The following is a 72,089-nucleotide window of genomic DNA, read 5'->3' as shown; positions in this document are numbered from 1 at the left end:
GTATCACTTTGAACCACTGCACATCAAATACTATCATGGAGAAGCTACAATAATCCACCATAACAATACTTTGCAAGTTCCCAAAATACTCCATCTCATCTATAACCGTGTTTGGATCCATTGCTCGTCGTCGCCTCTCTTGCTCGAACCTTGCCATGATACCACTGTCCATTGTGAAGCGCATTTTGTCAATATGCTCCACACAAAAATGCCGTCCGTATGACCACGTTGCACTATATATTTTGTACTGTACATTGAAACACTCAAATAGTTGTCCTATATAAAATATAAATATGACAAATCCTAAACACATCATCACCTTTGGACTACATCCCCTCGAGAATTCCCACTCCTCGGTTAGACCTCCACCCCTTCGCAAGACGCTGCGGTCAAAGCTCCATGCAACCATCGTGTTGACATAAACCGCAGCATCTCCTCCATGCCCTTGGGATATCGAATCGGTCGATAGCGTGTACTACGTTGAAATTCAAATCACACTTTCTCTCGATCTTGCCTAGCTTGCTGGTACCTGGCGAGCCACGTCTCCATAGAGGCATGACGCAACATATAAAAGTGATTCACTTTCTCCTCCATTGCAGTATCCATTCTTTTTTCTACCCCATTTCCAACCACTACATCTCCAGTCAGTCTATCATCATCCTTCAACGACCATAGCATATTGTTGTTTGGATCCACCATTGGTAGCCATTGTGAAATATACACTAGCGCCTCAGACACCAACCAACCTTCAGCCATGCTATCTTCTGGCCGAGCTTATTGTCTCACAAAGCCTTTCAGGGTTTTCATGAAGCGCTCCAAGAAGAACATCCATCGCATATGGACAGGTCCAGCAAACTCCAGTTTATCTACAAGATGCACAAGAAGGTGGATTTGTATCGTGAGCATGCTGGTAGGAAGGTATTTCTCAAAGAGACAGACCATCTCCACTACTCCCCGCCTCGCGGATTCAATAGAGAACGTCTTAATCTCCTTCTGTGAGATCCATTGTATTAAAGTTGACAACCTGTAAATGGCCCTGCGTATTTCTAGAGTAAGGCATCCTGCGATCACGATTGGTAGTACAAACTATCACAAATGAGAAAGAATTCTGAACAATGACTACACTCCAAATAGCGAAATGCGTAGGCCACTTACAATCCATTCGTAGTACAAACTTGGCATATCTTATGCCAATCATGGGATTTTAGCCCTCATAATTGGTCGTCTTTAGAAAATGCAGACCTAAGAGAACGCATCATACCCGTCTAGACTTGACTATTTGCTTCACAATGCGCTCTTCTTTAGTGGAAAAAACCTAAGGAGCGCGAGGTAGCTACACGTGACTATCAGCACTCGACTAAGGCCAAAGCGCATCCATCTTGCCTACCTTCTTCAAATCCATTCGTGCCCCTATAGTGTCTCTCTTTCCTGTGATGTGGTCCCATAGCAAGTTTCCCACGTTCTTGAAAGTATGCATGGGATCCAACAAAGTATGCATGGGATCCAACAAGTGGTTGATTTGTAAGTGGGTCCAATACAGCAACTCATAGAAAACTAAGAACCGTCGCATTCCATTTGGATGTGACTCCACGTGGACCATTTTCAGCTCGTACCAGCTTTGGGCATTCATACGTGTTGGAGGTCGTCCAAGAAAACCTTCCCTGAGTTCATGACCCTTTGGGAAGAAAGCGGTGTGTCCTTGATATACCATCTTCTTCATGGTTCGTGACCTTCGAGAGTCTAACTGTGACCCGCACAATGGACATGCATGATAAATTGAGGTAACCAGACATGTTCCAACACCTCTATCTAGTGAATACAAACTTGAACGAGCTATGATAGATATTACCAACGAGAATTGAAGCCTAGTTACTTAAGCACTCTCCGAATCTCAGAAAGTCATGCATCGTCCACATGAGAATGGCTCAAATATTGGCAGACCGTTGTCCATCACGCTTGCTCATATCTTGCAAGGTGACCCCCTCCTCCCACAAAATCTTAAGCTCATCGACTAATGGACGAAGATACATGTCCATATTTTTGACTTTGTAGCGGCCACGGACGAGTAAGCTAAGAATGAGATGTCCTTTCTTCGTAGAAAGCCATGGAGGGATATTGTAGTTGATAAGGATTATAGGCCACACATTGTAAGAAGTTGAGCGCAGACCGAATGGGTTCACGCCATCCATTGCAAGACCAAGCTGAAGATTCCTTAGCTCTTAGGCAAAGCCTGGGAAGGTAGAGTCAATGTGGCTCCATGTGCAAGAATCCACTGATATTCATTGAACTCCATCTGTGGACCTATTCTACGCATGCCACGTTGTCAAGCTCGCCATCATGCCAAACGTACGAAACATGTGGTTTATGTGGGGGATAAGTGAAAATTGTCTAAGAACTTTTAGAGGGATGATTTGCCCTTGCAACTCCTGTCAATACCTGTGAGCACCACACTTTGGACATGTCTCCATAGTCTCCTCCAAACAATATGCAATCATTGAGACATGCATGGATGATGTTGTAGTCCATGCCAAGCTTTCGTAAAACATGTTGTGTATCATCATGAGACTCAGGCATGGTATTTGTAGGTGGTAATATATGATATTTCAGTAACTTGAAAAAAAATCATAAAACACCTTGAAAAAGCACAAATGTTTTTAATGATAGTGCCAAAAAGAAATCAACGAAGCGTACGTAAAAGATACCTGAACAACTCGATCACACTCGCATTGCTCCACCCGTATTTTGCTTACACACTTAGGAGTGCAAGCACTGTCTTCAGGCGAGATAGTCAGCACCCATCATATAATGGTATGGATGCTTCCTCTCTAAGTGGATCAGAAGTCTCGACATCCATGGGAATCAATGCATCGATCATTGCCTCCATCTCAGGCTCCAAGATTGTAGGTAAGTCTGGAAGGCTGCCTGTCTCCTCTAGTATTGACGCTATAGATTGGGTAGTACCTTTCAACTAGTGGATTGTCTCAGGCACTCCATCCATCACACGCCCACAAACTCTTCTAATTGGCCGCAAAGGGTGCACTCATCCTTGGGATGAGACGTCATCTCCTTCGATAGAAAATTTTCCAGCCACACCCAATCTTTTTGTATATGGTATTAGGGTTTAGGGTTTAGGGTTTAGGGTTACGACAAACAATTTGTCTACCTTACGACGAACAATTTGTTTTTGTTATCATTCTTTTTTTCTTTCTTAAATTGTTTAAGAAGGGATTTCTTCTCTTGTAACTCAGCAAAAATTAGTGTATGTAAAGTCTCCACCCACCCACCCACAAATTAACGTATGTCAGAGTGTTTCCCGTCTCGTGGTGTTGCATCGAACCTTATCGGACCTCACCACCACTCTCTCTTTGTTTTTAATCCATTCATTATTGTTGAGAGTGGAAAAAGACTGAATTTTTGACTGCTTTTTGTTGTTTTCGAGGACTGAATGATTGATTTTTGATGGATTTAGAGTGACGTGTGGTTGTTAAAGGAAGTATTTGAGAGTGTTTTGGATGATATTGATTATGTTTTAGAAGTTCATGAAGATTCTCAGTGGAGATATGAGGTTCTGTGATGTTCTGATAGGTTCTGATTAGTTCTGTATACCTTCTATATAGCTTCTATTTTATTCTGATTGTCTTCTGTATGAAGCATGGATTGATGATTGATGAAGATTGAGATCTTGTGAAAGCTTATTGAATAGTTTTTGAGAGTTTGGAATGGTTTGAGTATGATTTATGAGGTTTTTATGACCTTCTGTAACCTTCTGGAGACCCTCTGTAGAGCCTTTGTCTCTACTCTGTCTCTGTACTGTAGTTGTACTGTAGTTGTCCTGGTACTGTACTATGACTGTTCTGTAGACCTTCTGTAAGTGTTCTGTAGAATGTATGTGTGATTTTGGGAAAGTTTTCTAACCTTTGGAAAGGATGAATCTAAGTTCAAAAGAGCTAAAACAAGTGGAAGAAACAGCCTGAAGACTGAAGATTAGAAGACTAAGTGACAATGACAGTAGTGAGCTGTGAAAAGATACTGTAGTGGCTCTGGTGACTCTTCATATCAGACATACCTCTTGGGAGATGCATCCACAACCTAAGAAGGATTATTGAGGATTATTATGAGAGCATTGTAGTGAGGATATGATGTATTATTGATATAGAGAGAGAGTCGGAGATAGTCAAATCTATCAAAACATTGTAACTGTATATGAGAGATTGAGAGAGAGAACTATGAAGACATTGAAGATGAATAATATGTGATTTATTTCCATTCAAAGATGGTGTATTGCTTTGTGTTATCTGTTACATTGAATAATTTTATGAAGATGTTGAAGAATATGGTTGGTTCTATCAAATCCGTGGAAGAAATCTACTATGATGCTATGTGAAGAATTGCTGTTTTTTTTGTTTTGATGATCAAAAGAATGAAATAAAATCTTGTTGATGTTACAAGATAGATTTTCTTGCAAGAGAATTCCCTTTTCCTTGGTGTTCCTCTTGGGGCTCCATGTTTTTGGTGCGTAGCTGGGGAAACTTGCCATCGACAAGTACCAGAAGAGGCTGAAAATGAAGGAAATGGCATTGCCAAGAAGAGGAGAATTCAATGGATGTTTGTAAAGTTCCTTCTTCCACTGAAAAGTTGGAATTTCTCATTATCAAAGCCACTTTTCACAAGAAGTTCATCCCACAATGGCAGAAACATATCACCATCATGATGCATGCTCTATGTGGTGGACTGTTTCCTCTTCCTGTTGAAGTAGCAGAAACTTGCATCTTGGTGACAAACTGTTTGGGAACAAACTAAAGAGCAGAAACAGAGAGAATGACCATCCATGGAAGATTTGGCATTCATTGAGAAGTTTCGAGACATCATCAAGTGGAAGATTGTGAAGAAGCTTCAGGAGTCTTGGTCTGTAGAGGTTCACGAAGACAAGAAGGAAAAAAGTTGGAATTTGTTCGTGGATGCTCAACAGCAAGATACATGGGATGCTTGGTGCACTGATAATCTTTTGTTTGTTCAATTAGCAACCCACTAGAAGTTGGTATACAGAGTGTTTTTCACAACATACACTGTTGAAACCCTCAGAAGCTGGCATTATTATAATGACGCAACAACGATCCTAAGAAAAATGAGTTTTGATACTTTCAGAACGGAATATCTCCCCCTTTGTAGTGGTTTGAAAGCTAAATTCAGAGATGTTGAAAAGAAGGAAGTAGAGGAGATGTTGGCCAGAGAATCTATCAGAGACTGAAGCCCCCTCTGATACTATCCTGTTGAGTCCAGATCAACTAGTTGAAGCCAACCCCCTGATGAATGACACAATAAAGAGGCAAGTGTTATAACAAGTCTAGAGGTAAGTGAGAAGAGAGAATGCAAAAATCAAAGCTAAGAACGAGCTCGCAGAAGCCTCCTTTGACGCCCTAAAAGCACTCTTTACAGAAGTCCCCATGGCGACTCAAGGTCCCCTTCCTAGTTAGATTCATCCTGGAAATATTGATGATAGGCCAGCAAATGTAGTCCCATTGCCAGTTTTTAAGGGAGAGTACAATGAAGACCCTGATCTTCATGTAGCAGAATTCATTGTAGCATGTGTGGCTAACAATGCCAAAACCCCTGAGCATTGGTTAGAAATCTTCCCCGCCACCTTCAAGGGTGCGGCGTTTTAGTGGTATGAGAGACAAGCAACAGGAACTTTTGGCACATGGGACGACTTGAAGTTGGCCTTCCTCACTAAATTCAGGCGAGAAGGTTTTGAAGAGCGGATGCGAGAGGAGTTCATGAACCTAAGTCAGTCCTTTGGAGAAAGAGTAGAAGCTTATGTCTCACGAATGGAATCCATCCTGAAGAGATGGACTAACCATCATTTGGACAAAGGTATACAGAAAGGAGTGTTTCTCAGGGGCCTACAACCAGAAGTTCGTAAGTTTGTGGAATTGAGAAGACCAGTCCATCTGCAAGCTGCAGTGGAAGGTGCAAGATTGTATGATGAAGTTGAAGCAAGGCTGTCAATGACTCCAGGAAGAGGAGTCTTACCCCCTCATATGCCTGGAATGGTATACCCACCAAATGTAGTCCTAGGGACAGTTCCCTACCCCTACCCCCAGATGCAAGCAGTGTCGCAGTATAGTACACCTAATCCAGTGTGGTCACCGCAGACGACAGTGCCTCAAATGATGGTTCAACCACAACAACAGTGGCCTCAAACGGTTCCTCCAATGGTGACTCAACAACAGTGGAATTCTACCAACTGGAATCAACAACCCCAAATCTCAACAAGAGCTCTGAATCAGAGCCAGAGCAGAGGACCTTTTGGATCTACCCAATCAGTGTATGCAGTAATTACAGAAGCTTCCCAAAACCCTACCACAAGCACTTCTGGAGGTGAAAATCTGAGGGACTACTTATCCAACTCAATCAAGAAAGAGCTTCTGGATGTGATTACAGAGCAACTACATATGCTGAAGATGAATACTGCCAATATATCCACTCCTACGAGAAGAGATGTAATGTGCTCTAATACCTGGTGTGAAAAACAACATAGGATCATCAAATTGTGGTATATATTATATGCATACAATACAACATTGAAGGTATCTACACAAGTAAGCCCATTCAAGCCTATTCATGGTTGAGACCCCCTAATTCCCTCCTAAAACATGCATGCAAATAGCTAGACAAAGAAAATGCCTTGTAATGGCTTGCACATCTAGAAGTAAACTTGCCAATCACAAGACATGCTCTACTAAATTAGCATGACAAGAGCTCTAGCATGCGACCCTCCACTCTCCTCTCTCACATAATACAATTGTAAGCAAGGGGGAAGGCCCTAAACTCTCCATTCTCATCTCCTTATATAGTTTTCTATCCACACTCACACACATTAGTCTTTTTTCTTTCAACTTTTGGCTTTTACTTTTCTACTGCTTTTCACTATTTTTGTTTTTTCTGCTTTATGCCTGCTTGCAACTTATTTGGATCATAACTTTGTCATTTGAAATCCAAATATAGTTGTTTCGGTACTCAAAACAATCGGAATGCATCTGGTCGACAAGACTCATCTCCCGACACATTTTTCTTTTTTACGATTTTTTGATCCAACGTACGGTTTGGGTTTTATTAATTTTTCTTCCTTTTTGCCGTGTGGCCGCGTTTCTCGTGTTGCATGTGAACGCGCTTGTTTTTGGTTTTACGCGCCTTTGGATACCCCCGTCGCGTCGGCGCCTCGCGCGTCACGTTCCCTACCCCATCTAATCTCACCGCTACAAAATTTTTTACCCTTGCCCCGTGCATGTATGCGGGACGGGGGTGCACTCATTTTTTCTAATCATCATCACCCAAAGAAAAAAAAAACACCCACAACTACCCACAAAAACATTTATTAAAAAAAACAAAAAACAACAAAAATAATAATAAACAAACCAAAAAAATCATCACAACTCACAACATTAAAAAACAACAATTAAAAAAAAACTCTCAACACACATTTATGAAAAAAAGGAAAAAGGGGAAAAAAAACCCCAGAGAAAGAGAAAACCAAAAATGAAATTAAAAACAAAAACAAAAAAAAAACATTAAAAAAAAACACAACGAAAGAAAACAAAAAAAGAGAGAGAAAAAAAACATGTCTTACCTTCTCCTCGCTGCGGGTCGTTCTGCTCTTGCCCCCCCACGTCCTTCCGAGCGACCTCCCCCCCCTCATCCTCCACCCCTTGCTTCTCCGCGTCGCCTTATCTGCCCCCCCCCCCCCCCCCCCCATGCCGCATTTGGCTCCCTCCTCGCCACGACTACCACCCCCTCCTTCATCTCTCCTCCCCTCGCATGCGCTCGCCACCATCTCCTCCAACCCTTCCTTCTCCTCGCCGCCTGAGCCCCCCCCCATGCTGCCTGCACCTCCTCTCTGCCTCCCTCCCTCCTCCCCTGCCGCCCCGCCCGTCCTCCAACCGCCTCCCCAACCTCCTTTGGGCACCCCGCCCATTCCTCTCCTCGGGCACCCCACCCTACCTGCCCGCCCACCACCTTGGCCCCCCCCCCCCCCCCCCCCCCACTACTTTTACCCCCCTACTTTTAGCCCCAACCTCCAATTTTACCCCACCCCCACCAAATTACCCCCCCTCCAATTTTACCCCACCCCCCATCAAATTACTCCCCCCTCCAATTTTATCCCCCCCCCCCTCTATTTTAGCCCTCCCCTCCAGATTTACCCACCCCCCCCACCCCACTAACTCTCCCCCTAACCGTGGTTATTCTACCCCTCAGTTACCCTAACCTAACCATAGTTGTTCTAACCCTATCCCACCTAACCGCAGTCACCCTAACCCTTAACTCACTATCCCCAGTTACCCCTCCCCTAGCCCCCCTTCCCAGCCACCCTCCCTCCACCCGTAGAAACCCTCCCCTCTCCCTCCCTTGTTCCCACGCTGTGCGGATCTTTCGGTGTGCGTGTGTGTATGGGTGTGGTTAGCAGGCATTCATGCACGAGGACACGCCTTCGACTTGTCCGTGCGGTGGTGTGTTGCAATTAGCCGTTCACACACAGTCATTTTCCGATGTTCACACGCAGCTTGGGTACCGCCTTTTAATTTCAAAATCCGAAAAACACATAAAATTACACATAAAACACCAAAAAATTCAAAAATTCATTATAATTCATTTAAAATCCAAATAAATTACCAAAAAAATCTTTAAAAATTTTCCAACATTGCTGAAATCATTTGCAATATTTTCTAAAGTGGGAATTCAAGAAAATAAATTGCAAAAAATTCAAACCTTCAAAATTCTTTCAAAAATACACACAAAATGAGCAAAATTCATTAAAAATTAGTAAAAACTCAAAAAAATTTCCAAATTTTCTTTAGAAAATTTCACAAACCCCCTTGCCCCTTTTTCCAATGATTTCTCAATTGAAAATACTTCAATAAATGGCCAAATTATTATTTGAAGCCAAAATCCTAAATTTAATACCTCCCCTCATGAAAATTCATTTTAAATTCCAAAAATCAGTTGAAAAATTATGGATACATTCAAACACATTATTGACACTTGTTGGATTGCTGAAATTCCACCCTTACATTTCACACCATATTCATGTGTCCTATATTCCGTTTTAGTCATTAAAAAAAAACAAAGAGAAAAAAAGAAAAAAAAACCAAACACTATACACAATACAAACACATCTAAAATACAACTTGTAATAATAATAATAATAATAATAATAATAACAAATAAAAATAAAATAAACACACTAAGGTGCTTTCTTTCTTCCAGTCACTGGTTTTTGGTTTTTTGACTGGATTCATTGCATTTGGGACTACTCAGTGCGCCTGCAGTCTCTTGCATACACACCCCTACCATGTTTTTTTTTTGGTGCTTTATTCATTTTCGTCATCCCTTAACCACAATTAATTGCTAAAATTAACTATATTCACTCACTTTTTCACACACTCTCACGCTAAACACACAATTTTGTAATAATTTAAAATCAACCAGTCGTTCACTTTGCACGCGCTACGTGCGCTTCAGAGGCACCTTAATTTTTAATGAAAATGAACCAGCTGTCTCACAAAAAAGCACGCGGTGGCAAAAAAGTGCTCCACATCACCATTAATTTCTAATTAATGAATTTACATTTAGAGACCCCGGTCTGGGAATCGTAGTCCGGCTATTGTACTATCAACAAATGGCCCATCATTATGATACTTATCTTTCCCTTTATCAATCCAACTTAGTAGCTATCTTACCTCTCCATTTCCAACCTCAAGGTTTTTCTAAAATTCCTATATTTACTTATTGTTCTTTCATCGAAGATTGAGTCTTTTCCCCTTCTCCACCATGTCCTTCTTCATCTATTCATATACCTTCTACTTTTTCTACTTATCAATTGACACATTTTCGATTCACTTAAATTTTCAGCCACTCCTTTTTTAGCTTATTCCTCCTTTTATGATTTTGCCTACCCATCTCTTCATCCTCTTTTACTTATTCCACTTCCATCTCCTGCCACTTCTATTTCTCAACCCCCTTAGTTGGTTAGTGAGTACGAAGGATTTGATCAGCAGATTTCGAGAAGAAGAGGATGGAGCTCGACTGATTCTCTCACAGGACCATAGATTAACTGGCCATTAATTCCAGGGGACTGAACCATTGCTAGTCAAGCATACTAGAATTACCTTCATTTTTCTCACCAATATTCACAATCTCTAGATTGACCTTTGTGAATACTTAGATCATCAGGATAAGTCGAGGGATGCGCGATGAGGAGTTACAGGATATCTTCACGCGCATGTCTCCAGATCAGATGGCGAGATTTAGAGACATGGCGGACCAGGAGCTGTCTCGGACATCGTCAGGCCGCTCTCTTAGATCTACTTCGGTGCGATCAGATGCTTCAGCTTCGAGTAGATGAGGTTGATGCTCTAGACTTGGCCAAAGGAAGGGAGTGCTTCAGGGTCAGGGGGATATTGCAGAGATATGAATGCAATGAGCCTGCAGATGGCTAGGGATACAGGTACTACTCCTCGCTCTCGTAGCGGTTCCAGAGAGCGTGGCTCAGGTGGTTGTTGTGGAGGCACGGACGCGGTGTCTCTATCTCATTCTTCTACTAGAGTTATGTTACCTCCAAGATTTGTCACACCTGTGGGGACGTCTACTCCAGTTACTCCGGCTTTTGCTCATTCGTCCATAGGTGGCACCCTTATGGGTGCTACACCGATAGATACTACCCTGGTTGGTACACCAAATGTACAAGGGTCTCCTAGATATGCCCAGGAGCGTGGTCGCAGGTGGGAGAGGACCCATCTGAGGCATACCCCAGAGGGGTATGCCTATCTTATCGATGATAGGTCAGGAGCCATCATCATGAATGATGAGGGGAGGAGGGTGATGGCTCGCATGAGAGAGTTGTGCCAACAAGTTTTTGGGCACAACGTCTTAGATCATTGGAAAAACGTACGAGAGGGGAGCAAGGACTACATACTAGCATCGTTGCATGAGGAGTTTTTGGTTCCAGCCACAGTAGATAGATTTTCTATGGGCTAGATGATGGAGTGTATGCGTGCATATATGTCACACAGATGATGGACGCACACAAGGCACTCAAGAGCGGGGTTGCAAAGCCCGAGTGGCTAGACACGGATGACTGGCATCGACTGAGGGAGGAGGCTACAGATTCTCCAAGACGTTGGAGTCAGTAGTGCGAGGCGGCGAGGGCACGACTAGAGGGCGGAGTGGTCCGTCATCTTGGGAGTGGCGGCCACAGGACATATCTGGAGGACTTTGTAAGTTTTTCTTTTTTTTCTGCTTGCTTATTTTTTTGCAATATCCTTTGTACTGACAATCATGTTCCTAATAGTTAGTATTTTGTTTCCTTTGCAGCACTCCATTACAAATCGCGATCCGACCGGCCTTGAGACTCGATATGCAGAGAGGCATGGTCTCACTGCATTGATCGACCGATTGTATAGATGTAATGGCCATGTAAGTTACTCATCTTTCTTGTCCGTAGTTACCATATTTAATTAGAATGCATTATTGTATGGTGGACTAATGTGTAGATGTTTCTTTTTTTGCAGAGTTTGTTTGATGCTTCCTTGCGGCGGGATGAGCTTTCGGATGGCGAGGATGTATAGCTCGCCCTTGGACCCCTGGAGCTCACACACCCTTTTTTTTTTGTCACCTGATCTGTGTAAACATTTTCTATGTAGTAGTGATATCTTGTCATGATTGTACCAGTCGCTTTCATTTTGCGATCATGTATTTATTTCATGTATCGGTGTTATGATTTAATTACACTTTGTCTTTATGTACACGAGCATTGTACACATTGTAGAAACTATTTTGTATGGCCCAAATAAAGCACATAGTGCTATATGTGGTAGGGAAGCTTACTGCCCTCCTGCCACATATTTTTTTTTCCGTGTAACCGTCGCTATTAGCGTCATAAATTTACCTGCACGTGTCATTATTGGCGTCGTTATTAGAGTCACAAAGCATCATTATTTGCGTTGTTATATTAGCGTCGTTGATACCGATGCAAATAGCGACACTGATAATGATGCTAATACCGACTGTTCTATGGTGTCACCAATAACGACGCTTTTTGCGACGACGGGAGAAAATTTCTTTATTTACATTTTTGTCGCTTTTAACGTTGGTATAAGGCCTATATCTTGTAGTGAACCAAAGAGGAGGTTGGAGAGGCTGGAACATCCAATGCTAATCTTAGCTCATCTGAAATCCTACTCAAACAATTGCTAGATAGTAATTAGCAACTTTAACAATAGCAAAATACCATGACTTTTATAGATATGATTTAGATGAATGCGAAGTGAATGGTAAAGAAGTGAAAAAGACAGATAATTAGATGAAAATTTTTTATGGAAGAAGTAAATCAATTTTAGGAGGTTGCCTAAGGTGATCTACCTTACTAGGGAAATCTTCATATATAGGGAAGTTTCCCATTTTTCTTACATAGGAAAATTTTCATAGTGTAGATATCACTATGAAAAATTTCTTATGTAGGAAAATTTCCTATATAATCTAAGGCTGTGTGGTTGATCAATTATGCAATGTGTAGTGTCCTCAAATACAAGAAAATTATTTGCTCAATTAAAAGAAACCCCATGTGCTAATTGAAGTAAGGCTATGAGCCTCACCACACCTGAGTCCATGTACATAGGGTGGAGTGGCAATGACAAGAAAGCATTGTGGCCACATACAAGTAACAACTTGTATGGACTGAATGTGTGGACTGAATGAGAAATATTTTGTCAAAAGGGGTGAGAGAGAGAGATAATGATCGGGCTACCACATCACCAAATTGAGTCTTTAAAGTCTTAGTAACTTTAGTGAAACTAGCTTCACTTGCTCAAGTGCTAGATTTTTTGAAGGTCAAGTCAAGTATCTTGGCCACACTTTCTTGAATTGTATTTGTGCAAGTATTTTCAACATAAGATCTATGTGCTCGATCATGGAGTGTGGTTTTGATGGTGGTTGAGTCAAGCAACCATGGGTTTGAAGCTTGAGGCCAACTAGTGTAGATGCCCTATGTTTGACTCAAGAGGCAAGTGCTCAATCAAGAGCAAATTCATGTGCTCGAGGTAAAGAGAAATTAGTGCTCAAGTTCAAGATCCATGTACTCAATATAGTACAAATATGACAAGTCATGTGGTCGATCCAAAGCTGTGTGGCCTATCATCTATGAAGCGACATGAAGAATGAGTGTGTATGTACCTCTTAACATATCGTCACTTATAAAGCCAAGTCAACATATACATCTTAAGAACCCTAGTTCCTATCCATTCATGAGTAGATACAATTAGATAGAGGAGAAGATGGAAGTGAATCATTTGAGTTTTTTATTGCTATTGTCCTTCTCTATGTTTTCCTCTACTTCTCATTCCTTCCACCTGCTCCAATCTGATAGGTAAACATGGAGGCTTATCCTCTTCCATTAACCTCTTTTCCCCTTTGCTACTCTCAAGCCCACACTCACTGTCAATGGTGCTTACCCATCTATACCAATAGTCACAAATCCACAAAGCAAAGACAAGTAATGCATTATTTTATTTTCCTTTTGAATGATGATTTTGGATAGCTCTGAATGAAGACAATGCTGCTGGATGACTAAAAGCCTATTGCTTTTCTTGCTCTTGTTGCTATTAATCTCCTCTATGCGAAAGTAACCAATTTCTCCTCTCTACAACTATGTATCTATGCTTCCCTCTATTCTCATGTGCGTGAGTTTGCTGCATGTGGGTGAGTAGCTGAGCCTTGTGGGTTTATAGTGAGTTATCAAAAGGTAATAAGAGTTACAAAATTTTTAGTGCTTTTTCAAAACAATTTGAGTTTTTATATGCCACTTTCCTCTTTCTACCTTCAATCCTTTCCTAATCTGATCAAACATAGATTAAACAACCAAACCAACGAATCAATATTATCTCAATCACACTTTCCTAAGGTAGCCATGGACATTTTGAAGTGCCTACATCCTCGAGGAGCCTCCTATTCCTACACAATAAGAGTGTAAGAATCACAAGAGAGGATCTTGGTCATACACTACAACAGAAACGAGGCATAGACGCGCAAAGTCGGGCACGTCTATCATTGCGTCTATATGTGATGTAAAAGAGCATGTAAATAGACACGAATTTTGCATCTATATATCCGCGTAAATAGACGCCAATATAGATGTGCCTCCAGATGCACAATTATTTAATCACCTCAAATTGGACTTAATATAATAAAAAAACCAGAGTTAATAATTATTTAACCACTTGAAATTGATTCTTGAGTATGCACGTGTGCACATGATAAAAACCATAGAATTAAGAATACACATTGAATCATTGAATAAAAAACCCAGAGTTAATAATTATTTTTGCATTGCTCTCTAATGAATGGCAGTTCCTCCAGTTGACAAGCCTGATATAAGTAATTAGCGGCAAGCGACAGAAACCTTATTATACAATTAGTAGCAAGCATTGCAATATGTATCTCGTAATTTCTCTACTTGAAGATGATTAAAAATACTTCCTTTTTATTATGGAAAATTCAATTTAGCTTTAAACTTGACTATTGATTCTTGAGTATGCACATGTGCGCATGATAAAAACCATAGAATTAATCATACACATTGAATCACTAAGCAAATTAAGCATGTTACAGTGAATGATCCATCTCATCTTCAATGAGATCAGCCCTTGCTAAACTATCTACTTCTAGGTCTATGTTACCAAGAGGTAACGAAACAAATAAGTCTATCCCACTATCAGATGTGTTGCTATATTGCTCAATAACTTCATCAATATCATCGTCAATCACATTATTGTCTTCTTCTGCATTTCCTTGAACATTCTTGCGAGGTTCATCTTCTACTATATAACGCATATCATCCATTATGGTGTCATCATGTACATCATCATTAGTTTTTGGATTGTCATCTGCTATCTCCATGTCGGTAATATTACCATATATTGGTTTTGAACGATTAGATATAGGGATGACATACCACCATCGGTTATTGTTTATCATTGGATGATACACAACCTGTATTTGAAAAACAAAAGCAAAAAACTTAAATACTTATTATATTGTGTATATATATTACATGTATATATATAAAAAAATTTAGCTTTTGCATATATACATGCTCGCATTGTTAAGGTAGTACTAATGTGTCATTTTTTGTTTTGGTGAAATTTTGTAGAGTCAATGATTACAAAACCACTTGGATGACGTCTGATTGTGCAATGCTCACCATTTGTTACAACTTCTTTAAACCACTTCACATCCAGTACATATATAAAGAATCGTTTGAAGTCAAGCTTCAGAATATCTTGGATCAAGCCACAATAACCTTCCATGGTACCATTGGCATCCTCGAAGTGAGCAAGGACACTATAATCTTGGGTATTTCTCTTTTCATCTATACGTTGAGTTCGAAGATGTTTACCCTCACACCAAATAGCATTGAATAATGTGAACTAGTAGTAAAAGATTAAGATAAAACATGCCAATTATTTATATAAAATATAACTTATAGAAAAAAATTAATTGATAGTATGTCTCACCTTTGATAAGCAACCTTGTGTGTATTCCCACTCTTCTTGAGATATATTAATATCCTCCTCTTTTTCCATTCTCTCCATTTCCTCATGTAACCAATCTATATCAATATGACGTGGGAGCGCATTTAGATGATCTAGAAATGAGACATTACATCCATATCTGGTGCGAAATGCTTGTCTTTCGCTTTTTCTTCTTGCCCTTGCTTCATTATATAGTGTCATCCATTTGCTCATTACATCACTATTGAGCACACAGAAACTATTTAACTTACAAAGTTCTTCTTTTGTTAGCACTTTACTCATTCCTTTTCCTTGAGGTATTATAGAGGTCATCCTCAAGTCTTCATCATCTTTCCATAGTCGTGGTTGAGAGGGGTCCACTTCAGTAAGATATTCAGAGATATAAACAAGGGATGATTGCACTAACCAACCCTCAGCCATGCTTTCCTCAGGCCGTGCTTTTTGCCTCACAAAATCTTTCAAGGTTTTTATGAAGCGCTCAAGAAAAAACATCCACCTTGCCATGAACTGCCCCACAAAGTGCGATCTCATCAATCAAATGTACGAGCAAATGTAATTGAGTAGTCAAAATTGATCGAGGAAAAATTTCATCCACCAAAAAAACCACCCCAACAAATAATACTCGAGCATCTTGCAATGTGTTTGGATCAATTTCCTTCGAGCTCACGTATCTGTCAGGATGTATTTGAGAATTGTTTATTTTTGTGTAGAAATTCAAAGATATATAATGAAAAAATACAATGTATACACACCTCACAAGCTCTCCCATCTTGTAAATGATATTACGTACATCTTTTGATACACAATGGGATATGCTAGTAGGAAGTACGAACTGAATGTAAACAATATTCATAGATCAAATGATTAGTTGAGGAAAAAGTCATCATACCCCAAAGTTTACACATAGTTACTCCACTAATTACTATATTCATGGTTAGAGATACCCTTACTTGAATCATTTTGTGCCAATCGTGGGACTTCAAACCAGATAGTTACTCCACACCTCTTTTCTTTTTCTTTATGAAGGCTCCCTTGAGACATCTCATACATCATGTGGGTGTTAGAAAGCTACATATTTATTCCTTCACTATTTTTTCCTCATTCTTTGACAACATCCAAGGTGCATGGGGTAGCTCAATCTTTCCTCTGGGTCCAATGCGTGGCCAGGCTCATCTCATGTGACCAATGTTACGTAAATCCTCCCTTACATTGACTGAATCACGAGCCCCTATCAAGTGATCCCATAATGTAGATACAACATTTTTGAATATGTGCATGGGGTCCAACAGGTGATTGATCTTGAGTTCAGTCTAGTACGGAAGATGAAAAAATATAGAGAACCTAACAAACAAACAATATATTATGTAAACAATTCATCATGCTAAATACTTTAAAGTCAATCGAGAGAAATGCACTTCTTACCGACTCATGCCGAGTGGAGGGTGGCTATCGGCATTAATCCATCTCTCCTTCCAATCTCGAATGGTTAGAGATTGTGGAGTCATTCCATTAGTAGGGAGAACGTATTTGGGATCGTCAATAGGAAGACATCGTTGATGATTGTTGTAGATAACCTTCTTTAAACGTGCCGGTCTAGAGGAAACTAGAGAGGGACCGCAAATAGGACGTGCATGATATCCTGATGTGGTTAAACCTGAATAAACAAGTGAATTAATAAAATGCAATTGATTCAAGTCTTGAATTTCAAATATAGAGTTATATACATATATCTGAACACTCTTCGTATCCTAGAAAGTCATGCATGGTCCACAACAACATGGACTTCAATGTGAAATCTCTAGAGGATGCAAATGCGCTTGTATCTTGCACCTCAATACCTTCCCATAACATTTCTAACTCTTCAATCAAAGGCTCTAAGTAAATGTCCATGTTTTTTACCTTGTACTTTCCAGGAATTAGAAGGGACAACATTACATGTCCCTTTTTAATTGTCATGGATGGAGGAATATTATAGTTCACCAATACCACTGGCCATACACTGTATGATGTGCTTTTGATGCCAAATGGATTGATTCCATCCATACCTAAACCAAATCTCAAATTTCTTGGCTCTTCTTTGAAAACGGGCCACAAATTATCTATATGTTGCCATGCCAGTGTGTTTGTAGGGATCCTCCATTTTCCATCACTTGAACGATGACTAGCATGCCATGACATGAGCTTTCCAATAGACTTATACTTGAACATAAGTTTTATATGTGGAACAATTGGAAAATGTCGCAAAACCTTACGAGGCATATCCATTGACTTCATCTCCACTTCCTATCTCGATTCGCCACAAACAGGACACTCTTGTGCGAACTCATGAATCCCACGAAATAAGACACAATCATTGACACATGCATGGATCTTGACATAATCGAGGCCTCCGAGAGATGTCAAGTAATGTATTGCTTGCTCTCTCTTAGTTGGAAATTTGTTTCCTTTTGGAAGCATTTGTGATAATAACCTACATATATTTTTAAAAGTGAGTTAAAAAACCACCAACGTATATTTCTGTCTAATTTCAAAATAGAACAATTAACATTATGATTCATAAGCCAAACTGAATCGATACCTACTTCAATAACGCATCCAAACTGACATTAATCCATCCATAAATTGTTTGCAAGTTAAGTATCTCGAGGGATGCACGAAGAATGGAGTACCTACAACCTTCATACAATGGAGTAAATAACGCTACCTATAGTGGATCATCTGGCTTTGTAGAGTGACCTTCTCCCTGAACCAGTTGCGAAAATAGATGGTGTACCATGTTGTCCAAAATCTCATCCTGTACGACTTGATGGGGCATTTCATGAGGGCTACGATCATGATCGTCAGTCTCCACTCTTCTTGAAGACTCTGCCTCCTCGCATCGACGTTTTGTAGCCTCTCGACGCCTGGGAGGGAGCATCTGAGGATGTGGCACCGCATCCTGCTCAACCACAAAAGGGAGTTTCATGTACGTTGATATATATTGAGTAACATAGACTAGCAATCTTAGTGTTAAAAAAAACAATGAATACCGATGTTTTTTCTCGGTCCCATTCTCCATACAAGCTGAGGTGTTACATTGCAACTCGATGTGCTCAAAAAATACACCCTCAACAACGATCACACATGCATTTAATTTTTCATGTAGCCATGCATCTCAATTATGAAGACGTAATGTTTCATCCTCACTTGAGGATGTGCTCGTTGACTCATCAGTATGCACCGCACTAGGTGATGACGATGACATGATTAAACCTAATTCATGACAACATCAAAATATTTATTATTCATATGTTTACATAAAAACTTCAAGCTTGCGTAATAATTATTCTAAGATCTCGATTTTAAATTCACAAAACTCATCATAAATACATTAAAACTTATGATAAGAATTCACTATCAAAACTTATCTTAAAAACAAAAAATTATGATAAAACCTAAATGCGCGTCTATATCTATGTCTAAATTAGTGTCTATTTACGTGTCTACATTCACGTCTATACGCGCGTTTACGTAAACTTAGACACGCATATACACGCCAAAATAGATGCACACGTCAAAATTCAAAACATACTTAAATCATTTCTTTTTAAACTGCGCCTTTTCTTTCCTGCGTTCTTTGCGGTTCTGAAGCTCGAGTATAGCTGACATGCAGTCTCTTCATGCCTCACCTCCTCATGATCACCTCTTCTTTCATTTCAAACATATAAGAAGGGAAAAAGGGAAGCCAAGGAGAGGAAGAAAGAGAGAACAAGAGAGAGGAGAACAAGAGGAAGAAGAAGCAAAGGAAAGAGACAACAAGCAGCAAGCAAGCATCAAGGGAGAGTAACTTATCAAGGAGAGGAAGAAGGAGAAGGAAGAAGCGCCACCATCCGCCACACCAAACACCCAAGGTGAGTCCTCTCTCTCTCTCTCTCTCTCTCTCTCTCTCTCTCTCTCTCTCTCTCTCTCTCTCTCTCTCTCTCTCTTTCTCTCTCTCTCTCTCTCTCTGTGTATTAGGATTTCTGATCGCATTATGTATTATATTTTGTAAATCATGAATGGAGGTCATCGGACTGAAATCAGTCGGCTGAGCATGTCTACCAGTGCGTCTACATTTCAGTGCAGACGTAGGGATAGACATGAAGAAATGTTTTCTCTTATTGTGTTTGAGGCCGCGTCTCAGAGCACGTGTATTCTATGTCGGATACACGAGAATACACGCACTCTGTGCACAGAGGCTTTGACTTCATAATTGCGTCTCCAGGCGCGTGTATTCTGTAGTCTACACGCGAGGATACACGCGCGTGCCAGAAGCATTGACCTAGAAACCGCGTTTGACAGCGCGTCTATACTACATCTCAGATGCAGATATAGATGTGCTCTAGACAGATGGTTGACTTTAGGGACACGTCTGAGAGTGCGTCTATCCTACAATTTAGATGCGATTATACACACGCCAGTGCCAGCTCTGATAAAAAATAATTTTCATTGCCTAAATAATATATTTTTGCAATGATGAATGTGACCAATCCCATGTTTGTGTTTATCCGTTTTCTTATTTATGAGAAGTATTAGCACTTAAGTTTTATGGTCAATGTCTAAAGAAAGCTAGATTATTAGCACTTTCAAGTGCCATGAGCATCCATGTATTTTTTCTATGGGATTTTCACACCTTTGTTTCACTTAAATGGACCTTAGTAAGTGCTGGCAAAATACATTTGAAGAAAATGAAAATGTATGAGCACCAAAAGCCTTCTCTTACATAATGATTCTAGGCTCACTGAATGATTTTTCATAATTAATGTTGGATTGGATCAAGGATTATGACTCTTTGAAAATGTTTAGGTGTGGATGAAGGTAATATATGATTTTTTGTATGCAAACAAATTTGTCTTTTTTCTGTGTTTTTTGTTTGCAGATATCGCATCCTGGTTCATCTAGCAATGACCCGGATCTGGATCGCATGAATGATACATTGGCATTGTTCGGCATGGGGGTCAATGCATTTTTTGGAGGTTTTCCTAGTAGGGAAGACTTCATGGGAGAGATGACCAGACACCTTGGCCACTCTCCCACAGCAGATGAGGTGTTCAGCGTCATGTCTGGAACGCCTCTGACATCTTTGCCTGGCACTACTTTCCAAACTCCAATTGTAGGTACTCCACATGCAGGTACTCCACGTGCAGCACATGCATCGGATGAAGCACAAGCGTCAGTCGACGCACGTGCATCTATAAAAGTACGTGCATCCAGCAAGGCAGAGATTAGTCGATAGAGAGGGAGGAGGGAGAGTCGAGGGGGAGGACAAGGCTTGTGTGGGGGTTGCCTAGGAGGTGGCGAGCGATCACCCTCATCAGTAGATCATGTAGAGGAGCCTGTACACCAGTACTATAGAGTTACAGATACTGGTGGCATCTTCCATGATGATGAAGGAAGGAATGTAATGGTGTACATAAGGAGCGTCATGCATGCGACGTATAAAGATTGTTTCGTCTACTTTAAAAATCAGAAAAGCGGCTTGTGGCAGGAGGTGTTGAGGGCACTCCATAGGAGGTACCCAAATCCTGAGGGTCAGCGATTCTCGGATGATTGGGGATGCACAAAAGTGAGGGATTTGCTTCACAACAAAAGATACCACCTCATGACACGCGCTAGGGACTCACTGCGGAGGCAGGAGGAGGGGCGTGGAGCCTATAGCCAACCACCTATGTGCCACCGCATAGAGTGGAAGAAAGCCAAGAAGAAAGCAGCAAAGAAAGTGAAGAGTCACCAGCACGCAGAGGCGCGATGCATCCAAATGAAAACCATGGGATCGTCGCATTACGGATCGGGTGGCAAAGAGTCATGGGATGCAGAGTTTGTAAGTATATTTTGATTTTTAGTTTTTTTAAAATTTATATTTCTTTCAATTCTTTATATAATTTGTTCTAATACATTGTGTCTCATAATTGTTTGTATATATCATGATTGTTTTGCAGACTACTATCGTTAGTAGGATACCTACTTCTAGAGAGGTAGGTTACCATCGAGGCCATAATCGCACAACCACATGGCTTCACTTCTATGAGGAGGGTCTCATCATTGAGGACCAATATAACCGGGCTATGAGGATTCGACAGCCAGAGGAGGTATGTTTTTCTTACTTTCCTATTAAAAGTATAGCTAATTATAACTTTTTCTCCACCATGTCTACGTGAGCAACCTTGATCTTGTGTGTGTAGGCGAACCCGGATGTGGAGCATAGCGAGGAGGGGGATAGCGACGCTAGTAGCCATGGTGGTGCTAGTGAAGATGTTTCTTCTTCAGATTTGTAGAGGAGCACCATACCTCCTCTATGGCCTTGTTTTCTTGTATATCTATTATCCATCTTTGAGCCTACTGCTTGCGGCCACGCTTTAGGTCGCAAGTACTTAAACTCCCCATGTAAATGCTTTTGATCTATAATGAATACATGGATTTTTATTTTCAATTCTCGTGCTTTTAGATCCATTGTCTTTTTCCCAAATGCACAATCTGATGTATGGGAGGGGGAAAAAAAAAACCAAAGAGTATGTGGTTGCAACCACATGCTCTCTGGTTTTCTTTTTTCGAGTTCTGTATTACGCATCTATCCACGCGTCTAAATTGTAGAAAACGTGCGTTTATAAGCGCGTCTAAAATGCAGAGTACACGCGCTCATACACATGCTAGATAATTCAAATTTTAAAAAGAAATTAAACATCGTTTTTTTAATGAGCTTTTTTATTTTCCGTTCGCGTCTATGGGTGCTTGTAAAAGCGCGTCTACGGGCGTGTCTATATGCTCGTCTAATTTGCCAAATAGGCGCACTAGTAGACGCACAGAATAAATTAAATAAATAAAAATTTTGGTTTTTTTATGCGCTTGTATTCATGCATGTATATGTGCGTCTGGCACGCGTCTATTTTTTCGTGTAAATTCCTTTATACATGCGATTATAGACGCGAATCTGTACATGCGCAAATAGACGGGCGGATAGACGCACCCATAAGATTTTCTCTATATTCAAAAATTGCGTCTAAGAGGCCTTTTTGTTGTAGTGCTAGAAATAAAATGAAAATGTTGGGCTTTTCACTCAATGTTGGGACTTGGATACAACTATTGTATTTTCAAGAGCTTTGACTACGTTGGCTATGCTATCTCTCACCTAGCTACCTACACTACTTCTTAATGCAACGAAGTGCTTGTCAATCTACTTGGAAAACAAATGCATGACTAAATTCAAGGTATATCAATCTTACTCGCTTATCTATTGCATTGTAGTCCGTGCCACCTTATGGGCTTCCAAGTGGCTCCATGATCCAAGTGGTGCTCTTTGATCCATTCCTACTTCTTTATTGCAACCAATCCCATCCGTAAGTGCTCCATGGTGGAGAGGAAACATATCGGAGAAGAAAATGTACCAACCTTAACCTCATGCTCTACTTCTGACCTTCAAGCTATGAAAAAAGAAGGGAAAGAAGAGAAAAATAGCAAGAAAAGATAGAAGCTTCACTTTCAAAGTTCCTCACTTAAACTTTCACACTCACACTCACACTCTCCCTCGCTGTCAACAAGGCACTAAATGGATAAGAAGGAAGCAAGAGAAGGGATTCTCAAAGTTTGCACCCATACCCTTGTTATAGATGAGTTTTAGGGCTTCCACCCCTCTTGGGAATCCTACACACTTTATGCACTTAAGATTGGTCCTAGGTTGAAATTGAATAGAACATTTTGTTGTAATCCCTATACCCTCTACACGTCGCCACTTACATCCTCAAGGATTATTATAAGCTACATGGGAGTCAGCCAACTCTCGGATAATTACAAAATACTAATGCAATCAGATTCAATGCATGTTGCAATTGATAGTACCTAAATTATTGAATTGCAATCTGAAAAATATAATCAATTTTCCCTATCGGCTCATTTCTCTCTTGCTTGACTTGCATCTTTGTCAATAATCATAATTAACACAAGGAAGAGGATGGCATTCTTGAGTCAATCTGAAAATTGAGAATGCAGGTTAGGAACTAGGTAAGGGTATGTCATTGCATGTTTGATCACCTTACTCACTGATAATCGACTTTTAGCAAAAAGCATGTACACCAAGCTAAATGCATGCATGCACATTCGTGCTTATGTACATAAATGGCATTAGTTAAAGCATTCATAAACATTAAAGGTAATTCGTTTTGAGAAAGTGAAGACTTGTGATCGTTCACAATCTCCATAGTATATAGAGAGAGACATTGTCATAACTTGGAGGGTGGGCCCTTTGGAACGTCATGTATTGGAACAAAGGATGTAGGCATCATGAGGATATGTTGGTTGTAACATCAAGTGAATGTGACGTTGGTTGTAACATCAAGGGTGAACAACATTTGAGTTTGCTCCGAGATTCAAGAAAGTGTGTAATTGTAGTTTTTGGCATGGTCACATCTTAGTCATTGATAGAAGAGTAAGATGAGGCCAAACGAGACATTTGGTGGAACATTGTTTTTTCATAAATAAATCATGTGTGGCCGGCGGCGCGGCGCTGCACTTGAGAGAGGTAAGATTGAAGGGTTGTAACTTGTGAGGCCTATCTGGAAGACTTGGGAACTTGTGGATAATCCTATGAAGACAGTGAAAAACCGACATGAACAAATTGACAAACGTGTAACCGCATATCAAAACGAGGAAGTTGAAAGATTATTGTTTTTTAAAGCATATCAAAACGAGGAAGGTGAAAGATTATTGTTTTTGACGGGTGTTTCTCACATCTCGCATTAAAATTTTCGGATGCGAGACGTACAGAGACAGAGAGAAAGACAGAGGCCGGAGGGATGGGGGATCCAGGGCGCCGGCCAAAGAGCTATAAATCATCGCAGCGGCAATCCTCAAGAATCGCAAGCTTAATAATTCCCAGTACTGATCAGCAGCTGGTCGACAAAGGAGAGGATCAGCTGCAGCTCATTAATAAGCCTAATTATTGCTGCAACTCTGATTGCGGTTAACTTAATACTCAAATCTCCGCAGATTTGGAAGGTTGAGGCAGTACTGGATCATGCCCCATCATCAAGGGAAGCGGGCAGCTTCGACAGCGAAGATGAATATGCGATATTATACGATGAAGGACATACAAGCGCCAGTACTGCTACTGGTGCAGATACTGATCAGGAGGTGACGACGATGAGCAGTTATAGGAAGCTGATGACGAGTAGTAAGAGCAATGATATAAATGGTGGTGAATTAATGAGCAGCGGCACCAGCAAGGAAGACGACCTTGTGGTGGGTCTGCCGGGGCAGCCCCAGAGTAACCTTGGGTTTGCTCAGTATGCCGGCTACGTCACAGTGAACGAATCCCATGGGCGTGCCCTCTTTTACTGGTTCTTTGAGGCCGCCTCCAGCCCTGCCTCCAAGCCTTTGGTCCTCTGGCTCAACGGAGGTAATCTTTTCGTATGTAATTGAGTTTCTATATTAACATGGACGCACTACTTAATAACATCGCGATCAGCATTAAGATCATCGCTATGCATTAATATGGACGCACTACTTAATAACATCGCGATCATCGCTCTTCAAACTAGTTGGCGATTCCTTGATCATCCTAATTTTGGTAACTCCTCGTGGGGCCGCCATGAAATGGATTGGTTTGATCACCTTCCAGACGTTGTTTCTCCATCATCGAATCATTCGCTCACACGTCAATCGACCCCATCCTCGTACATTCATTGCTCAAGATCTTCCAAGGGGATATCTCTCGATTATCGTCTGGTATGTGCACATATATGTCGGATCCAATACCCCCTTGGTCACGTTCATTCCTCAACATCTTCCAAGTAGATATCTCTCAATTATCCTCTTGTGTGTGCACATGCACAACATATATGTGGGATCCAATATCCCACGACCCTAGTACATGTGCACCCTTGGTAACATAGTCCTTGATGCAATAGCATTAAGAACAAGTATGCCCAATGGTTCGATGGGATGCACTTCCAAAGCTTGCTTGGGATTGCTGGTATCCCCAACAACTTGGCTCTCCTTTTGCAAGATCAACCGCATTGTTCACCACATAATACTTTTGACACTTCTTCGATCAACCATCTTCACCACAAAAGCTATAATTCACTCCCACATCACTCATTGCACAACTTTGAATGAATCTAAATTTATGTTTGTCCTAACATAAATGCAGTTCCTTTCACTTATTTGATCTTGTAGCTTACCAAAATTAAGCATAAAGTTTTCTGAATTTGAAATGTGTACTAATGCTTTTGTTTAAATAGGCCCCGGTTGTTCTTCTATTGGATTTGGCCAATCTGAGGAAATCGGGCCTTTGAGAGTGAACCTCGATGGAGCTAGTGTCACTATAAATGAATATGCTTGGAACAAAGGTACCCAATGCTCACGTGTCTTCGTTCATATTATTTTAGTGATCATCAATGTGTGCTTCCAATCAAAGAGATTCCCTTGAAATAAGGGTGCTCTTGTATAATCTTGAAAAAACAAGAAACATCCTTTTCAAACTAAAACCTTGAAAAATGAAAGGATCCATTCTTCTAAAAGTGAAACCTTGAAAAAATAAAAGGAAACAACCTTTTTCAAAGTTGAGATTTGTACTCTTATAAAGTTTCAAGATCTTATAATTGGCAACAACACACAAGTCTTCATCATATGTTAAGGAAATTTTATCTAGTAAAGCCATTTTATCCAAGATCTATGGTTCAACTTGAATCTTTTGTAAAGACAAGCCCCTCTTTTTTGTTGTGTCATCCTAAAGGATAAACTAGCATGTTTCTACATTTTTTGTTTAATATTGATGCAGAGGTCAACTTATTATTCCTTGAGTCCCCTGCGGGTGTGGGCTTCTCTTACTCCAACACCTCATCTGACTACCAACAATTTGGAGATGCTCTAACAGGTGCGTAGTGACGTTGTGATGATCCTACACCATCAAATATGGAAGTCTAGATTGATGTCCAATATGTTTATATTGACTAATTACAACTTAGATGGTCACTAACCTTTTCTTCTCTACATTGTCGATTGACATGATTGAAACGTTAGCTGAGGATGCATACAACTTTTGGTTGGTTGGTTTGAGAGATTCCCTGAATATAAGTCACGAGATTTTTATATTGCTGGGGAAAGCTATGCAGGTCAACACTTCACATGATCTTCAACTATTCGTTACAACTTGAGTTTCATTTACATTGTATTCTAATCATTTAAACTTTTGATATGGTATCCTTTTTATAGGACATTATGTGCCACAACTTGCCAAAGCTATTATTGATATGAACAACATCGAGATATCCTTAAAGGGAATATTAGTAAGTTTCTCAAACAATACTTGCCTTAATTAAAGATTCTTATTCATGTGTTGGTTTTAGTTAGTTAAATGTGAGAATTTATTTTATCTCATTTTTAAATATTGATTTGTAATTTGTATTGTCTACATCTTGATTATCTTGGGTTATAGCTTAAGATTTATTATCATTTGGAGTAAATTTCTTAACAGCATTGAACCATGGTGCTAACATCTAGAGATGAAGTATTAGCTCACATACCAACTATCAAACACTTCTTCCCTATATTATGTTGTTTGCCAACAATATTTCTTTCTTTATTTTAATGGGAGCCATGTGTAAGCAATATAGATGCCTAGTGTTGCAACCAATGTTTGGGTTCCAAACAAGATAGACAAATGCGAAATGCCATAAGCCATGTCCAATCAATTTATGTATCAATTTAGACTTGCATGTCATTTCAACTTCTATTCATTATTGAAGCAATGATAACAAAACTCTATATATTCTTCTCTATACAAATCTTACTTTAGCAATGTTCTTTCTAAGTGTTTTGATAGTAATTTCCATGTTTGTTTTTTTATTTCAATAATAACTAAGCAACTACAATGAATATAATGCCATTGTGCACCTAGTGCTAGGTGTATGAGTGTCTTTGTCTTGATGTTCATGCTTAGTTACATGTGGAAACCATGATGGTCACACAACATAGATGGATGCACATGCAACCACATGGCCAACAATCACCTCATACTTTTGCTCCATGTTGCAATTTTGATGAATTGTGTGGCCCATGTGCTTAAGCCAAAGTTTTGTTGGGATATTGAGCGTGACCTTGACTTCTTCCTCCTCTTGAATCAAAGTACGTCTCCTTCTAACATAGCTTTTTTGCAATCTCAATGGCTTTCATAGTTCTTGTATATCCTCCCTTGGATGCTTTTGGTTGAGCTGCTTGTATTTGTGAACCCCATATGCATTCTCAATCTAAACATTAGTAAGGTCTAGATCACATTACTCTAGTGGTGCCTACTTGGGTTGGCAAAAAACTATTTTTTGATTAAAAATGCATCTATAAGATTGCCTACTACCCAAACTTCTCATTTCCTTTTCGGTATCCATATTATCAATACCCCAACTCCCATCCCACCTATTAAAAAATTGTACATTCATGTGCAAGATAAGGCAAAGGGGAAAAGGCTTGAAGAGGAGAAAGCTCCTATTACTCATGATGAGGAACATAGGCAAACAAAGCTATAAATGGAAGGCCTACTGAAGGAGGTGGTTGGGAGGCTCTTGCTTCAGCCAATCTAGCCATTGAAATCTTCAAGGAGCGTGTGCAACCCTAAGAACAATAGAATCTAAAACTCAAAGAGCACCTTTAGGTGCTAGAAGAGCTTGCTTGATTACCACAAGGATGAAGATTCATAGGTTGAGTACTTAAGAAGAAATTGAAGGTGGATTGAATGATAGTGACTCAAAAACCAGCACCTACATTTCCATCTTTAGTGCATCATGGATGAAGATCCAATATGCATGAAGCTTGGAATAGAAGAAAACCAATTTTATGCATGATCCACTATCCATCTCTAGTGCAACATAGATGGAGATCCACTATGCATGAAGTTGAGCATAGAAGAAAACCAATTATATTCATGCTAGATGGACACTTTTGTGGAGCACCATCAGCTTCATTACAATCGGTTTTTGGCCCTCTCTCCTTGACTTCCCTAAGCTCCAAAACGGATTTATCCATGGCCTCCTTCAAGATAATTGAACTGTACTTTTGATGGCTCCAAGTCTGGTGCAAACTTGGATTTCAATTCCTAAAATCCCTTTGTTTGCTAGCTATAGTTTTAGTAGTGTTAGCCCTTGTCACTCCTTCAAAATATGATTTTGATGACATGACTGAAGAGCACTCACATTGTGGATTTAGGTCCTCTCTGTGTGTCATGTGTTTGGGCCCAACCCACAAATTCCAATCGCCATAAGACATGTCTAGTTGATTGATGTATCACTTTGGATCTACACGGTGTTTTGGTTTCTCTCAAGATGTACTAATGTATTTGTATGCTATTGATTATGGAAGCAATGATAATGGAACCCTAGATACTCTTTATGAAAATTGAATCATTCTCTGGCATTTTTCTTTTTGAGTTTTGATCACAATTTCCATGTTCATGGTTTGTTCTAAATAATTATTAAGTCGAATGAAGTTAATATGATTTTAGATCATGTGTCAAGTATGAGTGTTTGTTTATGTTTTGTCCTAATGTTCATACCTAATTATGCCCAACCAAGGATCCATGCCGTGCTTGTGTGTGTATGACATGTTACTATACGTAAATATGTTATGCTAGTAAGGGAACCAAAAAGTTGATGGTGAAGTCTTGTTAAAGAGTAAGGAAGCAAGATAGTTTAGAAAAAATACCTTAGATGGAGAGCCATAAACATTTAATAATAGATAAAGATAGTAGCCTAATTAAATCCACAATAAGAATTACAAAATTCACACAATTGGAGACAAATAAGAAGAACAAGGGGATTATTAACAAGAAGGAAGTATAAGGAGGAAGCATGTGATCACCTAGAGCCATACATGAAGAAGTTTATATACATCACCATTAGGATCCCTTACCATGTTCAATAAGATTTTGTATGTTGTGCAAAACAGAAGAGGCCCCACGTTATTTTCAATTCTAAGCATAGGATATAGCTTTTTATAAACCATAATATGCATATACAATTAAACCAAATTATTAGTCCCATTTCATGGCATCTCTCAATGACCTATCAAGGGTCTCAAAAGTGTATATACACATACTCATAAGCATCATAGGAGTCTCATCCCATATGATGAGGCTTAATTACCACAACAACTTAAGAATCTCATCAAATATGATGAGGCTTAAGCATCATAGGAGTCTCATCCCATATGATGAGGCTTAATTACCACAACAACTTAAGAATCTCATCAAATATGATGAGGCTTATTTACTATGACAACTTAGGAGTGTCATACTCCAAAGGGGTCTTGCAATGGATCGAGTAAAAACTTCCAAGGGTATTTTGAGTTTTGAGTTTATGGTGATCCATTAGGTAAAATCAATATAGCAATTTCTAATGTCAATGTAGTGGCCAATGCTTTCAGTTTGACACTCTACAATTTGCAAGAAATCACTTATAAATTAATGTGTTTTCACATGCACCTAGTCCATCTAAAAGAAAACTATTTTACTTTGTGATTTCTTTATATTAGCCCTAGTTTCTCTTATACTAGGTGTAGAAACAATTGGATTACCGAACTCCTCATCCTTACATTCCCTCATCTCTTCATCTCATCCTTGACTTGGGCTACATGTGTTTGTAACTATCTAAAATATATGTCATATTTCTTTCTTCATTAATGTGTTTCTAAAAGATGAAAAATAAGGGGTTAAAGAAAATAAGTTTTTCTTGTCCTTTAGAAGAACTTCTCAAGATTTGGTCATGACATAATTGAATTATGTCATTTTTGCAGATGGGTAATGCTTTGATAGATGATGGCTTAGATACAAAGGGCCTTGTGGATTATGCTTGGAGTCATGCAATACTCTCTGATACATTTTATCAAAACATTACAAACTTTTGCAATGATTACTCTCAAGGAAGTCGAGCAAGCAACACATGCATTGAACTTGTTAACGACGTTTTTGAGAAATATTCTGTAATTGACATATACGGTATTTATGTTGATGTTTGCTTGAATGACACTCAGTCTTCATCGAAACCAAAACTCAAAAAGAAGCCAATGTCTTATTCTTTGGTAAGAATCTTTTTATGACATATATGACATTTTGGATATATAGAAGCCAAGGTAGTTAGCTTCCATGGATCCAATAATATAGTTATTTAGATACATTTAAGGAATTAATACATGATATTTTAGGTTAATAGTAGCATGACATGATTGGAAACTAAGAGGAGATGACAGCATGATGTTTGATACAAATGATATTAGAAGTGATATAGCTATTTCTTGGATATAATTTATATCAAACTACATACTTGAGGGAGAATCTTATGCATACACATCATATTAGGTCATAACTACATGAGTTTATAGAAAAATACTTGAGTATAATTAGATAGAAGACATGTTAGATCCAGTTGTTCATGTCAATGTATGTTTGAGTTTAGAAAGACTCTAGATTTGTACTAGCTAGAAGACATGTGAGGTCTCATTGTTCAAGTCAATGCATAAGTAGAACAAACAAAAGTGTGTACTTTTGGCATCTCATAAAATATGAATGTTGAGATAGATTATGTATACTTTTAATAGTTTAATAATTTTCTAAACCTTCTTTGATGTTCATGAATTAGCTTTGTTTATTGAAAATGACAAGAAGACTTGCATGAGATTAACAAAGAGTAATAAATGTAAAATACTAGATATTGGAAGGAATTAATGAATAGTAATAATGGACCATGTGAAAACTTTTCACTTCCTCCCTCCCCCTTTCTCTCTTTCTCTATCTAACATACTTTGAATATTATTTCTTAACAACAGTTTAATCGAAAAATCCCAAGTACAATTGGTGTAGCTGGATATGACCCATGCATTGATTATTATGTTGATGCTTACTTGAACCGAGAGGATGTTCAACACGCCTTACATGCTAAGGAAACTTCATGGAGTGCATGCAGGTATAAAGATGATAACACTTGGGCTACACAAATTTTTAATGTTGAAAATGAAAAAATTATGCAATATGAACTCTTATGTATGACTGTGCATGCACATGTGTGTGTGTGTGTGTGTGCACGCGCATGTGTGTGCATGTGCATGCTTGTGTATATGTGTTTGCCTACACTATGCATGTGTCTTGACATGTGACAAAGAATAATAGATGGAGACTTATCCATTGCTTCGTGTGGCACTCTAGTGAGCTTCCTTCACATAAAGGAGCTCTATAGAAAAGTGTGTGCATTCTTAAGAGTGTATACATGTACAATTATCATGAAGCATGAGTCATTCTATTAAACATCTATGTATTAGTATCTATGCCTCTATGTGTGTGTGTGTGTGTGTGTGTGTGTAGAGAGAGAGAGAGAGAGAGAGATCCCAGATAGGGTAGTCAAAGGACCCTAGGTCTAGTACACTTAATATAATGAGGTGGGTACACAAGTGACCAATGAAGCCCTTGAGGGGATCTATCAATGGTTGGTTCATGAAATATATGAATCTCTTCTATTGTGACATGTGGTTATAAAGAGATATGCCTATTTTAGGTCAAGAACCTACAATTATCTAGAATCAAATTAATGAAGTGCCCTTGCTTGTGGATATATTGATGCTTGTTCAATGTGAGTAGTCTAATGTATTTCTAAGATGACTTTTGTTATGATGATGCCTCGTGTTAAGCACATTGTAGATGCTTCCTTTGTCATTCATTGTATTTGTGCTTGTTATTTTTTGTATTCACTTTTGCACGTGCCTTTTGCATGACACATCCATCTTTAGTATGACCAAAATAAACATTTGTAGAATAGTACATCCACATCGAGTTGTAAAATATTTTGGTATCCTTCTGTTGCTCACTCATTTGTTTAAAAAAGAACTCAAGCTGGAATTCATCCTTTACAATACACATGGCATGGTTACACATTGCATTGTTTTGAATAAAAGAGGACCAATATCCATTTGTTTTGAATAGAAGGGCATTATAAGTAAGAGGGCATGTATAACCATGCTAGCAAATGCATGCTAGGTTTAAAACATTTGATTCAAATGCAAATTAGAACATTAAAAAAAGAGCAAGGTACAAGTATAAAATCATATGAATACCTATGTATGGTGTGGCATGTCATATTAACCAAGAGGGATATGATTTCTAACCATATGAACACATTTTTCAAAACTAGAGGGTTGGTTGAACCTAAGGTGCCTAAAAATGTGGATAAGAAAAAAGTGAACTTATATGTTAGTAACCGTAAAAATATGATAAAACAAAAGAAAATATATTCTTGAGTAAAATGTGAGAGATTTCTATTTGTAATGTAGAATCAATCAATTTAAATTCTAGCCTAACTATCTTTCTAGTTTGTGCTACTTGGGCACCTAGTCTCATAGAGTCAAGATAGATACAAGATGATGTTTCTTTTGTTTACAATATAACATTTTGGTCTTTTGTATGGTATATTCAAGTGATCACATCATGGAATGATAGTCCCGACTCAATGTTGCCTACCTTAAAGGAGCTCATGAAGTTAGACATACGCATTTCGATGTTCAGGTGAAAAAAAACATCCCAATGAAAGTGCATTACCTTGGAAAATATGATTCTTTTTAATCTTACCATGTTTAGCTTGTAGCATTTGCTATCATTATGTTATCTTGCAAGAATTCTTTTCAAATTCGTAGGCGTTCTAATCCACTTTTATCTTAAGGGAGTATGCTCATTCATTGTTTTTGTGAGGAGAATATGTTACTAATCTATTCCATCTTATAAAAACATGATGAAAATCAAGTTAAGAAAATTTTACCATTTTGAACATGAAATAATTTATTTATAATAAGATATAACCAATAAAGCATTAATTAATTAAGTGGCTAGGATATCAATGTCTTAAATGTACTAAGATATCATATACACATGAATTATATGTTTCCTCCTCATACATTTTTGAATCATAGTTTTTATAAGCTTATTTACAAATGTGAGAAAAATTAGGTTTCTAGTATACACATTCTTTTCTATGTTATACTGAGTTTTTCAATTTCTTAGTTATCTTTCATTACTCTGAAAACCCCTTCTGTCTATGTTCATTGGTCTAGTGGAGATTGGGATGGCATCATACCAGTCTTATCAACTCGCTATTCTATCGAGTCCATGAATCTTCGTTCAAAGATAGATTGGTACCCTTGGTATTATGAGCAACAGGTAGGTTTTTGCAATTTATATATTTTAGAGATGTACAAACATTTGGTATTAAGAGGCTAGTATCACATATGTTTGTCCTAGTGCAAACAAATAAAGTTCATCTTTCATAAAATGTAGATCTCCTTTTTATAACTAAAGTAGAATTTCCCTTGTAAAACTTTGTATGGCCACATCATCACTTTCATAAAGCTCATAGACTCTATACAAAAAATTTGATCCACATATTGTAGATGCCCTCATGACATTTATTTTGGTAAATAATGTAGTTTCTCACTAGAAATAATATGAGTAGATTGACATAAACTACAAGGTCATACATTTCTTGGATAGATAGTGGTATAATTATAATTCACACTACAATATTGTGAGCTTTGATGAGCTACAGTTGGAAAATATGCTTTTACAAAGGCCTAAGTGCAACACTATCTAATGATAAGTTAAATTATCACATGCTTTAGGAAAATCACCTACTAACATAGTTTTGTACATGCAGGTAGCTGGTTGGAGTCAAGTATATGAAGGAATAATGTATGCCATTGTGAGAGCAGCTGGACACATGGTTCCTTCTTTTCAACCAGGGCATGCCCTTTCCCTTCTTAAACAATTCCTTGCTGGGACCCCACTCCCAAGCTCGTGAGTTGCAAAATATCAATATATGCACAAATTAGAGAACCATGTTCTCTCATTTATATTTTTCTTTGAAGTACTTGAAAGAGTCATATATTTGAGATGGGTCTCTAGAAGCTCTACTTTATTGCATCATGAGCTTTGAGCAAGAAGGACACATCTTGCTTGTCACACTTCACACTATTGACTTCCTAAAAATCCAATAAAACCAAATAATCACCCCATGATGTAATCCTTTTATTACTCTATACTGTGGAATTAGCACAAGCTTCAAGGATGGTGTAGCCTTCATTCATCCAAACAATGACCATGGTGTCATCTTTTTATTTACTCTATATTGAGAAATTGGCACAACCTTCAAGGATATCACACTATATACTTTCTAAATTGTATGTGAACACCTCAAGCAAGGATAATGGCTAAATAAATAAAATTTTGAAAAACAAATAATTATGACCATACTGATATTTGCTTATACCACATGCAAAGCCTTTATACATATGTTAGATAATGGTGAATGAAGTTTCTAAAAATGTAAATGTTTATCTTGTTATTGAAAACTATCTAAATAATAGAATTCTTTTTGTAGAGGATGGTTCTCCTAAAAATAAAGTAAAAGGAACCTTTTCTTAAATGCTACCAAATTTAAAATCAACTAAGTACTTCATAGTTTTTCACTAACAAGCAGAGCTAGTAAGGTTTGTAATAGCAGCCTTGATACAATCTTCTTTCCCTAGAGGAGCTAGAATCCTCAAAATTCAATTGACAACTTTGACAAAATGGTTTTTTGGACTAACCAGAACCCATGTTGAACTCTTAAAGACCTTGTTTCTAGCATCCTAGAGAGACATGAATACCATCCCTCTTATTACATTCTAGAATGCAAGAAACTGTGGGGTCATTCTTCCCTTATTTAATGAAAGAACCTATTTCCATGTGATAGCATCATGAAACCCTTTGAACCAATCCATTTTTGAAACTTTTAATGCCAAGTGACCCTAGTAATCTTGGATTTCCAAAGCACATGACAAATAGTCTCTTCCTTAAGACAAAACAAGGAATATGTTGATGGGATTGACACCTAGATATATCGAAGGGATTAATACCCATTTTCATATCAGATTATCCACATAGGCAATTTATTCATGGTCACTTTCCATAAAAAATGAATTGACCTTAGCAAATCGGGTTGCTACTCATGGTTTCCTAGCTATTTTCCTTATGGATTGAATTGACTAATGTGAGTCTTGCTTTGTCCAATACTCCATGAGCTAGGACCAATCACCTTTTATTTGCAGCTCTCAAATTTGGCCTTAACTTTATGAACTGGGGACCCATTATATCCATCAAGTTTTTAAAAAAACCATATTTGATTGCAAGACATGTTTTAAGACAATTTTATTTCCTAACAAATACAAAGGAAGGGCACTTAACTAACTAAATTGACCTTGATTTCCTCTTGCATCTAATCAAATTGTTGCTAGGCTATCACACCTATGCCATTTGGATAGCCTAAGTACTTGATCACTTTTCTTAGACCAATATCCTTTAAGTGGAACTTAGCTAATAAAGTGTTGTCTTCATCATAATGCAATGTAAGCACCTCACATTTAGCTATGCTTACAAGTTTACAATTGGAAACCATAAAGAATTCATCATATAGATTGCATAGTGTCACACCCACCCACACACACACACACACATACACACACACACTCTGTGTGTGTGTGTGTGTGAGTGAATTTTTTTCTCTAGATATCTACATGCTAAATATGGGGCCATCTAGCATCACTAGCCCTCTTGTATTCTTCTTTTGAACCAAAAAGTATATGTTTTTGGGTAGGGGATCAAATACTAAAGAAAAAGTAGGGCAGCCACAGGGCACTCTTGATGAGCCAAGGATACTTTTTATAGGGGAGCCACGGGGCACTCTTGATGGGCCAAGGATAAGCATAATTGAGTTCTAGCATATTCCATCAAACACTTCATTGAGATTAAGATTAATAAGAAGAAACCACTACAAGATATAGGCCTTCTACCGACGCTAAAAGCAATGAAAATGTTAATAAAGAAATTTGCCCCTGTCATTGCAAAAAGTGTCGTTATTGGCGATGCCATAAAACAATCGGTATTAGCATCATTATCAACGTCGCTATTTGCATCTGTATCAGTGCCGCATTCGCGATGCCGATACCGACACAAATAATAATGCTGATAATAACGCTGATAATGACGCTGATAGCGATGCTTTGCGATGCTAATAACGACTCTTTGCGACACTAATAGCAACAGCTTTGTGACGCTAATAATGATGCTAATAGTGACGTATACAGTAAATTTGCGACACTAATAGCGACGGTAACAGGGAAAAAAAAATTGTGGCAGGGCAGCAAGTTGCCTTGCTACATATAGCAATATGTACTTTATTTGGGCCATACAAAATAGTTTCATAAATGTGTACAATGCTTGTGTAAATAAAGACAAAGTGTACTTAAATCATAACAGTGATACATAAAATAAATACATTATTGCATAATGAAAGCGGCTGGTATAATCATGGCAAGATATTAGTACTACATAGAAAATGTCTACACAGATCACGTGACAAAAAAAGAAGGGTGTGTGACCTCCAGGGATTGAAGGGCGAGCTATAGATCATCGCCATCCAAAACCTCGTCTTGCCGTAAAGGAGTATCGAACGGACTTTGCAAAAATAGAAACAACTACATATCAGTCCACTATACAATAATGCATTCTAATTAAATATGGCAACTACGGATAAGAAATATGATTGACTTACAGGGCCGCCGCGTCCATACAATCGGTTGATCAATGTAGTGAGACCGTGCCTCTCTACATACCGAGTCTCAAGGCCGGTCGGATCGCGATTTGTAATGGAGTGTTGCAAAGAAAACAAAATACAATTGTTAGAAACACGATTGTTAGTACAAAGGATATTGCAAAAAAATAAGCAAGCAAAACAAAAGAAAAACTTACAAAGTCATCCAGATATGTCTTATGGCCGCCACTCTCAAGATGATGGACCGCTCCGGCCTCTAGTCATGCCCTCACCACCTTGCGTTGTTGTCTCCAACGTCCTGGAGAATCTGTAGCCTCCTCCTTAAGTCGACTCCATTCGTCCGTGTCTAGCCACTCGAGCTTTGTAGCCCCACTCTTGAGTGCCTTGCGTGCGTTCGATCGTTTGTGTGACATATATGCCCGCATGCACTCCATCATCCAGCCCGTAGAAAACCTATCTATTGCAGTTAGTACCGGAAGCTCCTCATGCAAGGATGCTACTATGTAGTCCTTGCTCCCCTCTGGTATGTTTGTCCAATGATCCAAGATGTTGTGCCAAAAAACTTGTTTGCACAACTCTCTCATGCGAGCCATCACCCTCCTCCCCTCATCATTCATGATGATGGCTCTAGACCTATTATCTACAAGGTAGGCATACCCCTCTAGGGTATGCCTAAGATGGGTCCTCTCCCACCTGCGACCCCACTCCTGGGAATATCCAGGAGACCCCTATACATCTGGTGTATCGAATGGGCTAGTATGTATCGGAGTAGCATCCTTAGGGGTGCCACCTACGGATGACTGAGCAAAAGCCAGACTGAGTGGAGTAGATGTTCCCACAGGTGTGACAAATCCCGGAGGTGATACAACTCTAGTAGAACGACAAGACGGAGATATCATGTCCATGCCTCCATAGCAACCACTTGAGCCACGCTCTCTGAAACTACCATGAGAGTAAGGAGTAGCACCTTTATCCCAAGCCAACCGTGGGCTCACTGCATCCAGATCTCTGCAGCATCCCCCTGAAGCAATCCCTCCGTCTGGCCCAAGTTTGGAGCATCGACCTCGTTTACTCAAAACTGAAGTTGAGCGCAGACCAAATGGGTTCACGCCATTCATTGCAAGACCGAGCCAAAGATTCCTTGGCTCTCGGGCAAAGATTGGGAAGGTAGAGTCAATGTGGATCCACATGTGTGAATTTGCTGATATTCATTGAACTCCATTTGTGGACCTATTCTACACATGCCACTTTGTCAAGCTCGCCATGTCGAACATACGAAACATGTGGTTTATGTGGGGGATAAGCGAAAAGTGTCTAAGAACTTTTTGAGGGATGGTTTGCCCTTGCATGTCTTATTCATACTTGTGAGAACCACACTTTGGATATGTCTCCATAGTCTTGTATTCTCCTTGAAACAGTATGCAATCATTGATACATGCATGGATGCTATTGTAGTCCATGCCAAGCTTTTGTAAAACATGTCGTGCATCATCACGAGACTCAGACATGGTATTTGCAAGTGGTAATATATGATACTTCAATAACCTGAAAAAAATCATAAAATACCTTGAAAAAGTAAAAATATTTTTAATGATAGTGCTGAAAAGAAATCAACAAAGCATAAGTACAAGGTACCTAATCAACTCGGTCACACTCGCATTGCTCCGCCCGTATTTTCTTGCACACTTAGGAGTGCAAGCAGTGTCTTCAGGAGAGATACTTGGCACCCATCATATAATGGTATGGATGCTTCCTCTCTAAGCGAATCACAAGTCTCGACATCCATGGGAATCAATGCATCGATCATTGCCTCCATCTCAGGCTCCAAGATTGTAGGTAAGTCTCGAAGGAAGTCTGTCTCCTCTAGTATTGACGGTATAGATTGGATAGTACCTTCCAAGTGGTGGATTGGCTCAGGCACTCCATCCATCGCATGCCCACTAACTCTTCTAATTGGCTGCAAAGGGTGCACTCCTTCTTGGGACGAGACTTCACCTCCCTGGATAGAAAATTTTCCAGCTACATCCAATCTTTTTGTATATGGTATTCAATTAGCTTGCGAGTACAATGCATGATTGATATTAACTTTTCTTACCGTTTGCTCAAAATCCAAGAATGCCTGATCAATGATCTCATATTAAAACTCGCCAAAGGGTCGTATATATTCTATAGACAATCGACGTTTTCGTCTAATTGCCAGCTTAGATTAGGAGCAAGGACATGGGACATGCTGATTAAGATACGCCTCATGATCTTGAACATCACGACCTTCATCGTTTTCCATTTTATTTACGTTACGACAAACAATTTGTTTTGTTATCGTTCTTTTTTTCTTTCTTAGTTTTTTGAGAAGGGATTTCTTCTCTTGTGACTCAGCAAAAATTAACGTATGTAAAGTCTCCACCCACCCACCCAAAAATTAACATATGTTGGAGTGTTTCCCGTCTCGTGGTATTGCACTGGACCTCGCCACCACTCTCTCTTTGCTTTTTATCCATTCATTATCTCCTCTCCTTCCATCTCTCTCTCTCTTTCTCTTTCTTTATTATGTTGTATGTTTAATCCCTCTCTCTCTCGTTCCTTCTTTCTTTTTCTCTTCCTCCCCCTCTCTCATTTCCTTTAACAATATATATATATATATATATATATATATATATATATATATATATATATATATATATATACTACTACTACTACTACTACTACTACTACTACTACTACTACTACTACTACTACTACTACTACTACTACTCCTACTACTGCTGCTGCTGCTGCTGCCGCTGCTGCTACTGCTACTACTACTACTACCACTACAACAACAACAACAACAAATAAGAAAACTAGACAACAATAAACAAGAAAACAAAAAAAACTATTACTACAATAACAACAACAACAAATAAGAAAACCACTACTACTACTACTACAACCATGACTATGATGACTACCACTACCACTACCACTACCACTACCACTACTACTACTACTACTACTATAATAAACAAGAAAAGAAGAAAAAACAACAACAACAACAACTATTACTACTACTACAATAACAATAAACAAGAAAAGAAGAAAAAACTACTACTACTACTACTACTACAACAAACAAGAAAACTAAACAACAATAAACAAGAAAAACTACTATAAACAAGAAAACTACTATTACTACTACTAGTACTAGTACTACAATCATGACTACGATGACTACAACCACGACTACAACCACCACAACAACGCTCTCTCTCTCTACTACTACCACTATAATAAACAAGAATAGAAGAAAAATCAACAACAACAACAACTACTACTACTACAACAACAACAATAACAAAAAACAAGAAAAGAAAAGAAAACTATTACTACCACTACTACAACAACAACAAACAAGAAATCCACTACTACTACTACTACTACTACTACTACTACTACTATTACTACTACTATGACAACGATTACCACAACAACAAACCACTACCACTACAATAAACAAGAAAAGAAGGAAAAACAATAACAACAACAACAACAACTACTACTACTACAATAACAACAAACAAGAAAAGAAGAAAAAACTACCACCACCACTACAATAACAACAACAACAACAACAATAACAAACAAGAAAACTAAACAACAATAAATAAAAAAAGAAAAAAAACTACTACTACTATACAACAATAAACAAGAAAACTACTATTACTACTAGTAGTACTACTACTACAATCACGACTATGGCGACTACGACCACGACTACCACAACAACAACAAACTAGAAGAGAATAAATTAAACAACTACTACTACTATCACTACCACTACCACTACTACGACTACGACTACCACAACAACAATAAACAAGAAATAATAAATTAAACAACAACTATCGCTACCGCTACCGCTACCACTACCACTACAACTACAAAAACAACAAACAAGAAAATAAGAAATTAATCTCCAACTAATGCTATGGCTACTGCTACCTCTACCACTACTACCACAACAACAACAAACAATAAAAAAAGAAAAGAAGAAACAAAACAACAACAACAGTACCAACAACCTCTCCCTCCTTCTCTCTCTCCCTCCCTCTCCCTCTCTTTCTCTCTTTCCCTATTATGTTTAATGTTTTCTCCCTCCCTCTCTCATTCCTTCTTTCCTTTTCTCTCTTCCTCTCCCTCTCTCATTTCCTCTCCCTCCCTCACCCTCTCCCTCTCTTTCCCTATTATGTTTAATGTCTTTTCCCTCTCTCTCTCTCGTTCCTTCTTTCCTTTTCTCTCTTCCCCTCCCTCTCTCATTTCCTCTCCCATTTCCTTTTCTCTCTTCCTCTCCCTCTCTCATTTCCTCTCTCTCCCTCTCCCTCTCCCTCTCTCTCTCTTTCCCTATTATGTTTAATGTTTTCTCCCTCTCTCTCTCTTGTTCCTTCTTTCCTTTTCTCTTTTCCTCTCACTCTCTCAATACAAATGAATTTTAACAAAAAAAAGTAAAATAAAGAGATAAAACACAAAAACAAAGCAAGAAGAAAAAATTCACTCATTGTGAAGGCTCGAGGATGGATTCGACGGCTCCTCTTTGCGACGACGGCTCCTCTTCGCCCTCCATACACTTTCTCCTCTTCTTTGCGAACGGCCGTGGTGACGGTGAGAAGCTTTCCTTCTCCCTCTTTCTCTCTTTCTTTCCCTCTCCCTCTCAAATGCAAGATGGAGTTGGTGCTCCCTTTCGCTCTCCGTCTCTCTTTCTTTTGTGTACTCGCGCAAAATAATGCGCTCGGGTTTTGGCCTGCATTTTTTTCGTTTGAGCACCGTCGCTATTAGCGTCACAAATACAACACTAACAGTGACACAAATAGCGACACCTGTCAAGATTGTGGGAGAGAAGGAAGGAGTCTCGCTTGAAGCTTTCTTGCTTGCACAATGGGGGAAGACACACAAGGGTGGAGGCTGAAAACAGTTTTTCTCTTCTTAGTTGTGCAAGCCAAAAGAACTCAAGTACAAAGAAATAGAAGAACCCTAGATATGGGTCTCAAACCAAACTCAACTAACTAAGGTGGCATACTAACTGAGCCACGAACTAGAGTAGATAAGGATAGCTATCATGTAGCTATTATTCAGGGGCGGTGTACCAACCACATCTGCAACTGACAAGTCGGTGACATAAATACACAACGGTCACCCTGGCGTATCACGAGTGGAGCTCGATATCTTAACAACACCCCTATTTTGCATCAAAAAGCACCGTTGCTATACCTCCATATCCTTGTAGTGAACCTCTAATTAGACACTAAAGCATGCTCAAGTGACAATATTAGAATTGGAATAGTCACTTGGATTTTGTGCCCATAAGCAATTCCAAATTTCTTACGATGAACAATCCATGGTAGAAGGGGATGGTTGAGTAACTTGCCTCTTCCAGGTATGATCACGAGTTATTCTACTCCAGGTACTGCCATGCTTAGGTGGATTGGGTACATAAAATCCATGAATCATGATTTCAGGCACATAACAGGTAAAGACAACCCAATAATAGCTAATATGCTATCATGAGAAAGGTATGATGATATGGATTCTTCTTGCACTGATGATGTTGATGATAGGGCTAGTCTTTTAGCCATGCATGATGTTGATCATACTTGTCATGTATCTACTTTGGAGAGCTTTGATGAGACTTTGTATACAAGAGAGTATTTGCAGATGGGCCATTATTTGAGTACCATGTCTAGACAAGATGAATGGACTTATGCGGACTTTAAGAAGATCATGAGGAAAGCTTATGATTTCTTCTTGTGGAGTGGGATGCTTTGGAAGCATCCATAGAAGTGAGGAGGGAGATAGCCATTGAGAGTTGTATGTGACAGAGCTTCACAGGTGCGAATCATGAGAAAGTTTCATGAAAGTCTTTGGGTAGGATATAGAGTTGTTTAGGCAACCTATGAGAAGATTAGAGAGTACTAATGGAGAGGCATGTATAGAGATATCTCATAGTTTGTTGAGACATGAATTGATTTGTTAGTTGTTTTCTTCAGTGAGGCATAGAGATGAGCTTCACCCTACTTACTCGCTATGTATTCACTACAAGTGGGTTCTTGATTTGATTAGTATGCATGTTGGATTGTAGCAAAGATGCATTACATTGTTTTGGCATGAGAGAATCTCACAAATTAGGTGAAAGGAAGATCATTGAGGATGAAGACTACTTCAATGGTTTGTAATTTTCTGTTGGATGAAGTTATTTGCAAGTATCTCTACTTTGGGAAAATTACAACAGATAGAGGTGAGTTGTATGCTGATGAGGCTAGGGAGTTTTTATTGCGCCTTGGAATTAAACTTTCTTTGACTTCAGTTTATAATCAAGAAGTAACGGGAAGAGCGAGAGAGGCCGGTGAAAGCCTTGGCCAAAGCATGTGGTGGACGGGTCAGGGAGTGTCCTAGATTGTTGCCTTATGCCTTATGGACTGATCGTACTACCCATAGTGTGCCCACAGGTTGTATTCCACCCTAGTTGATGTATAGAAAGAAACCAACAGTCATGCCTACAGAGACTTACACAGTTGTGGCCCATCCGGAGGATGTGTAGGCTTGGAGGGCGTGGATGTCGTGATGGTGTGCGTCCACCACTGCCAACCTAAGGGTTGAGTTTTTCATCAAGAATTTGAACTCATTAGTCTGAATCATTAGGAATTTGTTTTCCATTGTGTGCATCTTTTTGTTTGTCCTTTAGTTTGGAATGTCAGTTTGAAAATTTGATTATTTGGTTCCATTCTAATTTTTTTTGTATTTGCTTGCGGTCAAGGAAAACATGTAGATGGAGATCTATGGTTTGCCATGTGATTTACTCACATGTGCACTAGCTAAGATGGAAAGAAGAGGAAGATGAAGACAACCCCTTGGGCACACAGTAATAACCACCTTCCTCATCATGCTGAGTACTAATCCATCCTCATCAACAACATGTAGAAGGAACACATTAATCACAAATTATACAAAGTAGCATTTACGGGTATGGTCGATGTTTATGGTTGACTGATGGCTCCAAGGGTAACATTAGTATCATGGGTTGCTACTTGTTTGAAGAAACTCTATTGAGGCAAATACTTGATTTTCCTGGTTCACTAAATTGTCGTACTTTGAAGTGAAACTTTGGATAGCAATACGTTGTAGTGCTTAGAGTTAGCATTCTGAGAGAAGAGAAGCTAAGATCAACATGAAGTTAGTTTCATCCTCAAAGGAAATCATAGGGATCAAGAAAAACACCTACTTGTAAGACTACTCCTAGGATTTACAAAAATAATGATTCATTGGTCTTCAAGCATATGTCGACTACTTCTAAAGCTACATGGATTTGAGTCTTACATTGGACATTGTATTGTGAATCAAGATAAGCTCTACCTTGTGCTACAAGGGTGGAGGACTAAGGTGTTTGCTTGAGTCATTGGGTAGTAGATTCATAGACTGACGAGGCTATTTTTGTATGAGGGTGAGGCCAGATTGGAGAAGGGTCGCAAGCTTTAGAAAAGCAAAGCTAATATTAGCCATCTTGCATAGAGAAAGCTACGTGCTTTTTACAGAGTGACAATAGTAGTCCCTGAACAACAAGCTACTGAAGGTGAGTAAGTCGTCCTTGTCACTTGTAATTGGCATTGAATCTAGGATGGAATATGCAGCAAAAAGAAAGGCGACCTACTTGATAGAAAGATGAGGCTATTTGGAGTGATAGAGAAGAAGGACTGCACGAGTGCTCCATACGTAGTGGTCTCTGCAAGGATGAGCTAGAAGCTGATATACAATTGGAGATCAAGGAGTTCACATACAGGATAAGAAAGAAACCAAAAGGCGACGCAGACTGCAGTCAGTACTTTAGTGGAAGCACGACATTAGTAGTGATTGACTACTTTCCTAAATATTGGATTGTGATGATATTTTTGTGGTTGGGCAATATTTGATTCCTAAGAATATTTCCATCAAGTTCTCCGAAAGGAGAATAGTTTAGTTATTGTATCAAAGTGGTAGGTGAATACAAATATTCCGACTGGCTTCTCTCAAAGTTCAACCTTTGAAGCTAAAGGCTTTGCACTTATGGGCATGTATGGCAACTAGAGAAGTCATTCTAGTGAGCGGGAGCATATCAATGAGAAATTTGACATCACAAGATTCATCTCAAGCTCTTCAAAAGTCTTTTGAAAATATCCTTTAACTCCGCTATCCCTTCCCTTGACCAAGAGTATTTTGCACATATACCTTGACCATACCTTTAATCAATGAGCTTGCTTACACATACACCTTGTTCTAGATTCTTCTTCCTTGCTTGAGTTGAGTACTCTTCATAATCCCTTGCTCCCATCACGCATGGCGTCCCTGCGTTATCGAAGCGTTTGGGGTCGAAAGTCTTCCGTAGGGGTAAGAGACAGCAAGGTAAAGGGAGATTCAAGGAGTGGAGTAGACAAAAGAGAAGGGGTTGAAAGAAATAGGAGACAGAAGAATACTCACAGAAAGAAATAGAAGATGTAGAAGAATGCTCACAGAGATGAAGTGTGTCAGTTTATTTCAATATTATGGGGAGATAAAACTCTTCTAGACAATTAAAATGTGTAGAAAATAATACATTCCTCTATGCTGCTCAGATCGCCAATCTGATGCTTCCATTGGCTCTGAAAGGGGGGTAAAATACTAGCACACTTGGCCAGAATTCTGCTAGATCACTCCTTCTTCATCTCCAACTTCAGAGTGCTGTTCACTTCCTGAAAATAGCGAACGCATGTCACATGATTTCGCCAATCTCTCTTTTTACATAAAATCCTCTCAAAATGGTTGAAAGCTACATGCTTTCTTTTACATTCATCCTAATCTAGAATTTGTCTACAATTTTATGATTTTTTACAAGAGATAATATCTAAAATATCATAAATTGGCTAAACTTGTTCAAAAATCTAATGTTTTTGAACCATGGACACTAACACTAATTTCTAAAATATCATTGGCTCTCTAGATTAATAAGAAAGTCCCACTCTAGAGTTTTTCACATGGTGTATGTGTAGTGATATGAAATCCATCCCCTCCTAACTTGCACATCCTTTGGCATGTGCCAAAGTCTTATGGATTTGCAATGTCAAAAGAAGTATCCTCTGCCATGTTAATGTCTTCATCTTCTACCTCTTCTTCTTCCATATTCTAATTTTCATGCTCAATATCCAACTCCTTCAACTCATATGCTGAAGACTCTCTACGTTTAAAGAGTTTGATATATTTTCTACCCACTAGAATCCTTAGAGTTATCCCATCCATCTCATTTTATGCATAGGTTGTCAAGATTGTGGGAGAGAAGGAAGGAGTCTCACTTGTAGCTTTCTTGCTTGCACAATGGGGGAATACACACAAAAGTGGAGGCTGAAAACAATTTTCCTCTTCTTAGTTGTGTAAGCCAAAAGAACTCTCGTACAAAGAAATAGAAGAACCCTATATATGGGTATCAAACCAAACTCAACTAACTAAGGTGGCATACTAACTGAGCCACGAACTAGAGTAGATAAGGATAGCTGCCATCTAGCTATTATTCATGGGCGGTGTGCCAACCACATCTACAACTAACAAGTCAGTGACGTAAATGCACAACGGTCACCCTGGCATATCACTAGTGGAGCTCGATATCTCAACACTCCCCCTCGAGCTCAATCCCAATTCCTGCACACCAAGCAGGTCTCTGAACTTGCGCAGCTTCTCTGCGCCCAATGCCTTCGTAAATATGTTAGCTACCTGATCCTCTATGCTGACATAAACTAGATCAATAAGACCTAGTAAAACCCTCTCCCGCACATAGTGATAATGCACCTCAATATGCTTTGTTCTAGCATGATAGACTGGGTTATTTTCCAAGTGTATACTACTCATGTTGTCACAATAAATGACAACTGGCCCATCTCTAAGATGATGCATATCATAAAGTAGCTTATGCAACCAAGCTACCTCACATGCAGCCATTGCTGCGCCCCTATACTCAGCCTCTATGCTCAACAAGGCAACTGTAGGCTGTTTCTTGCTACTCCAAGTGACTACATCACTCTCAAAAGAGAACACATATCCACTGGTAGATCGTCTATCAGATATACTACCAGCCCAATCAACATCAGTGTATCCATGCAACTGTATCTGAATCCCAATCTCATAAAATAGTCCATACTGCAATGTGGACTTCACATACATGAGTATGCGTCTAGCCGCATCCAAATGCGGTTTCCTTGGAGCCTGCATAAACTGACTTACCAATCCAACAGCATAGCTCAAATCTGGCCTGGTAATAGTCATATAAATCAAACTTCCTACTATGCGTTTGTACATAGTAGGGTCTTTCAGAAGCTCACCTGTATCTACGCTCAGCTTCACATTCTGCTCCAAAGCAACTGAAATAGGCTCACAACCTGTCATCGCATATTTGGATAGCATGTCCAATCCATACTGCCTCTGCAAGAGCCATATCCCACTTGGTGATCTAATCACCTCAATGCCCAAGAAATAACATAGCTCTCCCAAATCCTTCATCTCAAACTTCTGCTTCAATAGCATTTTCACATAAAGGATATCTTCATCACTATCACCTGTGATAATCAAATCATCAACATAAATGACAAGCAGCATAATACCTTTCTTTGTTTTTCTCACATAAAGTGAGAAATCTGCCTTGGAAATCTGAAAGCCAATAGTGACAAGATATTGTCCTATCTTGTCAGACCATGCTCTAGGTGCTTGCTTCAAGCCATACAAGGCTTTCTTCAACTTGCAAACAAACTCAGGATGAACAACATGCACATAACCTGGTGGCTGTTTCATATAGACCTCTTCTTACAAATCACCATGCACGAAGGCATTCTTTACATCCATATGATGTAAGGACCATCCCTTTGATGCAGCCATAGCAATGACTGCTCTTACGGTTGCCATCCTTTCAACCGGACTGAATGTTTCTTCATAATCAATGCCATATGTTTGTGCATACTCCTTAACTACTAATCTTGCCTTGTATATGTTCACAGAACCATCTGCATTGTGCTTCACCCACTTACAACCAATTGCATTATTATCTTTAGGCAAAGGTACTAATTTCCATGTAGCATTTGCTTCCAAGGCATCCATTTCTTCATCCATGGCTTTCTCCCATTTTTCTTTTTCCATGGCTTGCTCAAAAGAAGTGGGTTCTGGTTCATGTATCACTTTGACCATATAGGCATAGTGAATGGGGCTGTAAATCCATCATATTTCAGCCTATCCACAGGATACCTAGCTCTGGTAGACCTGCGCAAAGTAGGTTCACTCCCAGATGCTCTCAAAACATCTCTGGTCTTCCTTACTCCAGGTGTAACAATAGAAGGAATACCCAACTCATCATCAATGCTCTATTCTGAGCCACTAGATTCACCATCCACATAAGAGTGACCTACATTCACATCAAACATGGGTTGATCTACCTTCTCTTTTCCTTTTTGTGATATCTACATACCACTACTTGCATTGCTTTGAGAAGATTCTCATGATCTCAATTTGTCTGTCCATGGCGAAGAATGTGAACCACTGCTAGAGGACGCTCCAGGTCCACTAATATCTTGTGACTGTTGCTATGAATTCTGTGCAGCATTACCATTTTGTGCATCTGCATTATCAATCACATTTACTGGTTTATACCAGCTACTCATCTCATCAAAAACAACATCTCTGCTCACTGTAAACTTACGAGTAGAAGGGTTATAGCATCTATACCCTTTTTGCTGTAGAGAGTAACCAATAAAGATGCACTTCTTGCCTTTTTGATCCAACTTGGATCTCAACTCATCTGGCACATGAACATAGGTGATGCAACCAAAAATCTTCAAATGAGAAATATCTGGTTTCCTACCAGTATACCTCTCCTCTGGAGTCATGCCATGTATTGCTGCAGTGGGAGTCCTGTTCATTATGTAGACTGTTGTAGCAACTGCTTCAACCCAGTAAAAATCTAGCAAGTCTTTTTCATTGAGCATGGCACGAGATACCTCTCCAATATGCCTGTTTTTTCTTTCTGCAATTCCATTTTGTTGTGGGGTATGATTGCATGAATATTGCTGCTTTATGCCATGCTCATGCAAGAACCTTGCAAACTCATTTGAGAGGTACTCTCCCCCTCCATCTGACCTTAGGCATTTTATTTGCAGGCCTGTTTCTTTTTCAACCATAGCTTTAAGAGTTTTGAAATGCCCAAAAACTTCACTTTTCTTTTTCTTTAAATACACCCAAACTTTTCTGTTATAGTCATCAATAAAAGTGACAAAATAATGACAGCCTCCAAGAGATGCAGCTTTAGTAGTCCACACATCAGAGTGGATTAATTCCAATGGCTTCTTACTCTCTTGAACATATCTAGGAAATGGTTTCCTTGCCTGTTTTCCAAACTGACAGGCTTCACATACCTTATGCATTTCTGCAACCTTGAAATTAGGCAATCCTACAACAATATTTTGGGCTTGCATTGATTTAAGTCGTTGTACATTAACATGACCAATGCGTTTATGTCAGATATCAATATCTGCAACTACATCGGTCCCATGTGCAAACATTGCTGCACTCAATTCATGTATGTCTGCATCCAACGTAAACATTCTGCCCTTCTTCTTTCCTTTTGCTATCAAGCAACCTTTATTTTTCATATCCTCAACAAAGCATCTATGAGAATTAAATCAGACCTGCAAGCCCTACTCAACCATTTGACCAACAGAAACCAGGTTCTTGGTGATATTCGGGACATGAAATACATCCGACAGGTATTTCTTTTTCCCATCCTGCATAGACAAAGGAATTTTTCCAATCTGCACAAATAGGATGTGCAGCATCATCACTAGTCTCCACAAATCCTGGTTTTTCCATTTTCCTTGCATCCAGCATCCATTTTGCATGACCTGTCATTTGGTTTGATGCACCTGAGTCAACATACTACACATTGTTGCTTTCTTCTACACTTGTCACAGAATTGGTCATGTGCTGCACCATAAACAAATGCTCATTTCTGTCATCACCCTGTCTACTAGAAGATGCATAATTTCCTTGTTGCAATTTTCCATTCATGATGTCATTCTGCTTTTTATAGCAGTCTTTAGCCATATGACCCATTTTACCACAGTAGTAGCATTCAACATTGCTGTTTGCATTTTGGTCTCTTTGCCATCCACCATGACCTCTTTGGCTCCCCCTGCCTCTAGAGTTACCATGTCCTCCTCCAAAGGACTCGTTTTCTTGAGTTTGCTCCATATTCTGATTTCTACCACGGCCTCCAGATCGGCCTCCTCTACCTCTGTCTCTACCTCTTCCAGCATTTGAGTAGAAGACAGCTTCTTTTGAAGCTCCTCCTGAAGAAGATGCACCACAATTTCTCTGCTCCTCAGAAATTAGAAGAGCAATCAACTCCTCAAAATCAGGAAATCTTTTACGGACGGAAATGAATGTTCGAAACTGTACATAATCCTTTCCTAGACCATTCAAGGTCACAGAAACTAAATCATCATCTTCCACTGGCAACCCAATGGAAGCAAGTGCATTTGCAATCTTCTTCACCTTCATGTGGTAGTCATTGATGCTCATACTTTCTCTTTGCACATTGTGCAACTCTTGCTTGAGCTGCATTTTTCTAGCTTGTGTATTTGTACTATACATTTTTGACAAAGTATCCCATGCCTCCTTTGGCGTACTTGCATCTTGAATATGCACAATTATAGAGTCTGAAATGCTAATAGACAGCCAGTACATAACTTTCCTAGCTCTCTCATGCCATGCTTTAAATGCCTGCTGTTGATTGGGAACATCAGGAAGAACTGGTTCTTCTTCATTTCCTGCAACAAATTTCCAATATCCTTTTCCCATAAGGAAATTCGTCATTCTAAACTTCCATGCTTGGAAGTTGTTCTTGTCAAGCTTTTCAGTGACAATTTATGAAAGAGAATCAGATGCCATTACAGAACACTGCAAAAAATTCTGTCACTGCAAAGAACAGAGCTTCAGCCTCACAAGGGCAAATCTGCAAAACTGACGAAAGTGGTATTTGACACCATTACAGAACACTGCAAAAAATTCTGTCACTGCAAAGAACACAGCCTCACAAGGGCAAATCTGCAAAACTGACGAAAGTGGTATTTGACCACACAGTCACTTCGTAGTGACGATTTTGCATCAACAGGCAACAAGGATGATTCTGTAACTCCCAATGTCTCTGCGCACAGGCATACGATGCAATTTCTGCAGTAACTTTTCACCGACCTGTAGAACAGTGGTCGCACAGCATAAAACATGGCATTTTCCTGAGTGCGGGCAGAAAACTTCCGCCTCCAAAACAGGCCCCGAAATGGCCTCAAATAAAAAAAACAGAGCAAATAAGGGCTAAAGCCCTTACCCACAGCATATACTGCCCTCTTGCTACACCGCGAAGGGCGTCTCAATCTGAGACAATGCACTCTTGCACTTTCCGACTATGCTACTTGCAGAGACTTGCTCCCAAAACAGAAAAATGAAAGCAACACTGGCTCTCTTACCAGAACACCGCGAACTTGGTTTGCTTTCTTGAGCTCCTTACCACAAACAAGTCTCTGATACCATGTCAAGATTGTGGGAGAGAAGGAAGGTGTCTCACTTGTAGCTTTCTTGCTTGCACAGTGGGGGAATACACACAAAGGTGGAGGCTAAAAACAGTTTTTCTCTTCTTAGTTGTGTAAGCCAAAAGAACTCTCGTACAAAGAAATAGAAGAATCTTATATATGGGTCTCAAACCAAACTCAACTAACTAAGGTGGCATACTAACTGAGCCACGAACTAGAGTAGATAAGGATAGCTGTCATCTAGCTATTATTCATGGGCGGTGTACCAACCACATCTACAGCTAACAAGTCGGTGACATAAATGCACAATGGTCACCCTGGCATATCACGAGTGGAGCTCGATATCTCAACATAGGTAGCATTTTCAAAAAAAAAACCTTACCACATATAGACCAAACCACCGCTGTGTCATCTTCTAATTGGCACTATGCTAATTTTCTAAGCTACTATCATAAACTAGCACCCAGTCTCCTTCTGTATAGCTTGTGGTCGAAGTCCCCGGGGGGTTCACTATAGATGTTGTATGGTATAATGTGAGTGTTAGGGAGGGGGGTTTTTGAAAGGGGACACTTAAGCGTATACATTAGAGGTAGACCACTCTTAATTTCCTATATTGAACTTAAATTTAAGGAGGGGATAGAGGGAAAAGAAGGGGGGGGAGATGCATTTGATCACCTCTCTCCATAGATTTGATTCTCCATGGCATACAAGAGACCTTGACAAGTAAGGTTAAAACCCTAAACCCTCACATAGTAGGGTTATTTAATTAATCATACTGTGGGAGGGGGGAGTTGGCACTCTCCCATGGTTTTCATAGAGAGATTCAACTCCCCTTCTTCCAAAGAGATCTTGGTGTCCGCTTGGTGTAATCACTTTAAGTATAAAGGGGTTTGATTCCCCTACTCTCTCTCCTCATGTGGTAAGGGGGCACGGGCACTCAAAAACATTGCGCCACATACTTCCATGGTATCCAACTGCCACTACATGAATCACTTCGTGATATGACCATTTTGATACTTTTAATTGCTTAGAATAATTCCAACTTTTAAAAAGAAAGTTAGTATATGTTCTATGAACACTTACATTTAAGAAAGTGGATACATAAAAATTCATACATGTATATATCTTATAAGCTTAAATAGGGGGATATATTAGTCTTACAAGCTTCATAAATAGGGGTTTTTTTAGAAGTCCTTGCACGTAGGTGACCAAAAGCTTGAGCCTTATCACGAAGGAAGTACACCCACATCTTCCTATTGTAGTCATCGACAATCAACATAAAATAAGAAGATCTCCCCAAGGCCTGTGTAGGCATCTTAACACACAAGTCAGCATGCACGAACTCTAGAGGAGCCTGTGCTCTATTCTTGCTTTCTTGTGGAAATGCCTTTCTCTGTTGCTTGCCCATCATACAAGCTTCACATGGTTCCTTCAATTCAGTTATTGTAGGTAGGTGAGCAACCATACCTTGCTTTTGCATCTCCTTCAATACTACAAATCCGATGTGTCCAAACCTTTCATGCCAAAGCTTACTTGTGCCCACTCCAGCGGTGGCTGTAAGAGCACTTAGCTCATACAGGTTGTTCCTTCTTTCTCCTTTGCCAACAATTGTGCCAGAACTATCAATAATTTCTGCACCTGTCTTCTTGAACCTCACTTCATGACCAAGATCAGTTATGGTAGCAACTGATAAGAGATGTCTCCTGATTTCGGGAACATAGAACACATTTGAAAGCTTTTTGACTTCACCATTTGCAGCAACAAAAGAAATAGTACCTGTGCCCGCAGCAGGGCATTTAGCATCATTTCCAACCGTCACAGTGATGGATTCTTGTAGAGGCTGCATAGAACTGTATAGACCTTTCTTGTTGGTCATGTGACGGGAGGCCCCACTATCCAACACCCATGAGTCAGTGGTAGATTCTTCTTGCGCTGAGGAGCACACTTCCTCAATGGTCACCATGAATAATTCCAACTCTGCTTCAGCCGTATTGGCTGTCTCTTTCCCTTTACTTTTAAGGGTACCATTCTTTTCATCTGCCTTCTTGACACGACAATCTGCAATTGCATGTCCTTTCTTCTTACAGTAGAAGCACTCTCCTTGAAACTTCTTCTTGCCGCCCTTCTTCTTTTTGTCACCATCATTTTTGGTGGAGGAAACACCTTTGCCTTTTGCATTGGTAGAGAATGCAACATCTCCATTGTTGCTTCCTTCTCGGGCTTTCAGCCTCAACTCCTCCTCCATTAATAATGCACAAAACTCCTCAAAAGTCAAAGCTTGAGGTCTCACCTGAGTATTAAGGGCAGTTACTAGTCCATCAAACTTTTGTGGACAAATCCGAAGACACCTCTGAGCTAGCTCTTCACTAGTATTTTGTATCCCAGCACCAGCCATCTGGTCGCGCAGATTCTTAATCCGAGTGATGAATGCTTCAACCGTCTCTCCTTCAGCAAACTTCTCCGCTGCTAGTTGATTCTCCAAGTTTTGAATCCTTGTTTGGTTTAATGTTTCATACTGACTCCTTAGTACATTCCAAGCATCTAACGCTTTGGTTGTATGCTGAATCAGAGTCAAAACACTGTCAGAACAGCTTGTAACTAAGGCACACAATGCATCTGCATTCCTTCGTTTCCAAGCTCGTAGAAGATCTACATTCGGAGGAATCATCACATTAGGATTTGATGGGTCGGGGGTAGGCTGTGGTTCTGCGTCAGTCCCCAGCACAGTCTCCAGAAGCTCATAAGAATCAAGGATAGTTGTAATTTTGAACTTCCACAAGGTGTAGTTTGTACCATCTAACTTGCCTTCGCTGAAGGTTGGTGGACAAATCCTCAGTGTTTGAATAGCCGGTATAACAGCACCACCTCCTGCAGCGCTTCCTGATGCGCCAGAACCGCTTCCCGGAGTCGACATAGTTTCTCTTTGCTGTTGAAGTCTTTGCCTCTTGCACGCTCTCCGATCTCTAGAGCCCCCTGGGCTTTGATACCATGTAAAATATTACATGGCGCAGCGAATAGAATCTGAGAAAGAGATAGAGAGTACACAACAGATAAGAGGAGAATCAGTAAATTCTTTAACTCCAAACAACTGATACAAAGATGGCTCTCTCCACCTGTGCGCTTCCACTGTGTGAAGCTTAGATGGCGATCTAGACAGAAGATAGGTGAAGAGCTTAAGGCTAGTTGGAATAACAACTCTGACTGGGTGAAAGATGAGTGAAAGATGGCTGTGAAGGGGTTTAGCTTTTATAGCCCGTGAAGGTCGTTCGGTCGGCTTGTTGACCTAAGCCGACCTACCATATGAGTCTCCACTAGTCGGCCAGGAAATATTCCAGGGAATATTCCCTTTACCATCGGGCTGGGGGCGCTGCCCCCGGCCCCCCTAGGACCCCTCAACCAGGGGCCGCTTCCGCGGCCCCCGGACCCCACAATAGGGGCCCCTTTTAACTCCCTTACACCACAACTCGATGCAATGCGCCTCGAGTTGCTACCAGCTTAACCACTTCGTCTAACCCAAAGATTAGACCCACAACAGTTACCTTTTTGCCATCCGGTCACATAGACCTCATCTGATATACAAGTCAGGACTCAACCAATGTCCGGGCTCACATTTGGCTTCTCCTCATAATGGGAGCCTTACAACTTTGAGCACCATGGATCATTGGTAGCACCTAATGAGGGTGGGGCATTGATCATATCTAACAGTAATATATGATACTTCAGTAACCTTTAAAAAAATCATAAAACACCTTGAAAAAGCACAAATATTTTTAATGATAGTGCCAATGAAGCGTATGTATAGGGTACCTGAACAACTCGGTCACACTCGCATCGCTCCACCCGTATTTTGCTTGCATACTTAGGAGTGCAAGTAGTGTCTTCAGGCGAGATACTCGGCACCCATCATATAATGGTATGGATGCTTCCTCTCTAAGTGGATCAAAAGTCTCGACATCCATGGGCATCAATGAATCCATCATTGTCTCCATCTCAGGCTCCAAGATTGTAGGTAAGTTTGGAAGGCTGCGTGTCTCCTCTGGTATTGACGGTATAGATTGGGTAGTACCTTCCAAGAGGTGGATTGGCTTAGGCACTCCATCCATCGCACGCCCACGAAATCTTCTAACTGGCCACAAAGGGTGCACTCCTCCTTGGGATGAGACATCACCTCCTTGGATAGAAAATTTTCCAGCCACACCTAATGTTTTTATATATGGTATTCAATTAGCTTGCGAATACAATGCATGATTAATATGCACTTTTCATACCGTTTGCTCAAAATCTGAGATCGCGTGACCAATGATCTCAGATTGAAACTCGCTGAAGCATCATACATGTTCTATAGATAATCAACGTTTTCGTCTAATTGCCAGCTTACATTGAGAGTAAGGACATGAGACACGTTGATTAAGATATGCCTTGCGATCTTGAACATCACCACCTTCATCATTTTTCATTTGGTCTATGTTACAACAAACAATTTGTTTTTGTTATCATTCTTTTTTTCTTTCTTAAATTGTTTAAGAAGGGATTTCTTCTCTTGTAACTTAGCAAAATTAACATATATAAAGTCTCCACCCACCCACAAATTAACGTATGTCAGAGTGTTTCCCATCTCGTGGTATTGCACCGGACCTCACCACCACTCTCTCTTTGTTTTTTATCCATTCATTCTCTTCTCTCCTTCCATCTCTCTCTCTTTTTCTCTTTCTTTATTATGGTGTATTTTTATTCCCTCTCTCTCGTTCCTTCTTCCTTTTTCTCTTCCTCTCTCTCTCTCACATTTCCTTTAACAAAACATCTCTCTCTCTCTACTACCAATTTTCTTTAACAAAACATCTCTCTCTCTGTGCTACTACCACTACCACTACAATAAACAAGAAAAGAAGAAGAAGAAGAAGAAGAAGAAGAAGAAGAAAAAAAAAAAACAACAACAACAACTACTACCACTACTACCACTACTACCACTACTACTACTACTACTACTACTACTACTACTACAAACAAGAAAACTAAATAATAATAAACAAGAAAAGAAAAAAACTACTACTACTACAACAACAACAATAACAAAAAACAAGAAAACTACTACTACTACTACTATTACTACTACTACTACAACAACAACAACAACAATAATAACAAACTACTACTACTACAACAACAACAATAACAAAAAACAAGAAAACTACTACTACTACTACTATTACTACTACTACTACTACTACTACCACAATAACAAACCATTACCACTACCATAAACAAGAAAAGAAGAAAAAAAAAAAAAAAAACAACAACAACTACTACTACAAACAAGAAGACTACTATTACTACTACTAGTACTACTACTACAATCATGACTACAACCATGACTATGACTACCACAACAACAAAAAACAAGAAAAGAAGAAATTAAACAACAACTACTACTACTATCACTACCACTACCACTACCACTACCACTACTACTACTACCACTACCACAGCAATAACAAACAAAAAAATAAGAAATTAAACAACAATAACTATCGCTACCACTACCACTACCACTACTAAGACTACCACAACAACAACAAACAAGAAAAAAATAAAAGAAGAAATAAAACAACAACAACAATAACAACAACCTCTCCCTCCCTTCCTCTTCCCTATTATGTTTAATGTTTTCTCCCTCTCTCTCTTGTTCCTTATTTCCTTTTCTCTCTTTCTCTCCCTCTCTCATTTCCTCTCTTTCCCTGTCAATACACATGATTTTTAACAAAAAAAAGTAAAAGAAAAGGAGAAAAACAAAAACAAAGCAAGAGGGAACAATGCACTCACTGCAAAGACCCGAGGATGGATTTGGCGGCTCCTCTTCGCGACGACGGCTCCTTTTCGCCCTTGGTACACTTCCTCTTCTTCTTTGCAAATGGCGGCGGCGGCAGTGAGAAGCTTTCCTTCTACCTCTTTCTCTCTTTCTCTCCCTCTCCCTCTCAAATGCAAGGTGAAGTTTGCTCTCTCTTTCACTCTCTTTTTCATTTGTTCGTGCAAAATAACGCGCTTGGGTTTCAGCCCACATTTTTTCGTCTGAGCACTGTCGCTATTTGCGTCGCATTTGCATCGCAAATAGCAACACCAATATTTTTCGTTAGAAAGTGCCATCGCTATGCCTCCGTATCCTTGTAGTGTTATTTGCCCATTAGTTGTTATAGATGCTCAAGAATCTATGTTGGTTCTGAAAGGACACAATTAGATTCCATAAATAGAGTGAGTGCTTTTGGCCTATTTTTGGTAGGGCCATGTTTGGTTTAGCTATATTGTCTTATTATATTTTATGTCAAGATACTATGCATATACCATGGAAAATATGTTCTCCAATGTGAGAAAACAAAATGTAGTGCAGCTTCTTCTAGAAGTTGAAAGTGTGTTGAGTGCCAACTATTCATTTTCCTAGTGTACCTACCAATGTCATAGGACAATGTTTTGTGGAGGTAAAGTGGCTTGTATTATATTGATTATAACTATGAGGGTTACAATCCATTTCTTTCAAAGTTGACAATTATCCAAAAAATACGTAGGTTCTTCTAAAGAACAATGTATAATGGGCTCAAATCTACAATTAAAATTGTTGTAGCATAAAGGTTGCATTTGTAGTGATTACAAATGTGTATTTCAATAGGGAATTTATAACAGAGTGTCCATCTTTCTATGTCATATTTTTGGAAAAATAGGAGCTAAAGAGTAAATAATAGCTTTAACAATAGTAAAATACCATGACTTTTATAGATATGATTAAGATGAATGCGAAGTGAATGCTAAGGAAGTGAAAAAGAAAGATAAATAGATGAAAAACTTTTATGGAAGAAGTAGATCAATTTTAGGAGGTTGCCTAAGGTGATCTACCTCTCTAGGAAAATCTTCATATATAGGAAACTTTCCCATTTTTCTTACATAGGAAAAATTTCCTAGTGTAGATATCACTATGAAAATTGCCCATGTATAATCTAAGGCTGTGTGTTTGATTATGCAATGTGTAGTGTCCTCGACTACGAGAAGAAAATGATTTCCTCAATTAAAAGCGACCCCATGTGCTAATTGAAGTAAGGCTATGAGCCTCACCACACCTGAGTCCATGTACTTAGGGTGGAGTGGCAGCAGACAAGAAATCACTATGGCCACATACAAGTAACAAATTGTGTGGACTATGTAGATCGAATAATGAGAAATGCTTTGTCAAAAGGGGGGGGGATAGAGAGATAATGATTTGGCTACCACATCACCAAATTGAGTCTTCAAAGTTTGAGTAACTTTAGTGAAGCTAGCATCACTTGCTCGAGTCGTAAATTTTTTGGAGGTCAAGTCAAGTAGCTTGGCCACATTTACTTGAACTTGAGTTCCTAGACTTGTGTAAGTCCTTTCAACATAAGCTCTATGTACTCGATCAAGGAGTGTGGTTGATGGTGTTTGAGTCAAGCAACCAAGGGTTTGAAGCTTGAGGCCAACTAGTGTAGACACCCTATGTTTGACTCAAGAGGCGAGTGCTCAATCAAGAGCAAACTAATGTGCTCGATGCTAAGAGCAATTAGTGCTAAAGTTCAAGAGCCATGTACTTGATATAGTACAAATATGACAAGCTGTATGGTCTATCCCAAGCTTTGTGGCCTATCATCTATGAAGGCACATGAAGAATGAGAGTGTATGTACCTCTCAACGTAGCTTCACTTATAAAGCCAAGTCAACATATAGATCTTGAGAACCCTAGTTCCTATCCATTCATGAGTAGATACAATTAGATATAGGAGAAAGGGTTATACCTAGACCGAACAATGGGGATGATGATAATGGTGATTGCAATGGGTCAGCTTTGCCGAGATGGAAGTGAATCATTTGAGTCTATTCTTCCTCCTCTCCTTGTCTATGTTTTCCTCTACTTCTCATTCCTTCCACCTATAACTCGATTATGATAGGTAAACATGGAGGCTTATCTTCTTCCCTTAACCTCTCTTCCCCTTTTCTACTCTCAAGCCTATGCTCACTATCAATGGTGCTTACCCATTTGTACCAATAGTCACAAATCCAGAAAGCAAAGACAAGTAATGCATTATTTTCTTCTCCTTTTCAATGATGATTTTGGACAGCTCTTAATGTGAAGACAATGTTGTTGAATGACTAAAAGCCTAATGCTTTTCTTGCTCTTGCTACTATTAATCTCCTCTATACGAAAGCAACCAGTTTCTCTTCTTTACAACTATGTATATGTGCTTCCCTCTATTCTCATGTGCGTGAGTTCTCTACATGTGGCTAAGTAGCTAACTCCTGTGGTTTTATAGTGAGTTATCCAAAGGTAATAAGAGCTTTTTTTTTCAAAAAAAATTGAGTCTTTATATGCATCTTTCCTCTTTCTACCTTTGATTCTTTCTTGATCTTATCAAACATAGATTAAACAACCAAACCAATGAATCAATATTATCTCAATCACACTTTCCTAAGCTAGCCATGAACATTTTGGAGTGCTCACATCCTCAAGGAGCCTCCTATTCCTACACAATGCATTAGGGCCAAAAACGCTTCAAAAAATGAACTTGTAAGAAAATGATTAAGTTCCTAATTAGTTGAGATTTTGGAAGAATGAAAATGCCAAATTTGGTTGCTCAGATGTGATTAATGAGAGAATATTGAATTCATCAAAGAGCTGAGCCACTAATTGTTCCTCAAATTTAATTAATGTCAGTGTCACCTTATCGGCCATTTTTTTGTCTTGGAACTTGGGAGAATTTGTATTTTCGAGAAATGTCCACCTATATCGTGATTTGTCTACTCCCGCGTCTTCTTTTCACACGCTCTTTTTCCATTCTCTTTTGCCATTCTCTTCTTTGTGCTCACTTTATTATCACTGTGATCCTTGATCTACTAAAATGTTTAGCAACACCTCTGCAAGTGATACAAATGCGAGTACATGCAAATACAAACTTACCATCCAACTAGATCCAATTTATTCATCTTGGAGAAGTATACATCGTCGAGTACTAACAGATGAGATGGAGGCCAATAGATTGCCAACTCAAGGAAAGAAACATATAGATTTGTGGGTAGATGAAAATATTTATCCAAAGGATCCTTCAACAGGTAAACCTCCTAATTTTTTTAATATTCATGACTACGTGAGATATGTTGGGGAAGGTTATAATGGGATGCTTGGGTATTTTAAAAGCTTATACTCTGCATCTTACACATACATTGCTCAGATGAATGAAATGAGAAAAGTATTATTTATTGCACAGAAAAGTAATTCTGAGCTTACAAATAAGATTGACGTTTTGGAAAATGCTAGTAAGTCATTACAAGACAAGTTAGCACATTTAAAGAAAACTCCAATAAGATTAAGAGAGAGAAAGCAACCATTAAAAAATATAACTAGCTTGTGTGAGAGAGCAAAGAAAAGAAGATTGAATATTGCAAAAAAATATGTCTCCAACATGTCGAGTATAAATATTCGAGAGAGTGAGGAGAGAATCACTTTTTTAAAAGAGACCATGAATAAGAATGATATTTTGAGGATTCTTAGGTCACCTCCCCGTCACCTCAAAATATGGATTTGAGAGGCCCAACTCTCAAAGAATTAGTGAAGGACTTAAAGGACACAGTAAAACTAAATGAAATTATAGAGACATGTGATAATGTGGGCATTCGTCGAAAAGGTTATCGGGCTATCTCAAGATTATGGTTTAAATATCTAAAATGCAATAGAATAACTGCATTTGGGTTACCTCGAGCCCTAGGAGTATCGGTTGCAAGGACTACCATGAATCGTAAGATTCCACAAGTTTTCAGGGAATACATTCATATTGAAGCATCTATGCCATATGAAAAGACAAAAAGAAAATCTAGTTTTGAATACAATGTATTTAACAATATATGGGTTGATCTAAGAAGAGTGCAGATTGCAATGGTTCACATGTATAGACTCACATTAGAGGAATGTCACAGTGTTTTAAAGTTTGCCTTGAAGTTAGATGAAGCACAGATTCAAAAAGGACAAACGATGGAAAGAGTCAACATTTGCATCATGAATAGGGCATTGGAATACAACAATGGTGGGGGTCAACCACCAGTGCATAAGTTCCAGTCTGAGATGGAGATTTGGTAGGTTGGTGCAACTCACGTACCAACTGAGAATCATGAAACACTGAAATGGTTGTTTACTCATACATGTATTCCATACATTATTAAGTCTCAAAGTGAAGGAGAAATGTTGGTTGTTGATGGGGTTTGTAATTTTAATGTGGAATGGCACATGAGCGCTGACTTGAAAACTATCAAATGTAAGCTTGGAATATGTAATGGGGCAAATGCAAAATATCCTTGTATTTATTGCATGGAAAGTGTTGGGTCTAAAAATTGGAGCAACTTGTGCCCTGTAAGAAGAGCCCCAACTAGAGACTCTATAGATCTAAGTTTAAAAAAAACAAGGAAGATATATGGGATCCAATTCTTTCAATTCCTCTTACTAATGTTCATATATCTACTTTGCATGGAGAGATTAGAATTATTGATAAACTTCTCAAGTTGCATCTTGACTATGCATACTCAATTAAGCCTTTGTCTTTATCGAATGAGTGTATTGACAAATGTGAGGCATTACTCTCCAAAATGGGTTTTCATGGAGGTCAAGTTCATTTAAGAAAAGATCCAACACTTTTAGGGAAAACAAGAGATGTCTTGGCTGATGTCTCAATGGATGGGAGGCTCAAAAGCTAGATGTTTTTTAGGTAACCATACAGGAAAATAGGTAAGCATTACTTGGGAGCATTGGAGAGAGCTGTGTGGGATAACGACAAACATTGCAACCACACCACGACTTGCATTTCTAAGGATGGAGGTTTGGAGACCTGTTGATGCCTTCCTAAAGCTCCTCAAGCAACAAACGAAAATGTACATGTATCTAGAAGAGTTCAAATGTTCGATTACAAATCTTGTTTAGGCAATCAAGGAGGCATGGGGAGGAAAAGATATCACTTTTTATTTAGTAAGAGAGAATATTTAATCCAAGCTTTCTTCGATAAAATTTCCATTGGCAGAAACTGATTGTTACTCTTATGAATTTGCAGCATATCCTTCATATCCATGGGCCTTACTTTGTGGAGGAGCAAGGCCTCCTCGCAACTTATAGTGGCCAAGGCATGGAAAAATCTCACTATCAAGCACGTACAAGTTTTTTTTGAAGCACAAGACATGGAGGTGGAGTTACAAAAAGCAATGCTCTTGAGGAGATATTCAATTGGTTTTTTCGACAACAGCTTCAAACAATGAATACTTCAACTTAAGAATTCATAGTATTTTTTGACGACAAATTCAAAGAATGAATACTTCAACTTGAGAATTCAAGAAAGGAAAGTACAAAGCTAGCTCTCATGAGCCTTTACATCATCCTCTCTTTCTGGGATATTTCCTCTATAACGCAGAAAATTTCTTCTCTTGTAGCCAACTATTGATTTTATATCAGTTCGATTTGCTGCCAAAGCATAAGATGAGAGGGCCAGAAAGTATCCTGCTCTAGAAGCAAAGAAACAAGGACCATAACCAAAAATCCTAATTACCGCAGTCTTCTCCAAAAGCATCACCTTGTGTGCATTGTATTCTAACCCAGGGAAACCAAGTAGCCTTGTAAGTACCTTAATACATAGTATAGGCCATGTTGCTGTTGAGATATCGAGCTCCACTCGTGATACGCCAGGGTGACCGTTGTGTATTTATGTCACCGACTTGTCAGTTGCAGACGCGGTTGGTACACCGCCCATGAATAATAGCTACATGATAGCTATCCTTATCTACTCTATTTCGTGGCTCAGTTAGTATGCCACCTTAGTTAGTTGAGTTTGGTTTGAGACCCATATATAGGGTTCTTCTATTTCTTTGTACTTGAGTTCTTTTGGCTTACACAACTAAGAAGAGGAAAACTGTTTTCAGCCTCCACCTCTGTGTGTATTCCCCCATTGTGCAAGCAAGAAAGCTACAAGTGAGACTCCTTCCTTCTCTCCCACAATCCTGACATGGTATCAGAGCCTTGTTCGTGGTAAGGAGCTCAAGAAAGCAAGCCAAGCTTGCGGTGTTCTGGTAAGAGGAGTGTTGCTTTCATTTTCTGTTTTGGGAGCAGATCTCTGCAGGTAGCATAGCCGGAAAGTACAGGAGTGCATTGTCTCAGGTTGAGACGCCCTTCGCAGTGAAGCAAGAGGGCAGTATTTGAGGCCATTTCGGGGCCTGTTTTGGAGGCGGAAGTTTTCTGCACGCACTCAGGAAAAGGCCCAGTTTTATGCTTTGCAGCCACTGTTCTACAGGTCGGTGAAAAGTTACTGTAGAAATTGCATCGTATGCTTGTGCGTAGAGACATTGGGAGTTACAGAATCATCCCTGTTGCATGTTGATGCAAAATCGTCACTAGGAAGTGACTATGTGGTCAAATACCACTTTCGTCAGTTTTGCAGATTTGCCTTTGTGAGGCTAAAGCTGTGTTCTTTGCAGTGACAAAATTTTTTGCAGTGTTTTGTAATGGCATCTGATTCTCTCTCACAGATTGTCACTGAAAAGCTTGACAAGAACAACTTCCAAGCATGGAAGTTTAGAATGACAAATTTTCTTATGGGAAAAGGATATTGGGAATTTTTTACAGGAAATGAAGAAGAACCAGTTCTTCCTGATGTTCCCAATCAACAGCAAATGCAGGCATTTAAAGCATGGCATGAGAGAGCCAGGAAAGTTATATACTGGCTGTCTATCAGCATTTCAGACTCTATGATTGTGCATATTCAAGATGCAAGTATGCCAAAGGAGGCATGGGATACTTTGTCAAAAATGTATAGCACAAATACGCAAGCCAGGAAAATGCAGCTCAAGCAAGAGTTGCATAATGTGCAAAGAGAAAATATGAGCATCAATGACTACCACATGAAGGTGAAGAAGATTGCAGATGCACTTGCTTCCATTGGGTCGCCAGTGGAAGATGATGATTTAGTTTCTGTGACCTTGAATGGTCTAGGAAAGGATTATGCACATTTCCGAACATCCATTTCCGTCCGTGAAAGATTTCCTGATTTTGAGGAGTTGATTGCTCTTCTAATTTCTGAGGAGCAGAGAAATGGTGGTGCATCTTCTTCAGGAGGAACTTCGAAAGAAGCTGTCTTCTACTCAAATGCTGGAAGAGGTAGAGGTAGAGGTAGAGGAGGCCGATTTGGAGGCCGTGGCAGAAATCAGAATATGCAGCAAACTCAAGAAAACCAGTCCTATGGAGGAGGACGTGGTAACTCTAGAGGTAGGGGGAGCCAAAGAGGTCGTGGTGGATGGCAAAGAGACCAAAATGCAAACAGTAATGTTGAATGCTACTACTGTGGTAAAATGGGTCATATGGCTAAAGACTGCTATAAAAAGCAGAATGACATCATGAATGGAAAACTGCAACAAGGGAATTATGCATCTTCTAGTAGACAGGGTGATGACAGAAATGAGCATTTGTTTATGGTGCAGCACATGAACAATTCTGTGATAAGTGCAGAAGAAAGCAATGATGTATGGTATGTTGACTCAGGTGCATCAAACCACATGACAGGTCATGCAGAATGGATGGAGGATGCAAGGAAAATGGAAAAACCAGGATTTGTGGAGACTGGTGATGATAATGCACATCCTATTGTGCAGATTGGAAAAATTCCTTTGTCTATGCAGGATGGGAAAAAGAAATATCTGTCCGATGTATTTCATGTCCCGAATATCACCAAGAATCTGGTTTCTGTTGGTCAAATGGTTGAGCAGGGCTTGCAGGTCAGATTTAATCCTCATGGATGCTTTGTTAAGGATATAAAAAATAAAGGTCGCTTGATAGCAAAAGGAAAGAAGAAGGGCAGAAAGTTTACATTGGATGCAGACATGTCTAAATTGAGTGCAGCAATGTTTGCACATGGGACCGGTGTAGTTGCAGATATTGATATCTGGCATTAACACATTGGTCATGTTAATGTACAGCGACTTAAATCAATGCAGGCCCAAAATATTATTGCAGGATTGCCCAAATTCAAGGTTGCAGAAATGCATAAGGTATGTGAAGCCTGTCAGTTTGGAAAACAGGCAAGGAAACCATTTCCTAGACATGTTCAAGAGAGTGAGAAGCCATTGGAATTAATCCACTCTGATGTGTGGACTACTAAAGTTGCATCTCTTGGAGGCTGTCATTATTTTGTCACTTTTATTGATGACTATAGCAGAAAAGTTTGGGTGTATTTTATGAAAAAGAAAAGTGAAGTTTTTGGGCATTTCAAAACTCTTAAAGCTATGGTTGAAAAAGAAACAGGCCTGCAGATAAAATGCCTAAGGTCAGATGGAGGGGGAGAGTACCTCTCAAATGAGTTTGCAAAGTTCTTGCAGGAGCATGGCATAAAGCAGCAATATTCATGCAGTCATACCCCACAACAAAATGGAATTACAGAAAGGAAAAACAGGCATATTGGAGAGGTATCTAGTGCCATGCTCAATGAAAAAGACTTGCCAGATTTTTTTTGGGCTGAAGCAGTTGCTACAGCAGTCTACATAATGAACAGGACTCCCACTGCAGCAATACATGGAATGACTCCAGAGGAGAGGTATACTGGTAGGAAACCAGATATTTCTCATTTGAAAATTTTTGGTTGCATTGCCTATGTACATGTGCCAGACGAGTTGAGATCCAAGTTGGATCCAAAAGCTGAGAAGTGCATCTTTATTGGTTACTCTCTGCAGCAAAAAGGGTATAGATCCTATAACCCTTCTACTCGTAAGTTTACAGTGAGCAGAGATGTTGTTTTTGATGAGATGAGTAGCTGGTATAAACCAGTAAATGTGATTGATGATGTAGATGCACAAAATGGTAATGCTGCACAGAATTCACAACAGTCACAAAATATTAGTGGACCTGGAGCGTCCTCTAGCAGTGGTTCACATTCCTCGCCATGGACAGGCAGATTGAGATCAGGAGAATCTTCTCAAAGCAATGCAGATAGTGGTATGCAGGTATCACGAAAAGGAAAAGAGAAGGTTGATCAGCCCATGTTTGATGTGAATGCAGGTCACTCTTATGTGGATGGTGAATCCAGTGGCTCAGAACAGAGCATTGATGATGAGTTGGGTATTCCTTCTATTGTTACACCTGGAGTAAGGAAGACCAGGGATGTTTTGAGAGCACCTGGGAGTGAACCTATCTTGCGCAGGTCTACGAGAGCTAGGCATCCTATGGATAGGCTGAAGTATGATGGATTTACAGCCATTCACTATGCATATATGGTTAAAGTGATACAGGAACCAGAACCCACTTCTTTTGAGCAAGCCATGGGAAAAGAAAAATGGGAGAAAGCCATGGATGAAGAAATGGATGCCTTGGAAGCAAATGCTACATGGGAATTGGTACCTTTGCCTAAAGGTAAAAATGCAATTGGCTGTAAGTGGGTTTATAAGGTGAAGCACAATGCAGATGGTTCTGTGAACAGATACAAGGAAAGATTAGTAGTCAAGGGGTGTGCACAAACATATGGCATTGACTATGAAGAAACATTCAGTCCGGTTGCAAGGATGGCAACCGTAAGAGCAGTCATTGCTATGGCTGCATCAAAGGGATGGTCTTTACATCAGATGGATGTAAAGAATGCCTTCTTGCATGGTGATTTGCAAGAAGAGGTCTATATGGAGCAGCCACCAGGTTATGTGCATGCTGTTCATCCTGAGTTTGTTTGCAGGTTGAAGAAAGCCTTGTATGGCTTGAAGCAAGCACCTAGAGCATGGTCTGACAAGATAGGACAGTATCTTGTCACTATTGGTTTTCAGATTTCCAAGGCGAATTTCTCACTTTATGTGAGAAAGACAGAGAAAGGTATTATGCTACTTGTCATTTATGTTGATGATTTGATTATGACAGGTGACAGTGATGAAGATATCCTTCATGTGAAAATGCTATTGAAGCAGAAGTTTGAGATGAAGGATTTGGGAGAGCTGCGTTATTTCTTGGGCATTGAGGTGATCAGATCACCAAGTGGGATACAGCTCTTGCGAAGGCAGTATGGATTGGACATGCTGTCCAAATATGGGATGACAGGCTGTAAGCCTATTTCAGTTCCTTTGGAGCAGAATGTGAAGCTGAGCACAGATGCAGGTGGGCTTCTAGAAGACCCTACTATGTACAAATGCATAGTAGGAAGTTTGATTTATATGACTATTACCAGGCCAGATTTGAGCTATGCTGTTGGACTGGTAAGTCAGTTTATGCAGGCTCCAAGGAAACCACATTTGGATGCGGCTAGATGCATACTCAAGTATGTGAAGTCCACATTGCAGTATGGACTATTTTATGAGACTGGGGTTCAGATACAGTTGCATGGATACAGTGATGCTGATTGGGCTGGTAGCATTTCTGATAGACGATCTACCAGTGGATATGTGTTCTCTTTTGGGAGTGCTGCAATCACTTGGAGCAGCAAGAAACAGCTTACAGTTGCCTTGTCGAGCATAGAGGCTGAGTACAGGGGTGCAGCAATGGCTGCATGTGAGGTAGCTTGGTTGCATAAGCTACTTTATGATATGCATCAGTCTACAGATGGGCCAGTTGTCATTTATTGTGACAACATGAGTAGTATACGCTTGGAAAATAACCCAGTCTATCATGCTAGAACAAAGCACATTGAGGTGCATTATCACTATGTGCAAGAGAGGGTTTTACTAGGTCTTATTGATCTAGTTTATGTCAGCACAGAGGATCAGGTAGCTGACATATTCACGAAGGCATTGGGCACAGAGAAGCTGTGCAAGTTCAGAGACCTGCTTGGTGTGCAGGAATTGGGATTGAGCTCGAGGAGGAGTGTTGAGATATCGAGCTCCACTCGTGATACGCCAGGGTGACCGTTATGTATTTATGTCACCGACTTGTCAGTTGCAGACGCGGTTGGTACACCGCCCATGAATAATAGCTACATGATAGCTATCCTTATCTACTCTATTTCGTGGCTCAGTTAGTATGCCACCTTAGTTAGTTGAGTTTGGTTTGAGACCCATATATAGGGTTCTTCTATTTCTTTGTACTTGAGTTCTTTTGGCTTACACAACTAAGAAGACGAAAACTGTTTTCAGCCTCCATCTCTGTGTGTATTCCCCCATTGTGCAAGCAAGAAAGCTACACGTGAGACTCCTTCATTCTCTCCCACAATTGTGACAGTTGCTTCCTCTGAGAAGATGTTATGAAATACCAAGAAAACATGCGGATCAATCCTTGCTAAGTAATGGCCAAGTGCAACATCTTTATGTGATCTAACACCAACTCTTGTCCCTTTACCCCGTCCCAAGAAGTTATTAAAATCTTCAATCTCCAACTGTAAAAAAAGATATTTAATGTCAAATGAATGTTGAAATCAAACATATTAATGTATATACATCTTACAAAATTTGAGATAATAGTACCAATTGATTTTCATCATTTTCTAGCTTAGTTGGATTCCATATGTTAATTGATGATTGTGCCTCATTGGTATCTTCCAATTCTTTAACATATTGCAACTCTTATCTTCCAAAATGGAAAATTCCAAGTCGGTCTTGAAGTCCATGGAATTCCTCTTCAGTAATCCCACACTCTTCCTTAGCATTCTTTGCCTTACGAAAACAAAGAGAAAGGGTATCCCCTGCTTCAATAAACTTGTCATCCGTAATTTCAGTGTCAAGTTTAAGTAACTCTTCTTTTGATTCATTTTCAACGTCAACAATGCCATTTGCAGCATCAGAAGCCTCTGCAATGATGGCTAAACAATAATCCTCCCTAAGATTGAAGAGCCTTTGAATGTCTGCTAGTAGTATGTATTCTTTGTCCTTGATAGGGAAAGTTGGAAGTGAAGCAACAGTATAAAAAGAAGAGTCACAAACAAGATCTGAATTTGCATGGCTTTCTTCAATAATGGTCTCAGCTTTGAATTGGGCAACATCTAGTTTGCCAATAATATTTGCTTCTTGCTCAAGGTCCAAACATTCCTCTGCATCCTTGTCATTTGCTACCTCGTCCAAAAGGCAAAAGCTGGAACATTTTGTCATTCTAATTGTTTTTCATCAAATTTCACAGGATATTTAACAAGAGAAAACGTAATGAATGCAGCTGTTTTGGACATAAGCCTGCATTTCCTAGAATGAGCAGAACAAAACAAATCTGAGGTACAAAACTGGTCAAGAGAATGAGATGTACACTTTCTTGAAAATGAAGCCTTCTCTGAAGGTGAGCTCCCAATAGGTATGTAAACATATTCCTTTGCATCCTTTTCAACCACTGGAAATGCAAGACTTTCAAACTCAGCAAACTCCTCTAAGAAAAACTTTTTACATGAGTTCAATACATGGTCAATATCCCAGTCATTAGGGTTGAAAATATCCTTTGTAGTTTTGTAATAAGATAACTCCATGCCATTCTGAAGAAGAAATTCTAGGAGCCTTTCAGATGGAGAAACCTCTGTGATCTGAGAAAATCCAGAAACCCTCAATGGTGACTTGCCTTTGATTGGAGACTTCTTAGGCATTCCCACACTTGCTGCTGAACAAGGGGAGGAAGCTGTGGGAATTTCAGGGGAGAAGGCAGCACAACCAGAAGCTCTTATTGACCCTGATGACAATCTTCTTGTTTTTTTAGAAGGGGTTACCTGCTCTTGGGAGCCTACAACATCCTTAGGTTCAGACATGAGTAAAAGTACGATATCGTGCGAAAGTGTGCAACCACTTCACGAGCGATGCCTTCTCACTTCATATTTGCTAATCGACGATATGACGTGAATTTGGCCAAGTGACCTCAAGAACAATATCTCCTCGCTTCGTGTCAAGGGGTAAAAAAAATCATGCAAATTCACATAACAAAACACTGAAAGTGGACCTCAACTCTAAACAAGCTTGTAAATTTGCAAAAAAAGTCATAAATGCCTGACCACAATATTTATATAGAGCGAAAAATATTTTCCATGTGCGATGCCATGTAGACAGCCACATGGATGGCCCGCGCAAAACCTAGCCAATTAAACACTACCACACGTCACAGACCCCGTAGTTATAAAAGATCGATTGTAGCTTACGTGGCTCACTATTCAAATTCAGAGCGTGAATACACAGTCATGTCGAGATCAACTTTGCCCTATATTAGTCACCGCAATTACGGCATGAAGAGTTATTTTTTAAACATGTGCTTAAACATAGTCGTCCCATACCAGTCACTGCAAATACGGCACGAGCAAGTGCTTTCTAAACATGTGCTTCATTGTTTTCGCACCGTATCGAACACTACAAATCCGCGCTTCACTGTTTTCACTGTTTTCGGGTCATATCATTCACCACAAATACGGCACGAGAGGTTGCTTTTTAAAACTTCGTTTCACTGCATTAGCATCGTATCAGTTAAGCCGTGCTTTAGCCTATCGCAAATATGACGCGAGAAGTTACATTTGTGACCCACAGTTTTTCCCTATTGCGCCATATCAGTCATCCATAAATAAGGCGCGAGGAGCTTCACTTCAAACCCGTGCTTTTTCTCCTATCGCGCCGTATTTGTTATTTCTGTTTGGGTTACTTATGGTTTTTAATATTCTAACTAGTCTCATTTTTTACTCATAGTTTTTAAATGTCGTAACGAGTCTCATTTTTCTGCAGCTTCATGGCTACGACAAAGCAGACTACAAGGAAGGTGTATATAGACAGCAAAGAGAGTGAGGAGGAGACAAGGCTTTCAGCTTCTCAATCTTTCCATCCTGAGATCCCACCTACCCCTGGTTGCCCTCAGATCCCACCTACCCCTAGTTTCCCTCAGTCTCCTACCATGGAATCTAAACAATCTAGTGTAGAGACAATGTATTCTCCTGCCCAGAGTAAGCTTCATCATGTACAGTCCTATCCTACAACAACTGCTAATTTTCCAACCTCCCTTAGAGCCCCTATTCAATAGACAGACCCTCTTATGCCCATGGAGAAGAAGACCCTTCCAAGTGGAAGAGAAAGAGAAAGTCTAGATTTTTTAATGTTCAAAAATGTTTTAGTGAGATAAGGAAGGCACAAAGAGCTACATAGCATGTGATTCCAAAGACAATATTTATTAGGGTTGTCAAAGATATTTCTTTTAGATTATCAAGGGTGTCCACTAAAGTTGGCATGAAAAAAAAATGGCAGCTTGCAGCCATTCTTTGCCTTTAGGAGGCTGTTGAAGACTTCATAATTGATTTTATGAATGATGCTTACATTGTTACTGCCCATGCTCATAGAATGACTTCGATGAACAAAGACTTTAGTATGGTTAG

The 72,089-nt window shown here is 39.4% G+C and overlaps 1 pseudogene; it reads left to right on the top strand.

The window, feature by feature from the left end:
• The first annotated feature begins 24,730 nt into the window (after nucleotides 1-24,730).
• On the top strand, nucleotides 24,731-34,411 carry LOC148026059 (serine carboxypeptidase-like 34; annotated as a pseudogene).
• The last annotated feature ends 37,678 nt before the right edge of the window (nucleotides 34,412-72,089 follow it).

The sequence above is a fragment of the Lygodium microphyllum genome, chromosome 14 (genome assembly GCF_053477565.2).
Source record: "Lygodium microphyllum isolate KBCC chromosome 14, Lygodium_microphyllum_v1.1.10, whole genome shotgun sequence".
In the NCBI taxonomy this organism is placed as follows: domain Eukaryota; kingdom Viridiplantae; phylum Streptophyta; class Polypodiopsida; order Schizaeales; family Lygodiaceae; genus Lygodium; species Lygodium microphyllum.
The sequence above is the reverse complement of the archived record's forward strand: the minus strand, read 5'-3'. Positions and strand labels throughout refer to the sequence as shown.